Raw genomic sequence first — 72,089 nt, 5'->3', positions numbered from 1 at the left:
GCCCTGGCATTCTAGGGGCCCGAATGTGTGGTAAGGAGTTTGAAATCAAATTCTGTAACAAATGACCTGTGAAATCCGAAAGGTGCTCTTTGGAATATGGGCCCCTTTGCCCACCTAGGCTGCAAAAAAGTGTCACACATCTGGTATTGCCGTACTCAGGAGAAGGTGGGGAATGTGTTTTGGGGTGTCATTTTACATATACCCATGCTGGGTGAGAGAAATATCTTGGCAAAAGACAACTTTTCCCATTTTTTTATACAAAGTTGGCATTTGACCAAGATATTTATCCCACCCAGCATGGGTATATGTAAAAAGACACCCCAAAACACATTCCTCAACTTCTCCTGAATACAGAGATACCAGATGTGTGACACTTTTTTGCAGCCTAGGTGGGCAAAGGGGCCCATATTCCAAAGAGCACCTTTCGGATTTCACAGGTCATTTTTTACAGAATTTGATTTCAAACTCCTTACCACACATTTGGGCCCCTAGAATGCCAGGGCAGTATAACTACCCCACAAGTGACCCCATTTTGGAAAGAAGAGACCCCAAGGTATTTTGTGATGGGCATAGTGAGTTCATAGAAGTTTTTATTTTTTGTCACAAGTTAGTGGAATATGAGACTTTGTAAGAAAAAAAAAATCATCATTTTCCGCTAACTTGTGACAAAAAATAAAAAGTTCTATGAACTCACTATGCCCATCAGCGAATACCTTAGGGTGTGTACTTTCCGAAATGGGGTCATTTGTGGGGTGTTTGTACTGTCTGGCCATTGTAGAACCTCAGGAAACATGACAGGTGCTCAGAAAGTCAGAGCTGCTTCAAAAAGCGGAAATTCACATTTTTGTACCATAGTTTGTAAACGCTATAACTTTTACCCAAACCATTTTTTTTTTTACCCAAACATTTTTTTTTTATCAAAGACATGTAGAACTATAAATTTAGAGCAAAATTTCTATATGGATCTCGTTTTTTTTGCAAAATTTTACAACTGAAAGTGAAAAATGTCATTTTTTTGCAAAAAAATCGTTAAATTTCGATTAATAACAAAAAAAGAAAAAATGTCAGCAGCAATGAAATACCACCAAATGAAAGCTCTATTAGTGAGAAGAAAAGGAGGTAAAATTCATTTGGGTGGTAAGTTGCATGACCGAGCAATAAACGGTGAAAGTAGTGTAGTGCCGATTTGTAAAAAAGGGCCTGGTCTTTAGGGGGGTATAAACCTGTGGTCCTTAAGTGGTTAACGGTAATTTATTAACCTTCAATTTTGTAAACAATAAAGTATACTTATTTTTCATATTTGGATGTCTATGAGCTTTAGTTTTCCGTAGTCTTTTTTCTTGTATAAAGAAGCTCGTCCGGTTACACGGAATATTGGGAAGTCTGTCTATATAGCAGCACTATTTCAGTGTATATTTAATCGGCATTTGACACCCATGGTCGTTTCTGTTTTTTAACATCTGAATTAGTCAGTGTACAATTTAAGCTCGAAATACACCCATCATTTTCTGGCGTTTTAAAAACACACTTTTTTGACAAAAAACACTATTTTCAGGCCTTACAGCATCAGCACGTGTGAAACTACAGGCTTATATACTGCTGTCAAATTCAGTTGTTAAACAAACACTTGTTTGGGCAAAAAAAAATTCATTGGCAGCCTTTGATGCAGATGTCATTGTGAGATACACCCTTAATACATTTGGATTAGATTCAGAGATTTGAAATACCGCTATTTGGTGCACCAATACTGAATTCAGGCCTACACTGGTTCAGACCATGTGAGATACACCCTCTACATACAGGGGTTTGATTCAGGCATTTGAAATACAGCCATTTGAAATACAGCCATTTTGGGCAAAGAAATCTTTAATTCAGGCTTACACTGGTTCAGACCGTGTGAGATACAACCTCTAAATACAGGGGTTTGATTCAGGCATTTGAAATACAGCCATTTGAAATACAGCCATTTTGGGCAAAGAAATCTTTAATTCAGGCCTACACTGATTCAGGCCGGGTAAGATACACCCTCTACATACAGGGGTTTTATTCAGGCATTTGAAATACAGCCATTTTGGGCAAAGAAATCTTTAATTTAGGCCTACACTGGTTCAGGTCCTGTGAGATACACCCTCTACATACAGGGGTTTGATTCAGGCATTTGAAATACAGCCATTTTGGGCAAAGACATCTTTAATTTAGGCCTACACAGGTTCAGACCGTGTGAGATACACCCTCTACATACAGGTGTTTTGATTCAGGCATTTGAAATACAGCCATTTTAGGCAAAGAAATCTTTAATTCAGGCCTACACTGGTTCAGACCGTGTGAGATACACCCTCTACAAACAGGGGTTTGATTCAGGCATTTGAAATACAGCCATTTTGGGCAAATATTTAATTTAAGCCTACACTGGTTCAAACCGTGTGAGATACACCCTCTACATACAGGGGTTTGATTCAGGCATTTGAAATACAGCCATTTGAAATACAGCCATTTTGGGCAAAGAAATCTTTAATTTAGGCCTGCACTGGTTCAGACCGTGTGAGATACACCCTCTACATACAGGGGTTTGATTCAGGCATTTGAAATACAGCCATTTGAAATACAGCCATTTTTGGCAAAGAAATATTTAATTCAGTCCTACACTGGTTCAGACCGTGTGAGATACACCCTCTACATACAGGGGTTTGATTCAGGCATTTGAAATACAGCCATTTTGGGCAAAGAAATATTTAATTTAGGCCTACACTGGTTCAGACCGTGTGAGATACACCCTCTACATACAGGGGTTTGATTCAAGCATTTGAAATACAGCCATTTTGGGCAAAGAAATCTTTAATTCAGGCCTACACTGGTTCAGACCATGTGAGATACACCCTCTACATACAGGGGCTTGATTCAGGCATTTGAAATACAGCCATTTGAAATACAGCCATTTTGGGCAAAGAAATATTAAATTCAGGCCTACACTGGTTCAGACCGTGTGAGATACACCCTCTACATACAGGGGTTTGATTCAGGCATTTGAAATACAGCCATTTTGGGCAAATGCATCTTTAATTCAGGCCTACACTGGTTCAGACCGTGTGACATACACCATCTACATACAGGGGTTTGATTCAGGCATTTGAAATACAGCCATTTGAAATACAGCCATTTTGGGCAAAGAAATCTTTAATTCAGGCCTACACTGATTCAGGCCGGGTAAGATACACCCTCTACATACAGGGGTTTTATTCAGGCATTTGAAATACAGCCATTTTGGGCAAAGAAATCTTTAATTTAGGCCTACACTGGTTCAGGTCCTGTGAGATACACCCTCTACATACAGGGGTTTGATTCAGGCATTTGAAATACAGCCATTTTGGGCAAATGCATCTTTAATTCAGGCCTACACTGGTTCAGACCGTGTGACATACACCATCTACATACAGGGGTTTGATTCAGGCATTTGAAATACAGCCATTTGAAATACAGCCATTTTGGGCAAAGAAATCTTTAATTCAGGCCTACACTGATTCAGGCCGGGTAAGATACACCCTCTACATACAGGGGTTTTATTCAGGCATTTGAAATACAGGCATTTGAAATACAGCCATTTTGGGCAAAAAATATATATAATTGAGGCCTACTGTGGGTCAGGCCGTTTGAGATACACCCTTTACATACTGTCGTTCTATTCTACTATTAATTAAGCACCCATTTAGGGCAAGATCGTAAATTCGAATATGAGGAGAGCATCAAATAAGGGACGTGGCCCAGGTCGTGGTGCTGCTGGTGGAGCTCCTGTTGCAGTGAGAGGATGTGGTCGATCTGTGCCAGCTACACGCACAAGTGAAACCCCTTCCTCAGGTGCGAGTAGGCAACAAAACCTGCAGCAGTATTTGGTCGGGCCTAATGCTGCTCTACGAATGGTGAGGCCTGAACAAGTACAGGCGATAGTAGATTGGGTTGCTGACAGTAGATCCAGTTCCTTCACATTGTCTCCCACCCAGTCTCCTAAGACCACAGTTGGCACCTGCAGCCGATGTCCATCAGTCTTTCACCTCACCCCCTTGCAAATCAGCCAAGCAGTCTGAGCCCCAAGTCATGCAGCAGTCTCTTCTGCTTTTTGATGACTCTGTTAGCAGGGTTTCCCAGGGCCATCCACCTAGCCCTGCCCCAGAAGTGCAAGAGATTGAGTGCACCGATGCCCAACCACTTATCTTTCAAGATGAGTACATGGGAGGACCATTGCAGCACGTCTCGGATGATGACGAAACACAGGTGCCAACTGCTGGGGCTTTCAAAAGTGTGCAGACCGACAAGGAAGGCAGGGGTGAAGACTGGGTGGAAGATGATGTGGAGGACGATGAGGTCCTCGACCCCACATGGAATCAAGGTCATGCGAGTAACCTATGTAGTTCGGAGGAAGAGGCGGTGGTCGCACAGAGCCACCAGCACAGCAGAAGAGGGAGCAGGGTGCAAAAGCGGAGCGGCCGTCCTCTAGACAGTACGCCTGCTACTGCCCACCGCAGCAAGGGACTGAGCACACCAAAGCCAGCTCCAAGGAGTCCCCTGGCGTGGCAGTTCTTCAGACAATGTGCTGAAGACAAGACACGAGTGGTTTGCACGCTGTGCAATCAGAGCCTGAAGCGAGGCATAAACGTTCTCAACCTGAGCACAACCTGCATGACCAGGCATTTAAGTGCAAAGCACGAGCTGCAGTGGAGTAGACACCTCAAAAACCATGAAAGGTCTCTGGCTCCTCCTGCTTCCTCTTCTGCTGCAGTCTCGGCCTCTTCATCCACCTCTGGAGTGACAGTGCCACCTGCCACCCCGCAAACAGAGGATCTGCCAGCAACATCAACACCTGGGTCACCAAGCATCTCCACAATGTCCCAAGGAAGCATTCATCTCCCAAATGCTGGAGAGGAAGAGTAAGTACCCCCCACCTACCCGCGATCCCTAGCCCTGAATGCCAGCATTTCTAAATTACTGGCCTTTGAAATGCTGTCATTCCATCTGGTGGAGACAGATAGTTTTAAAGGCCTTATGGCGGTGGCTGTCCCACAGTACGTCGTGCCCAGCCGCCACTACTTTTCAAGGCGAGCCATCCCTTCCCTGCACAACCAAGTAAGGGACAAAATCAGGTGTGCACTGCGCAATGCCATCTGTGGCAAGGTGCACCTGACTACGGATAGGTGAACCAGTAAGCACGGTCAGAGCCGTTATATCTCCACAACAGCACACTGGGCAAATGCAGTGGCGGCTGGGCCTGAGGCGGATAGCAGTTTGGCGCATGTCCTTCCACCACCGAAGATTGCAGGGCGCTTCAGTTTGCCTCCTGTTGCTTCCTCCTCCTACTCTGCTTCCTCATCCTCTACCAGCTCCTCATCCGGTCAGCGTAACACCTTCACCACCAACTTCAGCAAAACCAGGGGTAAACGACAGCAGGCAGTTTTAAAACTTATCTGTTTGGGGGACAAACCCCACACCGCGCAGGAGCTGTGGACGGGCCTTGAACAACAGACCGATGAGTGGTTTGTGCCAGTCAGCCTCAAGCCCGGCCTGGTGGTGTGCGATAATGGGCTAAATCTCGTAGCAGCTCTGTGACTAGCCGGTTTGGCGCACATCCCTTGCCTGGCGCATGTGCTGAATCTGGTGGTGCAGAGATTCCTTAAAACTTACCCCGATATGTCAGAGCTGCTGCAAGTGCAGCTTTCGGCGTTCTCACCCTGCTGCTGCTCGCCTGTTAGCACTGAGCGAGCTTTCGGCGTTCTCACCCTGCTGCTGCTCGCCTGTCAGCACTGCAGCGTAACTTCGGCCTTCCCGCTCACATGCGACGTGCCCACAAGGTGGAATTCCACCTTGCACATGCTGGCCAGACTGTGCGAGCAGCAGCAGGCGATAGTGGAGTTTTAGCTGCAACACGCACGGGTGAGTCGCTCGGCAGAACAGCACCACTTCACCACCAATGACTGGGCCTCCTTGCGAGACCTGTGTTCCTTGTTGCGCTGTTTCGAGTACTCCACCAACATGGCCAGTGCCGATAACGCCATTCTCAGCGTTACTATCCCACTTCTATGCCTCCTTTAAAACCGCTCCTGGCGATGATGGAAGAGGATGTGGCACAGGAGGAGGAGGGGGAAGAGGGATCATTTCGTAGGGTTTCCGGCCAGTCATTCCCAAGTGGCTCCGAGGTTGGGTTCCCTCACCCACAAACCCAAGGTACACAATTGTCCAGCCAGGGCACAGTTCTGGAGGATGACGAGGTAGAGGATGAGGAGGAGGAGATGGAGGAGGAGGAACCATGTTCACAGCAGGGTGGCACCGAGACCAGCTCATAGCCATGACTGGTGCGTGGATGGGGGGATACAGAGGACACAGACGATACACCTCCCACAGAGGACAGCTTTTCGTTGCCTCTGGGCAGCCTGGCACACATGAGCGATTACATGCTGCAGTGTCTCCGCAACGACCGCCGAGTTGCCCACATTCTAACTTGTGCTGATTACTGGGTGGCCACGCTGCTGGATCCCCTTTGCAAGGACAACGTACCGTCCTTAATTCCCTCACTGGAACGTGATAGTAAGATGCGCGAGTACAAGTGCACGCTGGTAGACGCACTGCTGGTGGCATTCCCACCTGACAGCGGGGGCACAGTGGAAGCACAAGACGAAGGCAGAGGATGAGGAAGAGGTCGCCAACGCAGCTGGAGCACCGCCAGCACCTCAGAAGGCAGGGTTAGCATGGCCGAAATGTAGAAAAGCTTTGTCAGCACGCCACAACAACCAGCACCACCGGCTGATATGGAACGTCTTAGCAGAAGGCAGCATTTCACCAACATGGTGGAGCAGTAAGTGTGCACACGCCTACATGTACTGAATGACGGGTCTGCCCCCTTCAAACTTCTGGGTCTCCAAATTGGGCATATGGCCTGAGCTTGCCCTTTACCCCTTGGAGGTGCTGGCCTGCCCTGCAGCCAGTGTATTATCTGAACGTGTGTTTAGCATGGCAGGGGGCGTCATCACAGACAAGCGCAGCCGCCTGTCCACAGCCAATGTGGACAAGCTCACCTTCATTAAAATGAACCAGGCATGGATCCCTCAGGACTTGTCCGTACCTTGTGCAGAATAGACATGTATACCGGCACTAAGCAGCCATTGTTATACTGCAGCGCAATTGCTCATTCTTGTATTTTGGATATTTCACACTCTTTTAGAGTGTTCCCTAATTTTAAAAAATTAAATTAAAACCAAAAACCTGTGTTGGCTACCTCGTCCTCCTCCACCGCCGCTTCCACCTACACCGCTACATCCACCGCCTCCTCAAACTCCTACTCCATATGGAACTCCTCCTCATAAATCAATTTTTTTTTTTTTATTTGTACGTAATTTATTTTATATCATTTCACTACTTTGTCATTAACATTTTCGGGTGAAATTCACCAATTTTTGGTTGTATAGTACCACTGCTATACCTAGTAGACAGGTTAAAAAAAAAAATTGTCATTTACATTTTTGGGTGAAATTCACCAATTTTGGTGTGTATAGAACCACTGCTATACCTAGTGGACCGGTAAAAAAAAATTTAAAAAATTGTCAGTTAAATTTTCTGGTGAAATTAACAAATTTTTGGGTGTATAGTACCACTGCTATACTTAAAATGACCTATAAACGAACACTGAGGATTGATAAGCTATAAAAAATAATGTTTATTGAAATATATAATTAAAAAACATACAATTGGAGATGAGATGACAGACAAATCAATAATTGAAAAAAGTGCGGTACAACCCTGGGAGAGTTTAGTAGAACAAGTGACATAACAATGGAGCCTAAAGACAAGAATCTACTGCATAAAACAAAGTGTATATATGCATATAGATGTTTTAAACAATGAAAGCAGAAGATGCCGTATATTGTAAAGTGCAAGTGCAAACTGCAAATAGGCAGTGAAAAATAGCAGCTCTGCAAGTACATGAGTCATCAATTGAATAGACATCTATTTAATAAAGTGCAACAGATACCATGATAAAGTGCATGTGCAAGCCACAAACAAGTGGCGAAAGAGCATGGTAAAATCTTATTCAGAGGCTCCAAAAAAATTGTATATGCAATGTAAGCATAGAAGGTCACATACCGTAATTTAAAGTGATAACTCCACAGGAGGACCGCACACCCCAACGCGCGTTTCAGTGGAAACATTCCTCTGGAATTTTTTTCCAGTTACAAAGCAAGGGTTAACAGCCAAACCAAACTCAATATTTATGGCCCTAATTCTGTAGTTTACAGAAACACCCCATATGTGGTCGTAAACAGCTGTACCGGCACACGGCAGGGCGCAGAAGGAACTATACACCATCTAAGAAACTACACCCCTCAAGGTATTCAAAACAGATTTTACAAACGTCGTTAACCCTTTAGGTGTTCCACAAGAGTTATTGGCAAATGGAGATGAAATTTCAGAATTTAAATTTTTGGGCAAATTTTTCATTTTAATCCATTTTTCCCAGTAACAAAGCAAGGGTTAACAGCCAAACCAAACTCAATGTTTATAGCCCTGATTCTGTAGTTTACAGAAACACCCCATATGTGGTCGTAAACTGCTGTATGGGCACACGGCAGGGTGCAGAAGGAAAGAAATGCCATACGGTTTTTGGAAGGCAGATTTTGCTGGACTGTTTCTTTTGACACCATGTCCCATTTGAAGCCCCCCTGATGCACCCCTAGAGTAGAAACTCCAAAAAAGTGGCCCCATTTTAGAAAGTACAGGATAGGGTGGCAGTATTGTTGGTACTAGTTTAGGGTGCATATGATTTTTGGTTGCTCTATATTACACTTTTTGTGAGGCAAGATAACAAGAAATAGCTGTTTTGGCACCGTTTTTATTTTTTGTTATTTACAACATTCCTCTGACAGGTTAGATCATGTGATATTTTTATAGACCAGGTTGTCACGGATACGGCGATACCTAATATGTATACTTTTTATTTATTTATGTAAGTTTTACACAATGATTTCATTTTTGAAGCAAAAAAAATCATGTTTTAGTGTTTCCATAGTCTGAGAGCCATAATTTTTTCAGTTTTTGGGCGATTACCTTGGGTATGGTATGATTTTTGCGGGATGAGATGACGGTTTTATTGGCACTATTTTGGGGTGCGTGTGACTTTTTGATCACTTGCTATTATACTTTTTGTGATGTAAGGTTTACATTTTTTACGGTGTTCATCTGAGGGGTTAGGTCATGTGATATTTTTATAGAGCCGGTCGATACGGACGCGGCGATACCTAATATGTATACTTTCTTTTATTTATGTAAGTTTTACACAATAACAGCTTTTTTAAAACAAAAAAAATAATGTTTTAGTGTCTCCATATTCTGAGCTATAGTTTTTTTATTTTTTGGGCGATTGTCTCAGGTAGGGGCTCATGTTTTGCGGGATGAGGTGACGGTTAGATTGGTACTATTTCGGTGGGCAAACGCCTTTTTGATCGCTTGCTGTTGTACTTTTTGTGATGTAAGGTGACAAAAAATTGTTTATTTAGCACAGTTTTTATTTTTTATTTTTTACGGTGTTCATCTGAGGGGTTAGGTCATGTGATATTTTTATAGAGCCGGTCGATACGGACGCGGCGATACCTAATGTGTATACTTTTTTTTTTTTCACTATTTTTTACAAAAATTTTTTAACTTTATTTGGGGAAAATTACGTTTCTGTTTCTTTTTACTTGAAACTTTTAATTTTTGGGGGGGAAACTTTATTTTTTTGTCCCACTTTGGGACTTGAGCTTTTTGGGGTCTAATCCTTTACAATGCATTCCAATACTTCTGTATTGGAATGCATTGGCTGTATGAGTAATACTGTATTACTCATACAGCTTCCGGCCTGTGAGATCCAAAGGGCTGGATCTCACAGGCTCGTCACCGGAAGGCAGCGCGATGCCTTCCTTAGACATCGCGCTGCCTTCCATGCCATCGGGTCCCCCCTACAGCCGCATGGTAAAAGCCGCAAACCGCAGGTCTGAATTGACCTGCGGTTTGCGTCGATCGCCGATACGGGGGGGTCACATGACCCCCCCGGCGTTGTGACAGGTTGCCCGCTGAATGATTTAATATTGACTTCAATGGGGTTCGGGTTCGGGGTCAAGTTCGGGTCCCGAACTCGAACTTTTTTCTCAAGTTCGGCCGAACCCTATGAACCCGAACATCCAGGTGTTCGCTCAACTCTAGTGACAAATTTATTAATTTTTTTAGCATTTTTTTTAATTTATAACAGTGTTTATCTGGGGGGTTAGGTAATGTGATATTTATATAGTGCCGGTTGATATGGTTGTGGCGATACCTAATATGTCTACTTTTCTTTTTTTCCTTATTTTTAAAAGATTTATTTTTGCTTTATTTTGGAAAAATTACCCTTTTTTCCTTTCTTTATTAACATTTTTAATTTTTTGGGGGGGAGATTTTTTTAAAAATATATAATTTGTATAACATTTTTGTTTGGTCCCACTCTGGGACTTCAACTTTTGGGGCTTTGAAACCCTTTAAAATGCATTCCAATACTTCTGTATTGGAAGGCATTGGCTGTAAGTGTACTACCGGAAGGCAGCCCCGATGCCTAAGGAAGGCATCGGCTGCCTTCCATGCCATCGGGTCCCCATCACAGCAGCATGGGATCCCGATGGAGACCCCGCAACGGACCGGTTCCCGAACGTGCAACGGTCAGCGCTGATCGTGGCTGTGCAGGGGTAATGCACCGGCATCTGTGATTTCACCGATGTGGGCGCATGCAGCAGGTGTTTGGTCATCAGTGACGGACTGACCCCTGCCACGGATCATAGCGCTGTACATGTACAGCGCTTGGCATTAAGTCACGTCCTGCTGCGCCGTACATGTACGGCGCAGGTCGTTAAGGGGTCAAAGGGATGAAAAACGGATGTAGTAGAGTTAACACACGATTTGTGAGACGTGTTATGTAAACTAAATGCAACTAAATGCGTTAAGCTATTTTTTTTCAATGGGTTTTGTTTCAAGATAACGAGATGAGTAAATAAATTTGAGTTAAGAGGTTGTGTGTTAACTCTACTACATCTGTACGGATTAGCAGCATAAGGGTCCATTCACACGTCTAAGTGTTTTGCGGATCCGCAAATTGCGGATCCGCAAAACACGGACACCTGCAATGTGCGATCCGCAATCGTTTTGCAATTATATTTGTGGTAGCGATAGCGAAAGCGAAACCAGGGCACAGGACACAATAACTTCATACGATCTCTTGCGATCATTCATTCAGAATTCGAAAATAAATATTGATTGCACCCTGCTTCTTGCTTGGGCTGGGACTCGAGGAATCGTTATATTGCTATATATTGTTGTTTTTTTTGCATATTCGAGATCGCGTGAATATTGCATTAAAAGTTTTTTTAGAATATTCATGAATATTCTAAAAACGAATATATACAATTTGCTATATATTCGTTTTTATCGAATATTTGCGAATATTCTACAAAATATTTGTGAAATATCGCAAATTCGAATATGGACCCTGCCGCTCATCACTATTGTTCAAGTTTTTTACACAGCCTTCTCAACATGTGTACTATAATGTAATACAGTGCCTTGAAAAAGTATTCATACCTCAAAATTTTTTCATGTTACACCCACAAAGTTAAATGTATTTTTCGCCCTATAAGACGCACCGGCCCATAAGACGCACCTAGGTTTTTGGGGAGGAAAATAAGAAAAAAAATATTTTTAACCAAAAGGTGTGCTGTGTGTTTGGAACTAATGGTGGTCTGTGGATGGCACTATTACTGGAGATCTGTGGATGACAGACACTGTTATGAGGGGATCTGTGGATGACGGACACTGTTATGGGGGGATCTGTGGATGACGGACACTGTTATGGGGGGATCTGTGGATGACGGACACTATTATGGGGGGATCTGTGGATGACGGACATTGTTATGGGGGGGATCTGTGGCTTGTACTGTTACAGGGGGATCTGTGGATGGCACTGTTAGTGGCACTGTTATATATGTGCCATCCACAGACCCCCCACCCCATAACAGTGCCATCCACAGACCCCCCCAGCCCATAACTGTGCCATCCACAGACCCCCCCAGCTGATAACTGTGCTATCCACAGATGTCCCCTATCTGTGCCACCCAGCCCCCCCCCCCCCCCCCCGCGCTCCGGTATACTAATATAAGATGTCTTATTCAATTAATAGTTATTAAACATGCCCCCTCACTCCTAATAGTACCTTACATCCTAACAGCTTCTGTACAATGCCGGCAGGGAGTTACGCTGCCGCCCGCCCGGCCTGCCTGCATTCTACAGAAGCTGTTAGGATGTAAGGTACTATTAGGAGTGAGGGGGCATGTTTAATAACTATTAATTGAATAAGACATCTTATATTAGTATACCGAAGCGGCGGGGCTATACTACACTGACTGCACCGCCCCGCCGCTATTGCCGGCCCCCAGCTCCTCCTCCCAGTACCTCCCCGAGTCCCAGCTCGCTTGTACATCGCAGCTTGCGATGTAAAACTGCAAGCATTCGCCCCATAAGATGCAGGGGCATTTTCCCCCCATTTTGGGGGGAGAAAAGGTGCGTCTTATGGGGCGAAAAATACAGTATTTTATTGGGATTTCATATTATAGATCAACACAAAATAGGAACTGTGTGTGGGGTGAAAAGAAAAATGATACATGGAAAGTGCGGTGTGGATTTATATTTAGCACCCCTAAGTCAATATTTGTAGAACCACCTTTTACTACAATTACAGCTGCTAGTCTTTTCGGGTATGTCTCTACCAGCTTTGCACATCTAGAGGCTGAGATGTTGGCACATTCTTCTTTGCAGAATACTGTAGCTTAAGCTCAGTCAGATTGGATAGCGTCTGTGAACAGCAGTTTTCACATACTGCCACAGATTCTCAATGGGATTTAGGTCTGGTCTTTGATTGGGCCATTCTAACACATGAATATGCTTTGACTTAAGCTATTCCATTGTAGCTCTGGCTGTATGTTTAGGGTCATTGTCCTGCTGGAAGGTGAACCCCTGCCCCAGTCTCTAGTCTTTTGCAGCTTCTACCAGGTTTTCCTCTATGATTGCCTTGTATTTTGCTCCATCCATCTTCCCATCAACTCTGACCGGCTTCCCTGTCCCTGCTGAAGAAAAGCATCCCCGCCGCATGATGCTGCCACCACCATGGATGGTGTGTTCATGGTGATGTGCAGTGTTAGTTTTCTGACACACATAACGTTTTGCATTTAGGCCAAAAAGTTCAACTTTGGTCTCATCTGACCAGAGCACCTTCTTCCACATGTTTGCTGTGTCGACTACATGGTTTGTGGCAACCTGCAAATGGGACTTCTTATGGGCTTGATTTCAAGAATAGCTTTCTTCTTGCTACTCCTTCATCAAGGCCAGATTTGTGGAGTACACGACTAATAGTTGTCCTGTGGACAGATTCTCCCACCCGATCTCTGGATCTCTGCAGCTCCTCCAGAGTGACCATGGACCTCTTGACTGCTTCCCTACTTAGTGTGTTCATTTATTTGTGTGTATACACCTTTCATATATATATATTTTGAGATTTAGATGCTGTTTGGTAGGTTACCACAGATTACTGGTATTAGATGCTTCAGATCAGGATCGGCCAGATAGTGATGGTCTCTGTAAGTTCAGACTTAGCCAGTCATGGAAGGTGACCTTTAAGCGACAGCACCATACACTGTGACATATTTGTTTCTGAAGATTTTCTAGAGAGGAATGTATGGCTGTGATTACTGGGCAGATTTATCAACACTGTCAAAAAGAAAACCTTGGGGAAGATTTATCAAAACTGGTGTAAAGGAAGACTGACTTATTTGCCCATAGTTGTCCACCTTTCATTTTTCAGAGCTCCCTTGGAAAATGAAAGATGGAATCTGATTGGTTACTATGATCAACTAAGCCAGTTTTTCTATCTACCAGTTTAGATAAATATTCCCCTATCTATTTCTATGGTGAAATGGATGTCAATGTGGCCATGTGAATACTAACATTAGACAGATTGAGGCAAAAAAAAAGTGCTCCCTTTGGTCGCTGTCTGACCAGAAAAAAGAACACGGACAAGCATGGTAGACGACACTATTTCAACCCATGGAGTCTAGTAAAAAAAAAAACATGCACTTCAAACGATTTATTAACATGGTAGCCTACGGATCAGGTGCTGCTTGAGGGACACATCACCACTTAAAGGGGTTGTCCCACGAAAAATATTCTAACGTTTTCAAACCAGCACCTGGATCTGAATACTTTTGTAATTGCATGTAATTAAAATGTTTGCATATCTACTGAGTTATCCAATAAAATGTACCGGTATAGCGCCACCTGCTGTTTGTTTTTTTCTTATTTCTGTGTCCTGCTCACTGAGAAGGCCGCACATGCTCAGTTTCATCCTTCAACTGCCTCCTGAGCTGTGATAGGCAGAGCTGAGACACGCCCCCTGAGCTGCATCAGAAAAGACACTCCCCCTGAGCTGTCAGATTGATATAAATCTAGCAGAGCAACGTATGGGGAGATCTCTGGATCCATGTGAGGTACAGGGCTGGTTCTAGCTTTGTTAGAAAGAGATTGTCATGTACTATATGATGTCTGAGTTTCATTTTTTACATTCGTCATGGGATAACCCCTTTAAGCCAGTTATTACTAGTATGCTTCTCTCCACAGGTCCGGCGAAGAGGCAGTGGGACTGATGAAACGTAGCCTAAGGGTAATGGAGGCCACTGTTAGGCTCCTTACACTACAGGCCTACATACATTTAATAGATTCTACTGAGTGGTATCTGTCACCCAAAAAAAAATTTCACTGTATGGAATAGCACAGTAAAAAGAAGGCATCTCTGATGGACAACAGCTAGATGGAGGCCAAAAGGACATTCATTTGCTCAACATTAGGTGAATGGTAGCCCATGAGTCTGTTTAAAAGGGTTCTCCAAGATACAAATATCAATGGCATATCCTCAGGATATCAGACCGATGGGGGTTTCCGAACCCCTCGATCATCTGTTTCAGGAAGCTGCTGCACTGGTAACTATACTGTGCATGAAGCTGGAAGCAGATGGCCTTGTACACAGTGATGTGGCCATGCCAGTGGACTGCAGCATAGTCCACAGTTATGTGATTGGGCACAGAGCTTCAGTACCCTGGCACCAGAAACTACACAGTCTACGGCAGTGTTTCCCAACCAGTGTGCCTCCAGGTGTTGAAAAACTACAACTCCCAGCATGCCTACACAGCCAAAGGCTGTCCGGGCATGCTGGGAGTTGTACTTTTGCAACACCTGGAGGCGCACTGGTTGGAAAACACTGGTCTACGGAGCCTTCTGCTTCCTTCCATACAGCTGATCCAGGCAGTGTTGGACTCTACCGATCATATACTGATGACCTATCCTGAGGATAGGCCTTCAATATCTCTGGTCCAGACATAATATATGCACAGGAAGCCTTCCCAAAAATGTTAAAGTCCTTGACTGCCATGAAAGTCACAACGGTCTGCAGAGAAAGCTTAAAGGCGGTATTCCCATCTCAGCCATTCATGGCCGACAGTGGAATACCCATGGTAAGCGGCAGCCAGAGTTATGGAAACAATCAAGCGGGCTGCTCTTGGCTTTTTTCATAACTTCCATAGAGGTGAATGGGAGCTACTGAAACAGCACAGCCTCCTCGACTGTTTTTGGGACCCAATTCACCCTGACTGGCGCATACGATGGGTATATCAATCTCAGAAATGAAGGGATTGAGATGAAAATACCACATTAAGGGTACGGCCGCACAGTCAGGTTTCTTGATGCAGTTTTGGAAGCTAAAATCAGGAGTGGATCATAAAAGGAGAGAAAGTATAAAGGAAGATACGGCTTCTCTTTTTTGAATTTACTTTTGGTTTTGGCTTCCAAAACTACATCAAGAAACCTGACCGTGTGGCCGCTCCCTAATATCAGCCTGGATATGGATAGCCTGCTTGTTTATTGGGTCACACACTGCAGTCTGGAATATTTAGTATGACCTGTGTATACGGCTGATGTGTACCATGTGAGTGTATGTATACTAAGCTCACTGGGTTAATGGCTTTTAATTGACTTTCTAATTTGCATTCAGTCATGTTACACAAATACAATGTTATTTCCAGCACTGGAAATATAGGTTTCTCCCAGGCATGTCTGACATTCTGCCTGCACAGAGCTAGCCCGGATTATACCTGCTCATCCAGAGCAATCTACCCTCTGGTGACAATGTCATTTAATGTAAACACAGCCAAGTGTCACTGTATACATAGCAGGGACCATGTTGTCCACACAGGAGCTTAGTGTATACCTGTGCACCATCATACCACTGCCCTATCACATATGAGATTGAATAGCACCCAAAATGTTTCAGGTTAGGCTACTTTCACACTCGCGTTTTGTCTTTCCGTTTGTGAGATCCGTTCGGGGCTCTCACAAGGGGTCCTAAATGGATCAGTTTTGCCCTTAATGCATTCTAAATGGATAAGGATCCGCTCAGAATGCATCAGTTTGGCTCCGATCAGTCTCCATTCCGCTCTGGAGGCGGACACCAAAACGCTACTTGGCACACAATGTAAGTCAATGGGGACGGATCCATTTTCACTGACACAATCTGGCACAATAGAAAACGGATCCGTCCTCCATTGACTTTCAAAGGTGATCCGTCTTGGCAATGTTAAAGATAATATAAACGGATCCGTTCTGAACGGATGCATGCGGTTGTATTATCTGAATGGATGCGTTTTTGCAGATCCATGACGGATCCGCACCAAACGCGAGTGTGAAGGTATGTCTGTATGTATACAGTATATATATATACAGTACAGACCAAAAGTTTGGACACACCTTCTCATTCAAAGAGTTTTCTTTATTTTCATGACTATGAAGGCATCAAAACTATGAATTAACACACGTGGAATTATATACATAACAAACAAGTGTGAAACAACTGAAAATATGTCATATTCTAGGTTCTTCAAAGTAGCCACCTTTTGCTTTGATTACTGCTTTGCACACTCTTGGCATTCTCTTGATGAGCTTCAAGAGGTAGTCCCCTGAAATGGTCTTCCAACAGTCTTGAAGGAGTTCCCAGAGATGCTTAGCACTTGTTGGCCCTTTTGCCTTCACTCTGCGGTCCAGCTCACCCCAAACCATCTCGATTGGGTTCAGGTCCGGTGACTGTGGAGGCCAGGTCATCTGGCGCAGCACCCCATCACTCTCCTTCATGGTCAAATAGCCCTTACTTTCAAAGTTTTCCCAATTTTTTGGCTGACTGACTGACCTTTATTTCTTAAAGTAATTATGGTTTTTCTTTACTTAGCTGCTTTTTTCTTGCCATAATACAAATTCTAACAGTCTATTCAGTAGGACTATCAGCTGTGTATATGACTTCTCCTCAACGCCACTGATGGTCCCAACCCCATTTATAAGGCAAGAAATCCCACTTATTAAACCTGACAGGGCACACCTGTGAAGTGAAAACCATTTCAGGGGACTACCTCTTGAAGCTCATTAAGAGAATGCCAAGAGTGTGCAAAGCCGTAATCAAAGCAAAAGGTGGCTACTTTGAAGAACCTAGAATATGACATATTTTCAGTTGTTTCACACTTGTTTGTTATGTATATAATTCCACATGTGTTAATTCATAGTTTTGATGCCTTCATAGTCATGAAAATAAAGAAAACTCTTTGAATGAGAAGGTGTGCCCAAACTTTTGGTCTGTACTGTATATATATATATATATATATATATATATATATAGTAACAAAAAGGTAAATAGCAGCACTCCTTATCTGCCAGGTGCAAAATTAATAATATAAAATAATAAAATAAATCAGCAAATAAATATGATTATAAACGTGTAAAATTTCTTTTGAACGCTGAACCATCACCACATGGGTCTGACATTGGAGGGTGAGCGTCTCACGGATTTATTGACTTAGATGAGTTTTATTTTGCACATATGCACTTTATCATCACTAATGAGGCACAATTATATAATCTCTATGATTATACAGGAATTATTGTTCTGTATATCATTTAATGAACACTTACAATCATGTATTTCTGGGGCTTTGATTTTGATTTTTGTATTTTATTGGGTATCACTGTATTTACACATTTATATTCATGTTTATTTGCTGATTGATTTTATTATCACTTTGGTACCTACCTACATATACCTGCATTGAGCCCTGTTATCACTGCTTGACAAAGGCTCCACTGAGATGAGCTGAAACGTTGCATTGGGTGTAATAAAAGATCCGCTTGTTCTCCACCAAGACCGGAGTGCTGCCTTGTTCAGATTTTAGTGGTGTCGCGGAACGGAACTACGAATGCGGACAGCACAGGGTGTGCTGTCCACATCTTTTGCAGCCCTATTGAAATAAATGAGGGCCCAAAACTACGGATGTGTGAATGGACCCTAAATCCGATGTGTATTTCTGCAATGGAAATCCAGAGCTGATCCTTTAGGCAGCAGATCCGCACAGAGATTAACCCAATGGTAATGGGGGTCATTCTCAGCTTTTTCGTGTGAAATAAGTGGCACACCTCTTATTTTTCGGACAGTTTTTTCCATGGTGCGGACAAAAATCTGCGTGGAGATTTTCCATAGCTTGTGGCCGGGGTGGCATAAACCCCATCACAGCGCTGAAATCCACAGTGGCAGATCCAACGCTTGTGAACAGACTTTAAGGGTATGTTCACATGGAGTGTGATTTAGCCACGGCTTCCGCACACTGAAACTGCCTGCAACACAGTCATTGTTAGCAGGTCTCCGCTATTATGTAAGCAGAAGACAGAGGAGCGTTGCTAAGGCTCAGAATGGGCCACTTTAGAGCTATTTTTCTAATAGAAATGTACAATTCCAGTAATTAAAGTACATTACAAAAATGGTCAGCATCACTGCCCCTATACATTACACAAATAAAAATAGAATGGCAGTTACACTTTAAAGGAGTATTCTGGTTGTTTGAAGTTATCCTCTATTCACAGGATTGGGGATAACTATTAGATCGGTGAGGGTCCTACCACTGGAACTGGAACCCCCATGATCACGAGAACAGTGGCTCCTACCCCGTGAAATAAATAGAGCGGCAGATCGGGCATGTGTGCGGCTGCTCCATTCATTTCTATGGGAATTCCGGAAATAGTGGACAGCTGTACTCGGCTATCTCCGGAACACCCATAGAACTGAACGGAGTGGCCATGCACATGTTTGACCGACTGCTCCGTTCATTTCTGGGGGGCTGCAAGGGGTACGGCACCCAATTTATCATAATCCACAGGATAGTAGATAACTTCAAACAACCGGGATACCCCTTTAATTCATATTGCCATTCCAGTTGCGGCATGTTTTTTTTTTAAATGGTAGGAAGCGAGATGTCCATTCTATGGTCTAGTACAGTGGTGGCGAACCTATGGTACGGGTGCCAGAGGTGGCACTCAGAGCCCTCTCTGTGGGCACCCGCACCCTGGAAAAAGCCTATGGTGTACCAATATGCCTTAGACTTTTCCTGCCATTCATCAGCGCAGGGCGCACTATGAACAGCACAGGCAGCGCACTGAATGTAGGCAGGCTATTATAGCTAAATGATAAAGTACATGGAAGATATACTATATTGGCCTGTAGTATTTAGGTTACTTTGCCGTGTTGGCACTTTGAGATAAATTAGTGGGTTATGGGTTACAGTTTGGGCACTCGGTCTGTAAAAGGTTCACCATCACTGCTCTAGTACTTCCATGACTGCTTCCCTCCAGCCACAGACTCATGTTGCTGAGGAAGGTCTTCTCAGTCCGAAACGTCCCTATTCATGAGCGGCTACGTGCTATTATCATATGTAATATTCTGGACCTCGCTGGATTGTGTGTAAGACAAAGAAAACCCATTGACCCAATGAGTGACGTGGCACCACCTCAACACTCGGAAAGCAGGTGACATTATGTACAAATTTCCCTTGAAATGGGCAGGATGAAAAACCACATCAAAAAATGTGTGAAAAACTGCTTTAGAATACAAACCGCATCCTAAAAAACGAAGGATCGTGAAGCAGATTCCGCATTCAGCACTGAAAAAGAACTCTGTGTGAACATACCCTAAGGGTCCATTCTGAAATTTTGCGGAACAGGTTCGGACCCATTTATTTTCAATGGGACCTGAATGTGCTGTCCGCATCCGCGGATCCACACTTCCGTTCCGCAAAAAACGGAATGCACAAGAAAAGGCATTATCTATGAGAGTGCCGCCGATGTGCGGTCCGCAAAATGCGGAATGCACATTGCCAGTGTCCGTGTTTTGAGGATCCACAAAACACATACGGACTTGTAAATGGACCCTAACAGTAATTATACAGCTGCCTTTAGTGCTATCAGAAACTTATGATGGAAGACAAGAATGCTAGTAACATTGGAGGTACTTTTTAACCTGATGACCCACAATAGGAAGCCTCAGGTAACCATCTAAGACAGCGGTTCTCAACCTAGGGGTCGCGACCCCTTTGGGGGTCGATCGGCCCTTTCCGGGGGGTCGTCTGAGGCTTCCTATTGTGGGTCCAGGCCCGTCGCTAACAGACAGGCAAAACAAGCAATTGCTTGTTTTGCGGCTGAGTAACTCAGAAGATCCGATGGTATATTCTAACCCCCAGGCGTTCCCATGGTGACGGGGACACTTGCCTGGGGGTTAGAATATACCATCGGATCTGAGTTTTACGAGCTCAGTGAGATCGTAAAAACTCAAATCCGATGGTATATTCTAACCCCCAGGCGTTCCCATGGTGACAGGGACGCTTGCCTGGGGGTTAGAATATACAGGGCCACGCCGCTCACAGCAGTATATTTATAAACTAATCAGTAACTACTTTAACTTTAATCATTGCTCATTGCTGAGCTCTTTACTTGGATTATAATTTATTTGGATATGGGATATCTTACTTTGTCTTAGCTCCGGTAATAGCAGGCAGTGCGGTAATAGCAGGCAGTTAAAGTAGTTACTGATTAGTTTATAAATATACTGCTGTGAGCGTCGGGGAGGGGGATCTGTGGATGGCACTGTAGGGGGATCTGTGGATGGCAGTGCCATCCACAGATCCGCCTACAGTGCCATCCACAGATCTCCCCCCTAAACAGTGCCATCCACAGATCCCCCCTAAACAGTGCCATCCACAGATCCCCCCTCCCCTAAACAGTGCCATCATGTTTTTTTCATTCTTTCATGAACTTTATTCTTTCATGAGTTATTTACAAGTTTCTGACCACTTATAAAATGTGTTCAATGTGCTGCCCATTGTGTTGGATTGTCAATGCAACCCTCTTCTCCCACTCTTCACACACTGATAGCAACACCGCAGGAGAAATGCTAGCACAGGCTTCCAGTATCCGTAGTTTCAGGTGCTGCACATCTCGTATCATCTGAAGGCAATCGTCTATGCTGTGAAGATACGAGATGTGCAGCACCTGAAATTACGGATACTGGAAGCCTGTGCTAGCATTTCTCCTGCAGTGTTGCTATCAGTGTGTGAAGAGTGGGAGAAGAGGGTTGCATTGACAATCCAACACAATGGGCAGCACATTGAACACATTTTATAAGTGGTCAGAAACTTGTAAATAACTCATGAAAGAAAAACGTTACGTTAAAACCAAGCACACCATTGTTTTTCGTGTGAAATTCCCAATAAGTTTGATGTGTCACATGACCCTCTTCCTATTGGAAAAACAAAAGTTGGATTCAAAATGGCCGACTTCAAAATGGCCGCCATGGTCACCACCCATCTTGAAAAGTTTCCCCCCTCACATATACTAATGTGCCACGAACAGGAAGTTAATATCACCAACCATTCCCATTTTATTAAGGTGTATCCATATAAATGGCCCACCCTGTACTTTTATCATTTGGCTATAACAGCCTGCCTACATTCAGTGCGCTGCCTGTGCTGTTCATAGTGCGCCTTGTGCTGATGAATGGCAGGAAAAGTCTAAGGCAGATTGGTACGCCATAGACTTTTTCCAGGGCGCGGGTGCCCACAGAGAGGGCTCTGAGTGCCGCCCCTGGCACCCGTGCCTTAGGTTCGCCACCACTGGACTAAGGCTTTGTATGTTGAGTCTACTTTCAGGAAAGGCCAATTTAAGCTGAGGCCTCTGTCCATGCTTGTCTTAATCTCTGCTGGTCCTGAGGCGGACGAGGCACAGTGAGAGATGCACGCTTCTCTTTGGTGGCTGGCACTGTAGCGGGATGGGCAGGCCTAGCAGATGCACCTTTGCGGCGACGGTGCTACTAATAAATGGCATTTGGCAGCAGCTGGGGTGCCAGCAGAACATGGCCTGCGCCCCGCTTCTGGTCCGTGATGTACACCATGGTGGCTTAACACAAAGTAAACCTTGACCTCTTGTACAAGTACGGCAGGGAGCAACATGGCCTCTCTGCTGTGCACTACAGTCCTCCATATTAAAGGGGCTGTCTCACTTCTGTAAGTGGCATTTATCATGTAGAGGAAGTTAATACAAGGCTCTTACTAATGTATTGTGACTGTCCATATTGCCTCCTTTGCTGGTTCATTAATTTTTCCATCACATGACACACTGTTCGTTTCCATGGTGACGACCACCCTGCAATCCATCAGTGGTGGCCGTGCTTCCACATTATAGGAAAAAGTTCCAGCCTATGTGCGCTCCCACGGTCTTGGCTGCTAGAGAGGGCACTTATTTTTCCTATAATGTGGAAGCACGACCACTACTGATGGATTACAGGGTGGTCGTCACCATGGAAACGAACAGTGTGTCATGTGATGGAAAAATAAATCCAATATGGACAATCACAGTACATTAGGAAGTGCCTTGTAGTAACTTCCTCTACATGATAAATGCCACTTTCTGAAGTGACACAACCCCTTTAACTGTGGGCTGAGCTCTCCACTGCCTGGATATGTCTTTTCTATGGGGCAAGGTGAAAGAATTGCTATATTCCCCTCTCACCTATAGACATACGGTCGCCTATGGTGTAACATATAATAATAGCCTATGTATAATATGTGTGTGTGTTTTTCATGGCTTTCATGCAAGAGCGCCAAGAGAAAATCCACAGAAAAACATACAAAATTCAGCACCAAGGACAAGACCCTAGACCGGAAGCCGGCCATCTTGCTACACCCCTATACTGAAGCCACCGGAAGCTCTTTTATTTCGCTCCCCCACTTTTATATCCCTGTTTGATATGGCCCCCACTTCACGTTATCTTCTCGCAAGCCCTCCATCTCTACTTCCGCGAGGCCGCTCCATTCCCCCTCCTCCCACCCACGGTTTCGGTACTTGAGGTGACGTTGGAACGCATAGCCCCGCCCCTCTTATCCGGGTTGTTCTGACAGGCGCCGGAGTGTACGTGCTGACGTCACGGAGATATTAAGTAACTGCGACTACGCCGTTGCGGGCCAGTGTCACCGAAGCTGCGGAGAAGATGGCGGTGAGAGTGATGCGCGGAGGAGACACTGGGAGCCGGGGCGGACTGGGGAACCCAGCGGTGCCGGCGGCCCGGGAGCACGTCCAGGCGGTCAGCAGGGACTACCTGTCCCAGCCCAGGCTCAGTGAGTGCTATTGGGGATATGGGGTCATGTGATCAGGGTGTATATATATGTATAGTCATATACGTGTACCTGTATGTCATGTGTGCACAGGTGTCAATAAAGTTGTATTTGAATAGAGATGTAGTAGATGGTGGTACATGCGATCAGTGGGCATCCCTGCATCCAGACCATCAGATTTCCTAAGTCTATGGAGATTAGTGGACATCCCCTTTAAGAGACCGTCCCTCTTTGGGGGCCCTGCTGTTGCTTCTTTCTGGGGGTCATTAACCACTGGAGGAAGGTAGAAGTGCATGGTTGAGATCACTGAGCCGCCATGTAGTGCTATGCTGTGCAGTCGCCACCTTTACATGGCGGAGCAAGAGGGTTCCTGAATTTCGTGGGACTTCCCTTCCCTGTTATAATGGTGGTATGCTGGTGTATGATCTGTGAGCGGTGCCAGCTGTAGTCATCATCTTCCCTCTCTGTCCTAGTCCTGCCCAAAATGTTTAGGCGATTGCTTTCTTAGCAATTGTGTAATATAGAGCTTGTATCTGCGGCTGAGTTGTAGTGACTGTGGGGCCCCGGTCACACTGATGGGGGTCCCTATCCATTGCGGCCTCTGATTTGGACTTATAGCAGTGATCGCCGACCAGAGTCACTCCAGCAGTTCCAGGACTACAACTCCCACCGTGCATGTACACAGCTGGAGAGAGGCCAGATGCTGCTATGTAGATGGAATAGATATAGCTGTCATTTTCTTCACGCCCTCATTGGTAGCGGTCTATACCCCGCCAGGTTATGGGTATCACCGGCGTTGTCTGGCAGGTGTGTAATAAGATCTCTTGGCCTCCGGCGCCCGCTTTATTTCTGTGTTTTCTGTGACAACACAAAGTAACTGATGTCTGTCTATGTGTATACAGATCTGCAGTGTTGTGTATACAGGGAGGTGTAATAAACCGGCTGGGACAGAGTATATACAGGTGTGCAGGGAGGTGGGGGGGCAGAGTATATACAGGTGTGCAGGGAGGTGGGGGGGAGGCAGAGTATATACAGGTGTGCAGGGAGGTGGGGGGGCAGAGTATATACACAGGTGTGCAGGGAGGTGGGGGGGAGGCAGAGTATATACACAGGTGTGCAGGGAGGTGGGGGGGAGGCAGAGTATATACAGGTGTGCAGGGAGGTGGGGGGGGGGGAGAGTATGTGCAGGGAGGTGGGGGGGGCAGAGTATATACAGGTGTGCAGGGAGGTGGGGGGGCAGAGTATATACAGGTGTGCAGGGAGGTGGGGGGAGGCAGAGTATATACAGGTGTGCAGGGAGGTGGGGGGGCAGAGTATATACACAGGTGTGCAGGGAGGTGGGGGGGAGGCAGAGTATATACAGGTGTGCAGGGAGGTGGGGGGGAGGCAGAGTATATACAGGTGTGCAGGGAGGTGGGGGGGGGGCAGAGTATGTGCAGGGAGGTGGGGGGGGCAGAGTATATACAGGTGTGCAGGGAGGTGGGGGGGGGGCAGAGTATATACAGGTGTGCAGGGAGGTGCGGGGGCAGAGTATATACAGGTGTGCAGGGAGGTGGGGGGCACAGAGTATATACAGGTGTGCAGGGGGGGTGCAGAGAATATACAGGTGTGCAGGGAGGGGGGGCAGAGTATATACAGGTGTGGGGGGGCAGAATATATACAGGTGTGCAGGGAGGGGGGGGCAGAGTATATGCAGGGAGGTGTAGTATACAGGGGGCAGAGTATATACAGGTGTGCAGGGAGGTGGGGGGGCAGAGTATATACAGGTGTGCAGGGAGGTGGGGGGGCAGAGTATATACAGGTGTGCAGGGAGGTGGGGGGGCAGAGTATATACAGGTGTGCAGGGAGGTGGGGGGGCAGAGTATATACCGGTGTGCAGGGAGTTGGGGGGGCAGAGTATATACCGGTGTGCAGGGAGGTGGGGGGGGCAGAGTATATACCGGTGTGCAGGGAGGTGGGGGGGCAGAGTATATACAGGTGTGCAGGGAGGTGGGGGGGCAGAGTATATACAGGTGTGGGGGGGGGCAGAATATATACAGGTGTGCAGGGAGGTGGGGGGGCAGAGTATATACAGGTGTGCAGGGAGGTGGGGGGGCAGAGTATATACAGGTGTGCAGGGAGGTGGGGGGGCAGAGTATATACAGGTGTGCAGGGAGGTGGGGGGGCAGAGTATATACCGGTGTGCAGGGAGGTGGGGGGGCAGAGTATATACCGGTGTGCAGGGAGGTGGGGGGGCAGAGTATATACCGGTGTGCAGGGAGGTGGGGGGGCAGAGTATATACAGGTGTGCAGGGAGGTGGGGGGGCAGAGTATATACCGGTGTGCAGGGAGGTGGGGGGGCAGAGTATATACCGGTGTGCAGGGAGGTGGGGGGGCAGAGTATATACCGGTGTGCAGGGAGGTGGGGGGGCAGAGTATATACAGGTGTGCAGGGAGGTGGGGGGGCAGAGTATATACAGGTGTGGGGGGGGGGGGGAATATATACAGGTGTGCAGGGAGGTGGGGGGGCAGAGTATATACAGGTGTGCAGGGAGGTGGGGGGGCAGAGTATATACAGGTGTGCAGGGAGGTGGGGGGGCAGAGTATATACCGGTGTGCAGGGAGGTGGGGGGGCAGAGTATATACCGGTGTGCAGGGAGGTGTAGTATACAGGGGGGTAGAGTATATACTGGTGTGCAGGGAGGTGGGGGGGCAGAGTATATACAGGTGTGCAGGGAGGTGGGGGGGCAGAGTATATACCGGTGTGCAGGGAGGTGGGGGGGCAGAGTATATACAGGTGTGCAGGGAGGTGGGGGGGCAGAGTATATACCGGTGTGCAGGGAGGTGGGGGGGCAGAGTATATACCGGTGTGCAGGGAGGTGTATACAGGGGGCAGAGTATATACCGGTGTGCAGGGAGGTGGGGGGGCAGAGTATATACCGGTGTGCAGGGAGGTGGGGGGGGCAGAGTATATACCGGTGTGCAGGGAGGTGTAGTATACAGGGGGTAGAGTATATACCGGTCTGTAGAGAGGAGTGGTATATAGGAGCGTATACACACTGTATATAGGTCATTTCAGACTCCATATTTCTGGCAGACGGAATGTATGAAACTGCAGCTGAATGACTCAATTCATGGTCATGTGATAGGCTGCATCACATGTCCTCCATCATGTGACCAGCAGGCGCCCCTCCCCCGTACGTCCTCCTGCCCGTGTCCGCTCTATCTGCACAGGAGATCCTACTGCTTCTGATATTTTGACCACTATATTGTCTTTATTTTACTTTTGTCTGTATTTTTTAACCTTTTCCTATAAACATTGAATCTTAATGCTATAAATGTCCTCCTCCGTGTAGTAGGATTGTCACCAAGCTTTTCCCACAATCCTCTGAAGGGAAAACAGCAGTTTTTCTGGGGATGTCTGGGATTTTAAGAAAATTGCCTTTGAGCAAGAAATGATATAAAATTTAAAAATACCTACTTTTCACCCATTATACACCCTCCGCCTGGTGCGTCCGGTACATCTTTCATTTACCTGCTGTAGCCAGTCGGTGGCCTCGATGATGCTTGGCAGCGTGGCACGTGAAGCCTGTGATTGGCTGTCGTGGTCATCTGAATGATGTACCCGACGACATCGCGGCTGGGGGTGACGGGGCATTTACCGTGTCCTGCTGGTAAGTGATCCTGAGCAACCCCTCTAATTAGAGACGTGGTGTATATCGATGATATACATGGGATTAGCATGGACACCCTTTGCTGTCACCCAGCTTTCCCAGACTTCGAAAAGGTAAGTCTGTCTAGTTTTGCAGGTAGAAGGCCTTCACCTATCTTTTGCGGAGCAGAGGCATAGATCGAAGGCCCACGGAAACGCTCTGAAGCACTTCCGTGGGCTTTCGGATCCATGCCTCCACACAGAAAAAGATAGGACATGTTCTCTTTGGCCGTGTCTTGTGGCAGTGGGTCCGCAAACGGAGTGCACAGGGCTGGTGACCCGTATGTTGCTGTCCGCAGCACGGATACGGAGCGCCTGTGCACGAAGACTCAAGGCACTGTTATGGGGCATCTGTGGATGGCACTGTTATGGAGGGGTTCTGTGGATGGCACTGTTATGGAGGGGTTCTGTGGATGGCACGGTTATGGAGGGGATCTGTGGATGGCACGGTTATGGAGGGGTTCTGTGGATGGCACTGTTATGGAGGGGATCTGTGGATGGCACTGTTATGGAGGGGATCTGTGGATGGCACGGTTATGGAGGGGTTCTGTGGATGGCACGGTTATGGGGGGGCTCTGTGGATGGCACTGTTATGGAGGGGTTCTGTGGATGGCACTGTTATGGAGGGGTTCTGTGGATGGCACTGTTATGGAGGTGTTCTGTGGATGGCACTGTTATGGAGGGGTTCTGTGGATGGCACTGTTATGGAGGGGTTCTGTGGATGGCACTGTTATGGAGGGGTTCTGTGGATGGCACGGTTATGGAGGGGTTCTGTGGATGGCACTGTTATGGAGGGGTTCTGTGGATGGCACTGTTATGGGGGGGCTTTGTGGATGGCACTGTTATGGAGGGGTTCTGTGGATGGCACTGTTATGAAGGGGCTCTGTGGATGGGACTATATAGCATCTTATGCTATGTGTCATACACAGATCCCACCCCCCCCTATAACAGCCCCGCCGCTCACAGCAGTATTCCTTAACCGGCAGTAACTTTTACTTTAAATCACCGCATCTTTATTACCTTACAATGAAGCTCCAGTAACCGGCAGAGCGGGCGGCGGGGTAACATCCCTTACTCACGTGACGCGCCTGCTCCGCCCACTTTATGAATGGAGCAGGCGTGTCACGTGAGTAAGTGACGTTACGCCGCCATCTGCTCTGCCGGTTACTGGAGCTTTATTGTAGGGTAATAAAGATGCGGTGATTTAAAGTTCAAGGACCCGCAGGCATAGCGCCTGACCGCCCGCATAGCAATGAATCGGCCGATTATTCGATAACTGGATTAGTTGACAACGAATCCAGTTATCGAATATTATCGATAACGTTGTTTAATCGTTGCAGCCCTACTATACACGGATGGCGCCTTCCGCCATTTGCGGAACGGCACGGACAGCCATTAATAGAACTGCCTATTGTCCGCAAAACAGACAAGAATAGGACAGGTTATATTTTTTTTGCGGAACGGAGCAACGTATGCGGACAGCACACGGAGTGCTGTCCACATCTTTTGCGGCCCCGTTAAAGTGAATGGGTCCTCATCCGAGCCACAAAAACTGCAGCTTGGATGCGGACCAAAACGGTCGTGTGCATGAGGCCTAACTAGAACAATGCTGATCACGTCACTTTAAGGGCCAGTTAACGGATTTTTTGTCGTGTTTCCCGCCTCAAAATCGGCTCCAAAAATTCTCAAAACAGCCCCCCTATTCATTTCAGTGGGAGGCAGCGCTTGCTTTTTGTTTCCACGTAAAGAAGAAGCCGCATGCCCTATCTTGGGGCAGAATACGCAGCGAATGTGAACCGCCACGTGTCTGCATGTTTTGCTTATTTCCTATGCGTTTTTTTAAACTGATCCATTGCCAAAAACCACACGAAAATGCAAATTTGTATTGAACACCCATTGGTTTGAAAAAAGCCTCAAAGAACCACAAAAAAAAAGACCGTTAAATTGGTCGTCACATAAGACGGCTCCTCCCTTACTGTGGATAGGGGATAAATGTCTGATCGGCAGGGGTCTGACCGCTGGAGCCCCGCAGTCACCCATGTACGCTGCCTCTCCATTTCGGGGTTAAATGGAGTGACTGACGCGTTTCCACAGGCCGCCCTTCTCTTGACCGGCAGGTTCCAGTGGTCAGACCCTCCCTGATCACACAAATCCTCTATCCTGTGGATGGTAGTTAAGTTGTCCTAACTGGACAATCAAGGGGTTAAATGCCCAGGATCATTCCACTCATCCTGGCTGTTAGAGGCTGAGCCTCCGCTCTAGGGCGGCACTGGTCCGCCATGCCGGGGTTACTCTGCAGCGCCGTACATACCTGGTGCAGTAGAATAAGGCCCCTTAATGGCCGCCATAAAAACGCGTATGTGCAGCAGTTAACAGGTTAAACTGATAACCCAGACTCTACCCCATAGAAATCTGCAGGGGCAGCAATCGGCCAAATGGCTTGGCATCTGCCAGTTCTCTGCCACATCAGATGGGAGAGACCAGTTCAGTCCTATGGGTGCTATCTCAGCATCACCTCATCCTATGCGGTCTCATGTTGTGTAAACAGGGGGCCTCCCAAAAGTTGTATTTCTTCATTTTTGTCCCCTGTAGTGACCAGAATGAGCCGCCGAGTCTTGTCGTGCCGGGCGCGGCCTTGTCTAGTCACCGTTACCAGTATACGTCAGTCAGTACTGTGCACTGGATACATTCAGGGGGACATTTATCAAACTGGTGTAAAGTAGAACTGGCTTGGTTGCTATCGGTAACTAAGCCAGTTCTACTTTACACCAGTTTGATAAATGACCCCTCAGTCTTGATTAGGTCTCTTAAAGGAGTTCTCCACCTCGGACAATCCCGGCTTGCTCCAAGGATCTCTGGACTCTAAGCAGATTGATAAGTGAACTCCAGTGATGAGCTGTGATCTGAGAGCCAAACCGGGCAGTAAGTGTTAATTTTTCTCACAGCGCCACCACAGAGGAAATGAGGTATTACCAGGTGTCCATGATCTCTGTAACACAGGCCAGGTCCTCCAGAACGAGACACAAACGTTGTAAACCCTTTCCATTCTGGCCAGGAGATGAGGATCCATAAAGGATTGTCCCACGCCAAAGATGTATCTCCCTAACCAGATGTCCTGGGAGAATATCTGCCACCTATGGCACCCTATGTGGACGGTTGCACACGGCTCTGACCTTGCTGGTTTCTAGTGGGCAGGATTTGACATGGCATCTGCTGCTGTTCACATTTTACCTACCCCCCCCCCCTCCCCAAATCTCTTCCTGTTTGTAGATCGAGGTTAGTTCCTGATTTTCATAACCCAGTGCGTCTCATTAGTCTTCAAATATTGAAGTTGTTTCCGTGACTGTGTTTTAGGGGACTTTCACACTAGGGTTTTTGTTTTCCGGTATTTAGTTCCGTCCTAGGGGCTCAATACCGGAAAAACACTGATCAGTTTTATCCTAATGCATTCTGAATGGAGAGCAATCCGTTCAGGACACATCAGTTCAGTCCCTCTTACGTTTTTTGGACGGAGAAAATAGCGCATCATGCTGCAGTTTTCTCTCCGGCCAAAAATACTGATCACTTGCTGGAATGCCGGATCCGGTATTCATTTTCATTGATGTGTATTAGTGCCGATTAATCCGGGAAAACGGATCAGGCTTTCCCGTCTGCGCAGACCTTTAAAAATGCAAAAACAAATGAATACCAGATCAGTTTTTTCAGGTGACACCGGAGAGACGGATCCGATATTTCAATGCATTTGTCAGACGAATCAGTCTGACAGATGCCATCAGTTTGCGTCCGGCGACGGAACTGCCTCCTGGAATCCTCTGCCGCAAAGTGTGAAAGTACCCTTATAACCACTTAATGACCAGCAACTTTTTTTTTTCATTTTTGCCTCTGTATTTCAGCAGCCATAACTTTTTAATTTTTATTTACGTTGCACTCTCAGGCTTTGTTTTATGCCGGAGAAATTTTATTTATTTTTTGCCGGTGTTCAGAGCTACGTATAAATTAGTGTAATTATGAATTTTTTTTAAATCCAACTATGGGATTACTATTTTTTTCCTTTATTTTAGTCTTATGTAATAACATACTAGTTCATGCTAATGCGTTAGGTTATGTGTCTCTATGGCGCAGGGTTGCGTTCGATTAACTCTAGGGTGCAGCTCATCACACAGGCAGCCTTGGGGTCCTTCAAGCGGATCGCTCCCCCAGTCTCCGATTGGTTCACAGGGAAACCTATGACCCAGTTGAGGGGGAGTTCCTTTTGATCCTGCAGTGCTATGGATACTGCTTGATCGAAGGGTCAGCAGCTGGGATCAGAGCCTCCTCCGACCCGGACTGTGAAGCAGGATCCTGTGCCAAGAACCCAGGCTGTTGCTCGCAGTTGCTGCTTTGTGCAGGAGCACTCCATCCAAACAAAAGACATTGCTGCAGACTGAGGACCTGCACCGCCCGTTGTCGAAAGACAGTGGATGGTCGTTAAGTTTTTTTTTTTTTTTAAAAAAAGCAGGAAACTGTATAAAATACAGCTGCAGCGATCACGCCATGCTTATCGTTCACTTAACACTGCAGCCAGTCACTGGCCGCTAAGTTCATAAGTGGAGGAACGAGATATGACCTCTAAGAACGATTAATGGGGCATCTTCACCGCAGGACCAACGTGGATCAGGTGTGACAGACTGTAACGGATCTCCTGGCACCCCGACTGGGTACCTCCATTGATGGATGCTCCTAGTGCTTCCCGAGGACTCCAAGCACTCCACTTGACACCGTAAGCACTGCCAACCCCACGAACTGTCGCAGCTTGGTTGGGATTTCGCCGTCTTCCACCCACCCTGGGCCCAAGACCAGGATCCAGCTTCCAGTGGGTAGAACCGTGTTGTAATCCCAGGGGAGTGTAATAGCGATAGCAATCCCCAGAGTAAATATAGCTGTGTGTCCGTCCCGTCCCCCAGTATCTTAATGAATGAATAGGGAGAGAGGAGACACGTGATGGGATTATCTCCTGAGTGTATCGTAGGGTGATCTACTCATCTACACCAGAGTCGGCTACTTATAGAGTCTTAATCCCATCACTAACACAATCAGTGGGAGTCTCATTGCAGAGTTAACCCTTTTTGTGTTGCTGGATTAACACCCTGCAGCTTTAGTGGGCAATAGGAAATATGTGGCATATAAACTCCACACATAAATCAGGGTTCATAGTTCCTTGTAACCCCAAAAGGTCTGAGGGGGTCTCCATACTTCTGGGTCCATAGTCCGTAGGAAGGAGGCTAGCCCTCAGGCTTCTCCAGCAGCCCCAGTGACTGTTCAGTCCGTCACACAGCCCCAGGAGGGTTTTCCAAGACTTGAATACTTGAATACAGTGTCTGATCGGTCGCGGTCTTACATCCGGAATCCCTGCCGATCAGCTGTTTGAGAAGGCACTGACGCTCCTGTGAGTACCGCAGCCTTCTCCGTGCTTGCCAAGTACAGCTCTGTACATTGTATAGCGGCTGTGCTTGGTGTCACGCTCAGCCCCATTCACTTCAATGGTCTGGGCTGCACCTTAGGCACGTGACCGATGAACATGCAGTCATTGGCCTAGGAAAAGGAGAGAGGGCTGCGGTGCTCACAGGATCAGCGGGGGTCCTGGGATAGGTCATTACATCCAAAGGATAGGTCATCAGTATTTAAATCTCGGAAAACCTCTTTAAGGCTACTTTAAAGACTGTAAGACAATTGCATAAACAACAATTCCACAAATACCACTTATTGGAATCTCTTCCTTGAGGCTGTGTTCACATCTGTCATTAGAAAGCAGAAGTAAGGCTGGGTATGTTAGGTAATTGCTGTTCATGCAGTTGCCTAATAGCTGTGGAGGAATGAATCCCAGACGGTATACGACAAGTTTCTATAGGGGCTGCACTCGCCTGTGACGCATCGGGTGTTCTGCCGCTGTAAAGCCCCATAGTCAAAATTTGGAAAGCTCCACATAACATGGAGATATTGGGGCTCACAGCACTAATGGACCCTTTAGTGTCACTGTTGTGGTGGTCTTCTCTGAAGGTAGGTCCATAGGACAGCATGTGGTATCCCTTCAGCGGCTCCTAGGTAATCTAGTGCTTGCCTACGTCACTGTGCAGTATACAGATCTGCTGGAGATGGAGGGACTAGGGTTATCATGAACAGGGCTCATTGTGTCAATGTCCCGTGACCTGGGTTCCTGGAAAAATGAGGATTTCATGTACAGTCACAGATGACCACAAAAGAGGAAATGAGATCTGTCCTGTAGAGGAGCAGATGACTGCACATTGTGGAGGACACTGCTGGCCTCTGGAGCAGATGACTGCACATTGTGGAGGACACTGCTGGCCTCTAGAGCAGATGACTGCACATTGTGAAGGACACTGCTGGCCTCTGGAGCAGATGACTGCACATTGTGGAGGACACTGCTGGCCTCTGGAGCAGAAGACTGCACATTGTGGAGGACACTGCTAGCCTCTGGAGCAGATGACTGCACATTGTGGAGGACACTGCTGGCCTCTGGAGCAGAAGACTGCACATTGTGGAGGACACTGCTGGCCTCTGGAGCAGAAGACTGCACATTGTGGAGGACACTGCTAGCCTCTGGAGCAGAAGACTGCACATTGTGGAGGACACTGCTGGCCTTTGGAAAGGAACCATAGGGAATCGATGCATGTAGCAATCTACTTCAATGGTGGGTCCTTCACTCCTGCAGCAACGTCACAATTTTGCTCCTGCAGAAGACGGGTGTCTCCGCTTTCTACCTTGCAGACCTTTTGGAAAGTGTATGGTCCCTACCAGACTATACAGTAGTGTTCTCCCCTCCCCATGTTTGCATTATAAAAGTCCCAAGGCTGGTGGGTCAGTGAGCTCTGGCATACCGGGCCTAGGTGACATATGGGTGCAAGATTCCTGACACACACATGAGCGTTGTACATAGGGCAGACCTCTGACCTCAGGATTATAGAGCGCGCCAGCTGCAACCAAGCTGTAAGGTGAAACCGTTTTGGTAATGGAGACCTTTAAAAGGGTTTGCCCCCTTAACATAGGACAGGGCAGGTGATGTCTGGTGGGGGTCTCTCCACTGGGGGACCCCATCAGTTACTCACCCTGAGTACTCAAAGTGAATGGAGCAAAGATTACCCTCACTCGTTGCCGCTCCATTCATTCTTATGAGACTACCACAGATAGGTGACCACAGAGATGAGGTTGGGGGTGGGGTGACCGTCCTTCCATTCCCTCAGGGGACTTGTGGTACCTTGTTCTAGTGATTGGTGGTCAGATCCCCACTGATTACATACTTGTCACCTGTCCTGTGGATAGATGAGCTATGGTGGCACAGCCCCTTTAATTTATATTATTTTCTGTACAGGATTAGGCCTCATGCACCTGCCCGTATGTGTTTTGTGGGTCACAAATGGCGGATCGGCAGAATACAGATGCGGTCCATGTGCTGTCCTCTTGGCCGCACAATATGGACCCATTGAGGGACATTTATTTATGCCATTACTCCTCAATTGTGGCGTAAAAAAGGTGCACATTGTGGCGCACGGCATGTGTGCACAATAATTCACGACTTTTTGAGCTGCTTTTAAATTTTTTATGAATTGCTGGGACAGTGGGGCGTGGCTTAGCGGAAGGGGCGTGGCGGAAGCTATAGCTGAAGCAGGACAGAGATGCACCTGATTTGTTAAAGGGGTTATCCGAGACTAAAAATTGCTTCCCCATAGGCCGGGCCCCTCGCACTGATTCTACTTACCTGGCTCCCCGCACCGCTGCTGCTGCTTCTCCCCGTGTGCGGATGAAAACACCACGGGGGGGGAGCCAATGGCAGGCGGTGACTGGGACGAGCCTCCCCAGCATCGCGGGTGAGGCTAGGGAGGCTCCCCGTCTGCCATTGGCTGGTGACCCCAACACTGCATGTTTTCATTCGCGCGGGGAGAAGCAGTGGCGGTGCGGAGACCAGGAGCCACGTGGAGAGCCAGGTAAGTAGAATCAGTGTGAGGGGCCCGGCATATGGGGCAGCATTTTGTAGTCTGATAAACCCTTTGAGGCTTCTGCCTCTTAAAAATCCAGGTGCGTCTCACGCCAGTATTGATATATCTTCCCAAATGTGCATCACAAAAAGTGCGGATGCAACGCGTATGGTATCCGTATTTTGTGCACCGCAGTACATGCAGCCGTGGGCATGAGGCCTTCTGGACCATAGGATCCTGTAGTCAGAAGGTGACTTGTTGACTTCTTTAGTTGTGTTGTGGGTATGGGAAGGGGACAAAGTGATCTCCTAGGATAGGCATGCCCAACCTGTGGCCCTCTAGCTGTTGCAGAACTACAACTCCCAGCATGGTTAGATAACCTACATCTATTAGGGCATGCTGGGAGTTGTAGTTTTACAACAGCTGGAGGGCTGCAGGTTGAGCATCCCTGTCCTATGATTTGTCCATGGACCCCATTGAAATGGTCAGGTTTATCAGACTGCGCTCTATGGTCTGCTTTAGCTCCAGTGAGAGACAGTTTTACTGTTTGGCCACCAGGTGTCGCTGTCACACAATGGTCAGGACTCTGACACTGATGGAATTTATAGAAAGTCCCCCCCCCCCCCATCACGTGCCTGGAGATGTCATGAATGACTACATTGTACATCAGTAGTTGGGTAGATGATGGGCAGAACATGAGAAGTGCTCGTCATTTCTTCATCTGTGCAATTACTGCTCGGGACCCCTCATTAGATGGTTTCTGGGCTTATTCAGGACAACGCTACATATTGTCATAGAGGGACTGAGGTCACTTGACTGGAGCGTGAACCCGTGTAAGTCAGAAGGACAGACTATTAATAAGATGCTACGTAGTTTAATTAGCTGGTGCTCTGCTTCTCCTATGGTGATGTCCCATGGGTGCTCCATTCCTTTTGGGTGACATGAGGTTTCGTAGGCTTACTCACATAGCATTCAGATGAATTGGTTTTTGCCTCGTCTATAGCGCTTTTATCCATCAGGAGGGTCCGGAGGTCTCCTCACGGTCACAAAATATGGACATTAGTGGGAAACGACCCTACAAATTGGACAGTGGTAGCACATTACATGGCACCTGGGATTTCCCTGCCACCCCAAGAACAGAGACTGGTATTACAGAATGCAGAGGGCAGCACCATGCTGTCTGCAGAGGCCATGAGGATTTAGGGTATGGCTACACGGCGACATGACGCGTGAATGTGGCACGTAATGTACGCGAGGCGACAATTGTTAAAAAATGTCTGATATTGTGAGTTGGGCACAACTTTTCCTCCATTGACTTCCACTGGTTCAGCCTTTTTCCGGTTGACATTCTGGCCATGTCACCACAGGGAGGGAGGTTCGTTGCTTGGACAGGACCTATCTGGTCGCTGCAGTAAGAGTCCTGTCCATGGCACTACATCCAATTGCATCTACCCGTATTAGGCTACATGCACACGACCGTTGTGTTTTGTGGTCCGCAAACTGCGGATCTGCAAAACACGGATGGCGTCCGTGTGCGTTCCGCAATTTGCGGAACGTCACGGATAGCCATTGATATAACTGCCTATTCTTGTCCGCAAAACATAGGACAGGTTATATTTTTTTTTTTGCAGGGGCTGGGCCACGGAACGGAGCAACGGATGCGGACAGCACACAGAGTGCTGTCCGCATCTTTTGCGGCCCCATTGAAGTGAATGGGTCCGCACCCGAGCCGCAAAAACTGCGGCTTGGATACGGACCAAAACAACGGTCGTGTGCATGAGGCCTCAGCCTGAATTCACAGTTTTTTTTTATTCAAAGTCAGAAGTGGATCCAGCAGGAGAAGACCTTCCTTTTAGATTTCTCATTTCTGGCCTCGGTGCCAAAAACCTGCATGTGTGAGTCGAGCCTTAAAGGGGTTATGCCGTGACTAATGTAAAAATTTAAAATCCGACATCACATAGCACATGACAATCTCTTTCTAACAAAACTAGAACCAGCCCTGTACCTCACATGTGTCCAGAGATCTCCACATTCATTGCTCCAATTGTTCTGTTAGATTTATTTCAAGCTGGCAGCTCAGGGGGCGTGTCCTTTCTCAGTGGGCGTGTCCTTTCTGCTGCATCTCTCTCCCTGTAACTGCCACAGCTTCTAACAGCACATATGGCTGGTGACAATTGAAGGTATAAACTGAGCGCGTTCGACCCAGCTCAGTAAGAGGGACAAAAACAAGGAACAGCGCAAACAGTAGGTGGCGCTATACAGATCTTTTATTAAATAGTTCAGTGGCTACACTACATTTTTAATTACATGCAATTACAAAAGTATTCCGATCCAGGTGCTGGTTTTATTATTGATGGCACACCCCTCCGGTCGGCTCTGGTAAAGTGACGCGGAGCAGGTCTGCAGGTACACAGTGCATGAATCTGGGTGGCTCCGGATATACAGGGTAACAGCTGATCGGCGAGAATGCGAGGTGTCGGGCCTCTGCCGATATGCTATGGATGGCCTCTCCTGAGGATAGTCCCATCAGTGTAAAAATCTGCAACAGTCCCTCATGTCTCTCTGTATAAGTCGATGATAATGTATTTTGTCTATTCCCCCCCCCCCCCCCCCCCCCCCCCCCATATTAATCTGCCTGTCCTTGCTTGCAGCTTATCGGACGGTGTCTGGAGTCAATGGACCTCTTGTTATCCTGGACAATGTTAAGGTGAGCAGATCTGGGCTTCTAATCTGACGTGGACGTAGCTCTGTGCCCACAATTTTGTGGACGGGTTTGGCTTTGAAGGGCTGCAGATAGGACTCCCCAACATGTGAACCTCTGAACATCCTGGGACTTTGATAATGATGGCTTATCCCTATGACAGGCCATCAATATCGGCTACGGCCTCAGACACCCGCACCTCCCAGCTGATCGAGGGGCTGGGACGCTCCTGCGAGCTCCGTGTCCTCCTCATAGCTTACCAGGCTCCGCTCCATACTATAGTAGCGCCATCCCCTGCTGGTACAGCTCATGAAGCTGTAGTGACCTGTAATATCAGGTGTCAGCCCTACAAAACGTTCAGAGCTGGGTCTGGTAACCAATCGAGGGGATGCGGCCTTCCCCAGAGCATTGGTTTTCCTGCAAAGACTTCTATTTGGGGGGGTGCCGACAGTCCACCCGTCTGATGGACTATTTACCCCATGGCACGCATTAAGACATAGCCCAATGTTGATTGGCTGCTGTTCTGCAGACGTTGCCACCACTGTTACCACCTCAAGCTGTACCCGGTGAACTAGCAAGACGTGCTGGGAGGTTTTCACTTTGAATTGATAGAGAGACTACAGGAGACTTCTTTATACAAAGGACTTCTGTGTGAAACCAAAAATCCACAGCCCCCAACTTCTCATCCTCTTCTATTGGCACGCGTGGCTTTATGGGTTTGCCTAGCCTCTGGGTTCTGCATCATTCTGCCAATCTTTGAATTTATATCCTTTTATGTTATAGGGGTTGTCTGAGATTTTAAAATTGATGGCCTGTCCTCAGGATAGGTCATCAGTGCCTGATCGGTGGGGGGCCGGCTCCCGCCACCCTCACTGATCAGATTTTTAAAGAGACCGTGGTGCTGCGGCCTCTTCCTAGGCCAGTGACGTCACATTCATCGGTCACATGGCCTAGGTAAAGATCATTCCCTTTCAAGTGCTCAGCTGCAATACCGAGCACAGCCGCTATACAATGGACAGTGCTGTACTGGGTAAGCTGTTGAGCGGTGGCGGTGCAGGGTGTCAGACCCTCACCGATCTGATGACCTGTTTTGCGGATAGCTCAGTATTATTAAAGTAGTCTAATTGTCTTTGCCTTGATGTCAGCGTCGCAGTCCTTTGGTTGATGTCTCTGGTCTTTCTCAGTTCCCCAGGTATTCAGAGATTGTGTACTTGACTCTTCCTGATGGCACAAAAAGGAGTGGCCAGGTGCTGGAGGTCAGCGGCTCTAAGGCTGTAGTACAGGTAAGACCAGAGGGTGACGCCTTCACCTGTAAATCTCGGCTGTACGCTCCTTGTACTGTTTCTTCTCTTATCCTGTGACATTTCTCTGCTGCTTTCCTCCTGCAGGTGTTTGAGGGAACTTCTGGCATAGATGCCAAGAAAACCTCTTGTGAATTTTCTGGAGATATCCTGAGGACCCCGGTATCTGAGGACATGCTGGGTACGTGTGCACCTTGTGCTCGTGTGATCACCATGTCATTTGCAGATTTAGTTAATTTCCGTTCTGGTTTCCAGGTCGTGTATTTAACGGCTCGGGGAAGCCCATTGACCGCGGGCCTACCGTGCTGGCTGAAGATTACCTGGACATCATGGGTAAGTTGGACAACCCACATGTAGCGGTCTTTTTTCTCGTGCATGGCATTGGGGGACACAACACAGCACCATGGGTATACGTCCAACTACCACTAGGAGGCACTAGACACAGTGTTGGCTCCTCCCAGGTGGGCTATACCCTTTCCACAGGCACGAGGCTATTCAGTTTTAGTCTAGTGTCCGTAGGAGGCAGACCTGTCCTGCTGTTTTTGCAGGTCCTGCTGTTTTTTTTTTTGTTTTTTTTTTCTCTTTTTTTCTCTTCTGCAGGTCTCGGTGATCTCCACCGTTATACCTGCTGCAGGCTGGGGCTCCATCGTCTTCCACTTTAGTTGCCCCCCCCCTCCCTGCGGGCGCGTACTTCTGTACCATCGCCAGTCATCCACATCCGCAGTGGCTTGCCGGCATTCCCACGGTTCCCGCGTTGTCTGCCGAAGGGGTGACCCTGCAGCGCCCGAAGACATCGGATGGTGAGTATATTCCCCTGTCCCTGCCCCAGGGTTAGGTTCCCTCCTGTGGCCGGGGGGTGGGATCCACCTTAGCTGGGGGTCCTGGGAAGCCTCCATCTTCCTCCAAGCCAACCCCTCTTTTTTTCTTGTTGTGGGGTTATATTCTTGTTTCCCCTCCTTTCTCTTCCCCCTTGGTTGGTTTTTCTCTCCTCCTTGGCCACACAGTCTTCTCCCCGGCCTTCCCCGCTACTTTAGTCCCCGGCTTCTGCCGGGACTAGGCCTCATCTTCCATGGCCCGTTCCCGGCTCCCAGGTGCTCCGTTTGCCCTGATCCGCCCATCCCCAGGCGTCGCTTCTTCCCCCCCTACCCTCCTCACCTAGTTTTGTGGGTCCGGAGGGCCCTCGGTTGGCCGCGATTCGCCCCGGCCGCCTCATAAATCGAGGCTCCCCGGCTTTTGGGCCTGCTAGGCCGCGATCTTCCCGGCCCCCCCTCCTTGCTTCCCGGGCTTTTCTAACCCCGCCCTCGGTAGGGGCTATCTCCTCCTCTCTTTCCTGGTCTAACGTGGGTTTTCTGTTGGAGGGGGTGGCTAACCCCTCCCCCCTCCCTTGCTTCATTTCTCCTGCAGCCCTCCTGACCACCTCCTATACCTGTACCATATCCGGATGCTGTTGCCGTTACTCCTGTCTGGCTTTATGGTGTGCCATTAGGCATTTTTCTCTTACCAGACGAGATATTGAGGCCTCCTCCAATTGCTGTGGCCATTGCACCTACCTCATCATAGTGTGCACCAAACAGCCATCTCACTCCCTTCATAGGTAGAGTTCCTGCACCGTCTCTGATGCTGCAGCCGTTACACCTGTCTGGCTCTATGGTGTACTATGCGGCCCTGTTTCCCTTTTTTTCAGGTGAAATAGAGGGCCTCCTTCAGTTGCCATTGCACCTACCTGATTGTAGTGTGCACCTGTCTTGTTTGTGGTACCGTGCGGCCCTATTTTCCCCTTCCTGGGCGGAACATAGGTACCATTGCCAATGCGGTAGCTGTTGCACCTCTCTGGTTCTAGGGTGCACCATGCGGCCACATTGCTCCGATCTTAAAGGGAACCTGTCACCGGGATTTTGAGTATAGAGCTGGGGACATGGGCTGCTAGATGGCCACTAGCACATCCCCAATACCCAGTCCCCATATCTCTGTGTGCTTTTATTGTGTAAAAAAACGATTTAATACATATGCAAATTAACATAAGAGTCATATCTTACTTGTGTGACCAGAGAAGAGTCATATTTTCAAGCTCTGACTCATCTCAGGTTAATTTGCATATATATCAAATCGGTTTTTTTACACAATAAAAGCACACAGAGCTATGGGGACTGGGTATTGCGGATGTGCTAGTGGCCATCTAGCAACCCATGTCCTCAGCTCTATACACAAAATCCTGGTGACAGGTTCCCTTTAAATGTAGTACCTCTACAGCATCTCCAGATGCTGTACTCATTACACCTGTCTGGTCGTATCTCTGCACTACACAGCCGTATTTCTACTTTACAGGTTGAGGACCTGTACCCTCCAAATGGGTTGATTGTTCCCTTCATGGGTTCCAATAGCCTTGTGGTCCTCTTGGGATTCGTCTTTTCCCATCCTCCCACGTCAAGTACCTGGTATTGAGTGGTTTAGTGCTACGGTTTGCAATTCCGCCGTATGGTCTCCTTCGGGAGGGACCTCCTCCTGTTGTAGAACCTTTCCTCCTTAGGCTGTTTGGAGTGCTCTCCTTCTACTCTCATGTCTCAGACCAGTGTGTCCCTGCTGAGATTTCCTGGGCCTGTATCTGGTTCCTTTTTTCCCTGATACTTCATATGCCCAGAGTTTCCTCTGGTCTTACACTTCACAGTGATATCTTGTTTTCAGAGGCTCGAGCCTCGTCTCCTGTTTTTGGGACGCAGGTCTTATCATTCTCTTTTCCTGGCCTTTACCTACAACCCCCTCCTTCTCCAAGGGTTGGCGGTTTCCTCTAGCAGCCTTGGGTTTTCACCTTTAAATAGGGCGCTTAACTTCATCACCTGCTCCCTTCACAGGTGAGCCTTGCTGTGGCTTCCCTCACTCGTTTGGCTTCCAGTGCTTCCCTGTTTCCTTTCTCCCCTGGCCTGTCGGGTTGGCCACAGGTTTTTTCGCTCTTTGGGTCTGAGACAATTTAGAGCGTTAGGTAGTTCCAACACGCGGTGCTGTCCTAATTTTTTTTCTCCAGCCCTTGGCTGAACTCGGTGTTCCGTTTTGCCTTCTTGCATTTGGGATTTTCTTCCAGGCATTTGTCCTGGGGTGCTGGCAGTCTTCACTGCTTCTTCCTTGAGGTTTCTTCCTTGTTATGGAACCTCTTGCCCATTCCGTGTTTTTTCCTGTTGGGTCACATGGTTCTCCTGCACCTGTATGCCCAACCGGTGGCATGGCTGTTCTTTTCCCACCCTCGGGGACTGCTTTGGGACGTCCCATGGTGCTGTGTCCCCCAATGCCATGCACGAGAAAATGTGATTTTTTTTTTTTGTACTTACCGTAAAATGCTTTTCTCGTAGTAGGCATTGGGGGACACAGATCCCACCCTATTTTTTTACTTCCGCTTCTCCGGGCTGGTCTCTTGATCTTTCCCGGTACGGGAGTTGTTGGTTCCTTGCTTTTCTTCTCTCTCCTACTGCTTTTGGTTCAAACTGAATAGCCTCGTGCCTGTGGAGAGGGTATAGCCCAACGGGGAGGAGCCAACACTTTTTGTGTCTAGTGCCTCCTAGTGGTGGTTGGACGAATACCCATGGTGCTGTGTCCCCCAATGCCTACTACGAGAAAAGGATTTTACGGTGAGTACAAAAAATCCAATTATATGCATTATCTAATTCATATAGGTTCTTTAAACCTATGTTGGTTTTTCATTTGTTTTTTTTCACCACAGGGCAGCCTATTAACCCTCAGTGCAGAATTTACCCTGAGGAGATGATCCAGACAGGCATATCTGCCATCGATGGCATGAACAGTATTGCTCGTGGGCAGAAAATCCCCATCTTCTCTGCCGCCGGTCTCCCCCATAATGAGGTGAGCTCAGCAAGTGGGTCATGGGCAGTTTCATTGGGGAACCACAAGTAGCATAATCTTTAAGGTTGATTGGGTCTTCTGCAAGTTTTATATTGATTTATCCTCGAGAGGTCATCAGTATCTGATCAGTGGGGTTTGACTCGTGCAGATTAGCTGTTTAAATAGGCTGTGGTGCGACGGTGAGTGTTGCTGCCCCTTACAGCTCCATACATTGTATAGTGGCTGTGCTTGGTATTGCAGCTTAGGCCAATTCACTTGAATGCGACTGAACTGCACCTAGACCATGTGACCTGTAACCCTCCCATTTAAGGCTGTGTCCAGAATCAAATTTTGGTGTTGTATATAAGCAGCCTCACATTATGAAGAAATGACTTGCACAGATTTATTTTTACACCCATTTTTTTTTTATAGTGGCCAAAGACTATCTATCTAATAAATAAGAAATTCCACGGCACATCCAAGGCATAAAAAAAGTAGATACTTTTATTCACAGGGACCTTTCTCAAGCAGTGACAAAGTGCAATAATGCCATGTGCTTATTTATACAGGTGAACATCAATAATCAAATAGTATAATTAACCATATCTAATACATATTGTCCAAAATATATCATCCTTACATTAAATCAATACTTTTCTCAATGCGCATGTCAGGACACCGATGCCAATAGTACAACGCGCTTCCGATCATGTGACCGCATCGGAGTGACATGATGCGTTCCACTACAGAGAAGTCTGGAACGCAAGCCCCGTATGCTAGCAGGGACTATGTCATTAGAAGTAGCGCATAGCAGAACACAAAAGTAACTATAGAAATCAATCAGCATAACATTTGCCATTATTTAAATGGAAAATTAGTGTATACTTAAAATTACAAATGCACAATATGCCATGCGTACAGGGGAAATGGATCGAATAATGATCCTGACTACATATATCCCATAAACCAGGGCAGTATATCAAGGGGCCGATCCACTATATATTGGTCTAAGTCTTACATATATCGCACAGATGTCGCCGTATTTGGCTATAACCGGGACCTGCTGGTAACACTGTGCATCCACTCCTGGACGCACTGTGCATTCCCAACAAGTAGTAATCCCAAATTGTACAGTCAATCATTCATTGGAGACTCCAAAGTGTATCATCTGACCCATTCACTTCTATGGGGCCCTTTTCTATTCCACGGTTCCGCAAAACAAATGAAACATCCTATCCTTGTCCGTGAAAATCAGGACATGGCCCCATTGAAGTCTATGGGTCCGCAAAAATACTGAATGCTATCCGTTTTTTTGCGGATCTGTTTTTTTGCGGACAGCATACGGCTGTCTGAATGAGCCAAAATAAAGATAAATAATCCATATATATATATCTGTTACCATTCCCCATAATGCATGGCATAAATCAAAAGATCCAATAGAAAATTTATAATAAAGTGAAAAAAAATATATAAGATTTTTTTATTAATAAATTGAAAAAATTAGAAAAAAATGAAAAAGATATACAAAAAAACTGCATGTGGACCGCAGATCCATGTCGACTTTTACATATATGGCGTCAACTTCTCCCCTATTCTGCAAGAGATAAAACGGTATCAATTATTTCCATAATAGAATAGAAGCACCGATTTACACACAGGAGGAATAACAGCGAGGACTCAAAAGTACACATTCAAGTAAATAGCCACGGATTGAAGTCTACATTTAATCCATGAGGTCTTAACCTCTTACAGACACAGGCAGAGGTGTTCCGATGATCGGAACAGAGGACCCCCCGCCCCCCCCCCCCCCCCCCCCCCCCCGTGTAGGCGATCGCAGCAAACCGCAGGTCAATTCAGACCTGCGGTTTGCTGCGTTTCCGGGTCTCCTCACAAAATGACTTCAGACCTGAACTGATCCTTAAAAAGTGGGTTTTGGAAAATTTCTGAACAATTTCAAGATTTGCTTCTAAACTTCTAACGTCCCCAAAATGATCCAAAGATGAAGTAGACATATGGGGAATGTAAAGTAATAACTATTTTTGGAGGTATTACTATCTATTATAGAAGTAGAGAAATTGAAACTTGGAAATTTGCAAATGTTTCCAAATTTTTGGTAAATTTGGTATTTTTTTTATAAATAAAAATAATTTTTTTGGACTCCATTTTAGGCTACTTTCACACTAGCGTTCGGGGCTCCGCTTGTGAGCTCCATTTGAAAGGGTCTCGCAAGCGGCCCTGAACGCATCCGTCCAGCCCTAATACATTCTGAGTGGACGCGGATCCGCTCAGAATGCATCAGTCTGGCGGCGTTCAGCCTCCGCTCCGCTCGCGGACACCTGAACGCAGCTTGCAGCGTTCGGGTGTCCGCCTGGCCGTGCGGAGGCAAACGGATCCATCCAGACTTACAATGTAAGTCAATGGGGACGGATCCGTTTGAAGTTGACACAATATGGTGCAATTTTCAAACGGATCCGTCCCCCATTGACTTTCAATGTAAAGTCTGGACGGATCCCTCTGAACAACTTTCACACTTAGATTTTTTTCTAAACTATAATGCAGACGGATCCGTTCTGAACGGATCCAAACGTCTGCATTATAGGAGCGGATCAGTCTGTGCAGACAGAAGACGGATCCACTCTGAACGCAAGTGTGAAAGTAGCTTTACCAGTGTCATGAAGTACACTATGTGACGAAAAAACAATCTCAGAATGGCCTGGATAAGTAAAAGCGTTTTTAAAGTTATTCACACATAGTGACACTGGTCAGATTTGCAAAAAATGGCCTGGTCCTGAAGGTGAAAATGAGCCCGGTCCTTAAGGGGTTGTCCGAGTTATGGAAAAAAAGATATAGCACTGTAAGGCCTCATGCACACGGCCGTTGTTTGGGTCCGCATCCGAGCTGCCGTTTTTGTGGCTCGCATGCGGACCCATTCACTTCAATGGGGCCGGAAAAGATGCTGTCCACATCCGTGGCTCCATTCCGCGGCCCCGCTAAAAAAAAATAACATGTCCTAGAAGAATAGGCATTTATATTGCCGGCGCCATTTGCGGAAGGCAACATGGGCGGCTTCCGTTTTTTGCAGATCCGCTGTTTGCGGACTGCAAAAAACGGCACGGCAGTGTGCATGAGGCCTAAATCTGATGGTCAGCGCTATATAACTAAGCTAAGCAAGTTTTAGGCAAAAAAATATCTATTTCCTCATTTCCATGGTTCTTTTCTGGCCCTTTGTTTACCTGCAATAAAAACAATCTCTGCCCCTCCCCCTGCTCTGCTAAGGGAGTGAATACAAGAGCTTCCCTGAGTGATATGTCTGTCTGCTGGGAGACTCTGCAGCATGTTGTATGTGTAGGACTACAAGTCCCAGCTGTACAATGACACTGCTAAGGGAGTGAATACAAGAGCTGCCCTGAGTGACATGTCTGCCTGCTGGGAGACTCTGCAGCATGTTGTATGTGTAGGACTACAAGTACCAGCTGTACAATGACACTGCTAAGGGAGTGGATACAAGAGCTGCCCTGAGTGACATGTCTGCCTGCTGGGGGACTCTGCAGCATGTTGTATGTGTAGGACTACAAGTACCAGCTGTATAATGACACTGCTAAGGGAGTGAATACAAGAGCTGCCCTGAGTGACATGTCTGCCTGCTGGGAGACTCAGCAGCATGTTGTATGTGTAGGACTACAAGTCCTAGCTGTACAATGACACTGCTGATACACACACGATCTTCCCCTACCTGCAATACTCTGCAGAACTTCTTTCAGCTCCTGTGCCCAGCATTTGTCTCCTCACTGCCTGCAGCTACACAGTAAACACTTCAGCCCTGAGTCTGTGCAGCTGAATGGGTTAAGAATCCTGGGAGAGAGCAATAAGCAGCAGCCTGCAGTGCAGGGGGGCGTGGCCAGCACAGTGACCTCTCCTGTACAGATCTCTCAGCTTTGTGCTATTAGAACTTAATAGCGTGTTCTTATCTGTTGGTTTTACGTAAACATCTGTGGATAAATGATTATCTATCATTGTTATATGGGTATCCAAAAAGTGAATTTCCTTCCTCGAGTATTCAAGTGTAAATTTAATATCTGTCAATGGTATTTAAAAATTGAAAAAAATTGAGTAATTGTTCCTATCTCTCTCTTTATTATCGATCTCCTACCTCAGGCGGTGCTGTACTACATGCTCATATATAACTGTCCTTGTCTCCCATCAGATTGCAGCGCAGATTTGTCGTCAGGCAGGTCTAGTAAAGAAATCCAAAGACGTCATGGATTACAGCGAGGATAACTTTGCCATCGTGTTTGCTGCTATGGGGGTGAGTATATAACGATAGAACAGCCTATAAATGGTGTTTACCAGTAATGGGTTTCCGCTGTGGACAGTATATACCTGTAAGCCGGTCATAGTGTTCTCCTGTTCTGACCCTAGCGATCAGCTGTCTTTTGTCGGGAATCCTGGCAGTAATCGTTCCGTTTCCCTGCGGGGCCACCGCAGGGGCGATTGAAGGGGTTTTCCAGGATTTTTATACTGATATATCCTCAGGCTAGGTCATCAGTATCTGATCGGTGGATGTCTGACACCCAGGACCCCCACCGATCACGTGTTTGGTAAGGCATTAGGGCTCCTGTGAGCGTCGCACGTCGTATAGCGGCTGTGCGTGGTATCACAGCTCAGCCCCATTCACTTCAATGGGGCAGAGCTGCGCCTAGGCCATGTGACCAATGAACATGGCCTAGGAAAAGGAGAGAGGGCTGCGGTGCTCACTGGAGTGCCAATGCTGTCTCAACCAACTGATCGGCAGGGGTTCCAGGTGTCGGACCCCCACCTAGTCAGAGTATAGATCATCAGTATCAAGAAAACCCAGTCCCAGAAAACCCATTTAAACATTGCATGTTGCTCATTCATATCAATGAGTCGTCTGTGTAATTATCAGATGGGACAAGACCTCCAGAAAGATGTCTGTAGCCCCTCTAAACTGTGGCTGAGATGAGGACCCTTCCCAGATAACTGGGGGTTCTCTAATAGGATGTATACAAATGGATTTCTAAACTAGTTCACCCCTTTGAGCCCAATGGACATTCTCTTGTGTACGACTGGAGCTTGTCCTGGCGTATATGCCAAACATGGCCACAAAGCTTAGCCCCTTTAAAACGTGGATGTGCCAAAATTGAAGGGTAACCATCTTTCGGAGTGTCGGAGATAGCCATGTGCCGTACTCTGTCTCCGGCACACCATAGGGATGAATGGAGTGGCAGCCGTCACGTGCAAGCTGCCGCTCCATTCATTCTTGTGTTACCTGGGGGGGTCCCAGATGTTGGACCTCCACCGATCAGATGGTTATCCTCTATCTTGTGGCACAACCCCTTTTAGAAGTTTAGAGTTCGGATGCTCCCCCTCTGGTTTCCTCTGCCTGATCTATACTTTCCTATTTCTTTAAGGTGAACATGGAGACGGCTAGGTTCTTCAAGTCAGACTTTGAAGAGAACGGGTCCATGGACAATGTGTGTCTCTTCTTGAACTTGGCCAATGACCCCACGTAAGTGCAGATTGCTGTGTTGGGTATGATGAACCTGGCAGTGCCTGCTGTGCCCTCAGTATGTGACGGTTTTGTCCCCCCCCCCCCTGCAGCATTGAACGTATCATCACGCCTCGTCTCGCCCTCACCACTGCGGAGTTCCTGGCCTATCAGTGTGAGAAGCACGTTCTGGTCATCCTCACAGACATGAGCTCTTATGCTGAGGCCTTGAGAGAGGTAAGATCCATATAACTTACAGTGCCTGAAGAAAAAGTAGGCAAAGTACAGTATTTCGGCAGAATGTCTGCTGCTCGCCCCTGCGTCAGCGGAGAGCCTCCACAGGTTTTCTGGATTTTCCCATTTATTGAGGCATCTTAACCCCTTCAGCGCCCTGGCGATTTTGCGTTTTTCTTTTTTTTTTTTTTTTTTTTTTTTTACTCCCTGCCTTCCTCAAGCTAGAACTTTATTTTTATGGGCTTTTTTTTTTTTTGGGGTGAACGACATAACAATTCTGCCACCGTTTCATGGGTTTCATCTTTATGGCGTTCTCTTATCAAGTATAACTGACCTGTTGCCTTCATTCTCCGGGGCAGCACAATTACTGCCATACCACATATATATAGCTTTTCTTGTGTTTTAATATTTAAAAAATAAAGATTTTTCATTTCATCACCATATTCTGACCCCATAACTTTTTTTTATACTGGTCTGTGGAGCTTTGTGGTGACTTTTTTTTTTTTTTTTTTTTTTTTTTTTTATTGATACTGTACCATTTTGAAGTATGTTTGACTATTTAACACTTTTTATTCTATTTTTGTGGGTGGTGAAGCAAAGTAAAAACAGTCTTATTTCCTGTTGCAGACTAGGCACAGGGGAGAGGCTTCTGCTATGAGTTCTTTCTAGATTTCCCAGTGTAGATGGCCATAAAGGAAAGGAGAAATTGCTGGGCTTATTTTCTTTATTTTTTTAGCTGTCTTGCTAGTCTTTTTTTTGCCTATGACTCCTTAACCCCTTCACATGTACGGCGGAAGTCGTGACTTTAAAAAAGGCCATTGCTGCCAGGTTTCTGCCCCTCAGCTCAGCAGACTCCCAGGCTAGTGGAGACAGAACCTCTTCCCTATGACGAGATTGGGGAAGCTGTTCCTTGGTGGTGATAAGATGGAGCCTATAGGAGACTACCAGGCCTGTCACAAGTATACTCCAATGTAGGCCTGCAGGTGGCAGCACTGCATTGGACTATACTGAATTTCCTATCAACTAATGTATTAAATTACATTAGTATATAGGAAAGCAATCTAATAATTGCACATCCTTGTCCCCTGGGGGGCTAAGAAAAAAAAAAGTTTTTTTTAAAAGAAAACCTAACACTTTCCCTGCATGTGATAGATTAGAATGTGACGTCAGGTCTTTAAAGACTGCGCCTGCTCCGTAGCGGAGTAAGCACTATTGCTGCCTAGTACCGGCTGTTTCATACAGCAGACACCTTGGGCTAATATCTGTGATCGGCAGTAATACAAGTCACGGACATTTAACCCCTCAGATGCCACGGTCAAATGTGACCACAGCATCTGAAAGGCTCCCAAGTATATATCATAAAAAAACGTAAGCGTGCATTTTTCAGGCAGGAACGCCTGACCCTCTCTGAGATCAGGAAAGGCATTCTACTGAAGTAAATTAGGCAGAGTCTGTACTAAGCTTTTAGGCCTATTACTGGTATATTGCAATTCAGGCCTGCAGGTGGCAGCACTGCATTGGAATATACCGATCTTTGTAAATTGTACTGGATAAAATTCCTTAACGCTATAGAAATTGCTATGCAATAATTGCAATTTTGGGGGTTTTAAAAAATATATAACAATAAAAAAATATATGTTTATCTCATATATATAAAAATGAATGTCTATCTGTCTGGACATTCTTTATGCGCGACCAAACGACTGGACCGATCCTCACCAAATTTGGCACACAGGTACATCAGGTGTCTGGGAAGGTTTTGGACCGGGCCTCAGCTCTCTAGGACTTACCCTTCCTGAGATATTCCCCAAAAATTACCCACATTAGCCTGCAAGTCTTTCTCTTCAAATCCCAACTGCCATAAACAGTTTTACTCCAGGTTTCCATAACAACCCAGCCATTTTTCTTTACTGCTTAAATGGGCGGGCACTGTGGAGGTCACTGTTATTAAATGGGCGGTCGATGTGGAGGTCACGGGCGTGGGGTTAACTATCTTTTTATGACACATGGAAACATAAAATGAAATAGATGAAGTAAACCTGTGCGAAGCTGGGTCCTTCTGCTAGTATATTTATAAAAATGAGTTTGTGTGTCTGTCCTCACATCTGTCTGTTCTTTATGCGTGACCAAACGACTGGAGCGGTCTTCACCAAATTTGGCACACAGGTACATCAGGTGTCCGACCGGGTCTCAGCCCTCTAGGACATACCGTTCCTGAGATACAGTATTCCCAAATAATGACCTACATTAGCCAATATAAGCCTGCAAGTCTTTCTCTTCATATCCCAACTGCCATACACACGGTCACATGACCCTTATCAGCCAATAGAAGCTTGCAGGCCCTTAGTCTCCACATACAGTTTTACTCCAGGTTTCCATAACAACCCAGCCATTTTTCTTAACTGCTGTAGGTCAGCTTTAGGCTAGGGCTACAGGACGACAATTAGTGGCATGAGACACAGGGCGCAACTACGCTGCTACATGCATCCATCTTGGATGGATTTTTTGCGACTGTCGTGTCTGTCGCAGTGCAACACCATAGCCTATCATTATAAAAATTGTTGAGACAAAATGTCGCGCGACACATGTCCGTCGCGTAGCCCTAGCATTAAAGGGGCAGGGCACTGTGGTTGTCACTGTTAAATGGGCAGGGCACTGTGGTGGTCACTGTTAAAGGGGCAGGGCACTGTGGTGGTCACTGTTAAAGGGGCAGGGCACTGTGGTGGTCACTGTTAAAGGGGCAGGGCACTGTGGTGGTCACTGTTAAAGGGGCAGGGCACTGTGGTGGTCACTGTTAAAGGGGCACGGCACTGTGGTGGTCACTGTTAAAGGGGCAGGGCACTGTGGTGGTCACTGTTAATCGGGCAGGGCACTGTGGTGGTCACTGTTATAGGGGATACTGTCTATCTTTTAACGACACACACAAACATTAAATAAAATGGATAAAATATACCCATGCGAAGCCGGGTCCTTCTAGTATATATCCAGAGCCCGGAAACTATAGGCCGGTAAGTTTAACATCCGTCATGGGTAAACTGAAGGTTTTCTAAGAGATGCTATCTTAGAGCACCTCAATGAAAATAAGCAAATAACGCCATATCAGCATGGCTTCGTGAGGGATCGGTCATGTCAAACTAATTTTAATCAGTTTCTCTCCAAAGCATTTGACACTGTACCACATAAAAGGTTAGTATATAAAATGAGAATGCTCGGACTGGGAGAAAACGTCTGTATGTGGGTAAGTAACTGGCTGAGGGATAGAAAACAGAGGGTGGTTATTAACGGTACACACTCAGATTGGGTCACTGTCACTAGTGCGGTACCTCAGGGGTCAGTATTGGGCCCTATTCTCTTCAATATATTTATTAATGATCTTGTAGAAGGCTTGCACAGCAAAATATCAATTTTCGCAGATGACACTAAACTGTGTAAAGTAATTGACACGGAAGAGGACAGTATACTACTACAGAGGGATCTGGATAGATTGGAGGCTTGGGCAGATAAGTGGCAGATGAGGTTTAACACTGAGAAATGTAAAGTTATGCACATGGGAAGGAATAATGCAAGTCACCCGTACATACTAAATGGTAAAACACTCGGTAACACTGACATGGAAAAGGATCTAGGAATTTTGGTGAACCGCAAACTAAGCTGTAAAAACCAGTGTCAGGCAGCTGCTGCCAAGGCCAATAAGATAATGGGTTGCATCAAACGGGGCATAGATGCCCGTGATGAGAACATAGTCCTACCACTTTACAAATCACTGGTCAGACCACACATGGAGTACTGTGTACAGTTCTGGGCTCCTGTGAACAAGGCAGACATAGCAGAGCTGGAGAGGGTTCAGAGGAGGGCAACTAAAGTAATAACTTTGGGTGGACTACAGGACCCTAAAAGATTATCAACATTAGTGTTATTCCCTTTAGAAAATAGATGACTGGGGAGATCTAATAACTATGTATGAATATATCAGGGGTCAGTACAGAGATCTATCCCATCATCTATTTATCCCCAGGACTGACTGTGACGAGGGGACATCCTCTGCGTCTGGAGGAAAGAAGGTTTGTACACAATCATAGAAGAGGATTCTTTACGGTAAGAGCAGTGAGACTATGGAACTCTCTGCCTGAGGAGGTGGTGATGGTGAGTACAATAAAGGAATTCAGGAGGGGCCTGGATGTGTTTCTGGAGTGTAATAATATTACAGGCTATAGCTACTAGAGAGGGGTTGTTGATCCAGGGAGTTATTCTGATTGTCTGATTGGAGTCGGGAAGGATTTTTTTATTCCCCTAAAGTGAGGAAAATTGGCTTCTACTTCAGTTTTTTTTTTTTTTTGCCTTCCTCTGGATCAACTTGCAGGATGACAGGCCGAACTGGATGGACAAATGTCTTTTTTCGGCCTTATATACGATGTTACTATTCCCCTTTCCCCAAAATAAAAAATAAATGAAAACATAAACATTATAGGTATCACTGCGCCTAAAAACGCTCATACTATTAAAATATTTTTAAAATGTATCTCATACGGTAAATGGCGTAACGGGGAAAAAAAGTATGGCTCATTTGCCGTTTTCTCATTAAATAGTGATCAAAAAGTCATACACACAACTCCATGTCATCCCGCAACAATTGGGCCCTCACACAGCTCTGTAGACTTAACTATAAAAAAAAAAAAAAACTCACAGGGCTCAGAATATGGCAATGAAAAGTATCTTTTCCAGAATATTTTTTTTTCAGTATTGAAACACAAGAAAAACTATATAAATGTGGTATCGCTGTAATTGTACTGACCCAGAGAATGAAGGTAAGAGGTCTGTTTTAATGCATAGGGAACGACGTAAAAACAAAACCCTTAAAACCTTAGCGAAATAGCATTTATTTATATTTTTTCCAATTCCATCCCATTTGGAATTTCTTTCCTGCTTCTCGCTGCATTGCATGCAACAGTAAAGGGTGCCATTAGAAAGTACTAGTTCAAACAAGCCCTCCTACAGCTATGTGAACGGAAAAATAAAAAAGTTATGGCTCTGGTAAGTCAAGGAATGAAAAACAAACTTGCAAAAATGGAAAAATTGCCCAGGTCTGAAAGGGTTGATATCCTGGAGCACAATGAAGAAAATGTAAACCTTGTTCTGTCCACCAGGTGTCAGCAGCTCGAGAGGAGGTGCCCGGAAGAAGAGGCTTCCCTGGTTACATGTACACTGATTTGGCCACCATTTATGAGCGAGCGGGCAGAGTGGAGGGCAGGAACGGCTCCATCACACAGATTCCTATCCTCACTATGCCCAATGACGGTCAGTGTCTGCCCTAGCATGGACGAGATGGAATTTACCCATGGTTTGAATGGATTGGATGATCTTCTTGATTCTCATTTCTTGCAGACATCACTCATCCCATTCCTGACTTGACGGGTTACATCACTGAGGGGCAGATCTATGTAGAAAGGCAGCTACATAACAGACAGGTGGGTGATGGACCTCTGTTGGCTAGCACTAGTAATCCAGGTCATTGCGTAGACCTTGTGACATTAATACACTTGTTCTCCTCAGATCTATCCACCCATTAATGTTCTGCCCTCACTCTCCCGTCTGATGAAATCTGCCATTGGGGAAGGCATGACCAGGAAGGATCATTCAGACGTGTCTAACCAGCTGGTGAGTTCTTCTCTGCTAGATTCCTGTAGGATCTAAGATCTACATCGCCACATAGAGAAGGTGGTCAGGGTCGCTTTGCAAGTCACCAGACGTCCAAGCCTGAAGGATTTCTGCTGACTTTTAAACCCATAGCAGCTTGTGGGTCACAACACGACCTCATCTGCTTTCGTGAAATGTCTTACTGCCAAACTCACCAGGTAGCCCGAGCCGGAAGCTACTGATGACACAGCGGTGCCTGCTGGTGAAATGTGCTAATAAATTTGGACAACCATGCAAAGGTCCTTCCAATGGACTATTGCTTTGCTTTTGCTAATAAACGGAGGTTCCTGAGCAGCACCCTCTTCCCTGTTAAGGCGTCTAGACAGTGGTTACCTTTTAAAGGGGTTGGCTCATCTGGGACTTTGACATATCGCTAGGATATGCCATCAGTCGGATAGGTGTGGGTCCCACCTATCTGCAAACCGGGCCCCCCAAAAGTGAAGGGCAGTGTGCTCTCCATTCATTTCTACGGGATTTCCAAAATAAGTAGAGCCGGCACATTTGGCCATTTTTAAAAGTAACAAAGCGCACCGCACAGGAGCAGCCACTGCTCCATTCGCTTCCATGGACCTGCTGGAAATAGCCGATCCAGCGCTCAGCTATTATCAGCAGTCCCATAGAAACGAATGGAGCACAGCTGCACATGCGCTACTGCTCTCCACTCACTTCGGGGGTCCCTTTCTGGACGCGCACCTGTCAGACATTGGCATAACCTAGCAATATGCCAATATATATTTAAAGGGGTTGTCTCATCTGAGACAATGGGGGCATATCGCTAGGATATGCCCCCATTGTCTGATAGGTGCGGCTCCCATTGCTATATCGAGAAGGTGGTGGATGGAGGACTCCCGTCCGGCCACCACCAAGCTCGCTCCCCATACAAGGGAATAGAAGTGCACCGCATGTGACCGGCCACCGCGCCCATTCACTTCTATGGACCAGATGAAAATAGCTGAGCCAGCGCTTGCCTATTTTTGGCGGCCCCATACAACATAGAGGGCGGCTGCGCATGCGCAGTTTGCCCTCATAATTTTCCAGGCTCTATTGAGATGGGTGCGGGTCAGAGTGGCGGGACCCGCACCTATCAGACAATGGGGGCATATCCTAGCATATCTTCTGTTCCTTCCTATGGCAGTGCCGAATATAGCCAAGCACTGGCTCGGCTATTTCCGTCAGACCCATAGAAGTGAACGGCGCAGTGGCTGTGCTTGCGCTGTGTGCCTTTCATTCATTTTAATGGGTCTTCCGAAAATAGCCGAGCGGCACGCTTGGTTATTTTCAGTGCTCCCATTGAAATGGAGGGCGGCCACGCCTTCGGTGCATCAGTTGTGATGCTGGATGTCAAATGGCACCGGACAGAAAAACGCTGCACACTCCGCTCTACCAATCACTAGACGCCAGGTACACGTATATCAGTTATATGCGGCACCTGCTCTAAAATAGCTGGCCGGACACAACTGATGCATGTGAATCAGGCCTTAGATGGTTCTGGTGTGTATGGTAAATTTTTTCTTGTGTACTTTGGCATTCTTCAGTAAAGCGGTATGACCATATAGCACACCTGTACGTGCCGTGGACGGGTCTGATTAAACTAATGAATATCGCAATGTCATGTCGGTCTGCATTCGCCAAGATGCTGCACAGCTGTTAACAATACAGACAAACTAAACAGTTAAACCAGTTTAGAGCCCGCTGGGGCACATGCAACCTCATTGCAACCACGACATGACCACACCATACCCAGATAAGCTACCAAACCCTCGTGCCCTCCTGCATGGTCCCATAAGCATTGCCTTACGGTCTTTTTAAAAAAAAAATTCCCCCTCTTCCCTCAGTATGCCTGTTATGCTATTGGCAAAGATGTCCAAGCCATGAAAGCTGTAGTGGGTGAAGAAGCTCTGACATCTGATGATCTTCTGTACTTGGAGTTCCTGCAGAAGTTTGAAAAGAATTTCATTGCCCAAGGTGAGACGTAACGTCAGATTCTTGTGTCAGACACTAGTATTCTCATTAGAAGTGATAGACCTGTGTGCGTTGCTATTACCATGCTGTTCACGGTTTGATCACCAGATGGCGCTCTTCCTCCCTATATATTTACTGGAAACACACATTTCCTGTCGCCTCCCGTTAAACTGGTCTATAAATATACGGTCGACATAGACGGCGCTCGTGACAAGTTGCTTGGCATAGTTCAACAGATACCGACCTATATAGCAGTCATTTAGGATGGAGTGGTGTAATGTCGCAGTCGGATATGTTTCTCCATATAAACCCACTGACTCGTCTTAAAGGGGCTGTCCCACCATTTAAGAGGTTATCCGGGAATTTATATTGATGACCTATACTCAGGATAGGTCATCAATATCAGATTGGCAGGTGTCCGACACCCGGGACCTCTGCCAATCAGCTTTTAGAAGAGGCCAGTTGCTCCATGAGCGCCCCAGCCTCTTCCTAGGCGATGTGACGTCACCGTACATCGGTCACGTGGCCTAGTTGCGGCTCAGCCCCATTGAACTGAATAGGGCTGAGCTGTAAGACCAAGCACAGCCACTAAACTATGTACGGCGCTGCCTTTGGTGATCTGCTGGGAGCTCGGTGGCCCCCTGGAACAGCTGAACGGCAGGCGCGCCGGGACTCGGACCTCGCTGATGTGATACTGATGACCCATCTTGAGAATAAGTAGTCATTATCTATTCCTGGATAACCTTTTTAAGTGTCATACTCATTGTATAGATCATCGCATAGATTGCGATTTACTTGCTATTGAAAACTGATCCAGTGAAGTTATGACATTTTCTTAGTATGGCACCATCTAGAGGTCATAGGTGCATCTGCTGAGCGCTGGTGGTCACACATGCTCAGTTGCTCTCACCACAGCCAGGTCTGTACATAGAGATGCCCTGCTGGTCAGGAAGGAGTAGAGCCTCTGCTAGGGGAAAGTAAGGGAGGGACTATATTGTCATCTGCCAGAGGCAGAAGGAGACTGATTCTGTCCAGAGCTTGCCCCAAGGAGATCACATGGAAGCAATAAAATGCTAAAAAAAAAGCTGTTTTTTAAACTAGAAAAAAATGCAAACTACTGTAATTCAGCTATTAACAGCCTTTCGGGACTACGTCTGTTGTCCCTGTCAATATCAGTATCGGCTTACGGTCTTGCATGGCCTTCAATCCATATGGACTAGACTTTGGGCCCCCTAATTTCCCTGATCAAAACTCGAGGGCCAGATTTTAAGATACTAGATATCATATACTCCTATAAGAGTGTTAGATTATATAACCCTGCGGTGAAATGCAGGCCCCGATACAAGCTCTACTAGGCGTAGTCCCTCTATCCAGCACCTGACTTGTGGATGCAACAGAAAGCAATGCGAAAAGTGACTACAAGAAACTAGTTTTATGCAAGACGTGGGATACTGCTTTTAGGAGGTCCTGGTTTTCTTTGCGGAGATCCATCAAGTCTATAAAGAGAACCTGTCTCCCTAGTTTGAGACCAGTAATACATGCATAGTACTGCAGATAGTGATCTGGACTCTATTTTTTATTTTCCTATTGCCCCTCGAGCTGCATTGAAATACATTGTGAGGACTGCAGTCCATGTGCCCAGGAGTCCTCTCCATTATGACAGAACGGCACAGTGGTCCGGACTCTGTATGAAAGTAATCCGCAGTACTACTCATGTATTACTGGTTGAAAATCAGGGTGGACAGATTCCCTTTAAAGCAAAGCCCTCTGGCAAAAAGCGTGCAAATCAGCTCTTCTCCAGAAGAAAGAGAACTGACTCCTGTAGATCACTGCCCTATAAGTCCATGTCCAACCCTTGAAAGAGCCTCGAGTCGTGACCAGGGATGTTAGACCAGAAACGCTGGGTAGATATTTTAATGCCGGCTGCAGTGGCACTACAAGTCTCATCGTGCTGGACGACTAGTTTCCTCCCCTTGTATTTACTTGGCCTGCTCAGTATGTGACAGCTGCAGTGACAATAGCTTTAATCTGTGGCTTTCACCAAATGTGTACACTAAATGTGACCGCAGTGAAAGGGTTAAGTGCCGTTTGGCAGCGGGGTGGCTCCGGGTGGTTCTGAGCAGTCACCCGTTATCACTGCAGATCCCGCTGTTCAGCCCTCCTTTAAATAGCTTGCAAAGGACTGTCACATGGGGGATGTGTGTGTGTGTGGGTGGCAGTCAGTTACCTTAGCAACTAGTGGCTTGTTAAGGGATAATAGCAGCTTTCGGTACACATGGATTGGGAGCAGTAAGGGCACCAGGGGGGTCTGATGTGGCCCAGTATTAACTCCAGATATTCCAGGTAAGAGCATAGGTTTGTTGCCTGCTTTTTTTTTTTTTTTTCGAAATTGACTGCAATTCTCACTAGCAACCACATGGCGGCAGTACCGAATACCATGTCGTGCATCTATTGATGAGTCCGTCTGATTGCCTATAAGTGACCTGTGCTTCTCCCATGATGCATCCTAACGGCGTTCTCCTCCCTTCCGTCAGGTCCGTACGATAACCGCACAGTGTTCGAGACATTGGACATCGGCTGGCAGCTGCTTCGAATCTTCCCCAAGGAGATGCTCAAGAGAATCCCAGCAAGCACCCTGGCCGAGTTCTACCCTCGAGACTCCTCAGCCAAGCACTAAGCTCCTCCATTCCTCATCTCCACTCCCCTTGGTCAGGGGGGACCACTCGGAAGGGGCAGGGCAGAAATTTCCATCATTGTGTCTGTAAAAAGGAAAGAGTCACCAAACCTGATTATTTATATATATTCCATTTTATGAAGAATTTAGTTGTCCGCCGGCTGCCTAATGTATGTCGTATGAAGTCACCGCACTGAGCATTCTCATGTTAGACAATCCAGCCCCTAGTCATGACACGCTACACGTGGTAAAGCCGCGATCGGGGTCAGACACGCCCGTGGCATGTGTGAATTGTGCATTAATGTGCACGTGCTTTACCGTGACCTGAGGACCTACATGTGCTGAAAATGTACTAGACAACATGCAGCTGTCGCTCTGAACTACAACTCCCAGCATGTCATGCCATCTATACTAAGCTAGCAGGACATACCTCAGCTTTTAGTGGCATCACAGCTGGACAGCCACCTGTTGCCTCCCTCTGTATTAGTTTATGCAGGTGCAAGTCTGTCCTGGGTTCCTGGTATTACCAGGGAGGGGTATCTCTGCACCAAACTCCCCCTTCCCCCCTGACATGAATCCTTATATTAATTTATCTTCTCTTTTTAAAGCCAGCCCTCTTCTCTGCAGGTTGAAGCGGCCTATTTGATGTTGGTTAGTATTGGTGCAGTAGTTTGCTCTGTGGTCCATTCCTTCTGTAACCGCTGTACACATTTGTTGAAGAGCATCATATCTGAATAAATATTAATGTAAAGTAAGAAATGCCGCGTGCGCCTTCCCTTGTCTTGCTGACCATTCATGCTCCTGCGTCTTGAGAAAAATGTCTCGGTTGCCTCCTGGCAAGGTATTCTCACTGAACAGCTGGAGTCTTCCCTGGTTTTACAGCGTATGCCGGCAGGATCTTCCCCCCTCACAGCAGCCATTGCCATTAGTTCTTTGCCTTAAACCACACAAGCAGAGCCCCTGTTGTAATAAAATGTAACATCTAGGTATAAATCGGGCTGGGCACGTGTGACTTATGCACAGATGGCATGGCTGCCAGGATGGATAATTTTCTGGGAAATCTGGCATTGTATAGGCTACCATTAGGTTTTACTGGGTCTTCCTCAAGCGGCACAGAGTTGACACTGCATAATTAGAAGTGTTCAGGACTCAGAAAGCTGGGTGATTTTTATTTTCCTCTTAACCTGTTCCGGACATAGGGCGTACCGGTAGGCTCTGATTTCCCGATCCTTTAGGACACGGAGCGTACCGGTACGTCCTATGTATTTCCGATCACCGCTGCTCGGTGGGCGGTGATCGGAACTCTGTGCCTGCTCAAATCATTGAGAAGGCACCTTGGCTAAATGTGAGGGGGGGGTCCTGTGACCCCCCTTTGTAGGCGATCGCAGCAAACCACAGGTCAATTCAGACCTGCGGTTTGCTGCGTTTTCGGGTTAGTCGGGTCTCTGGGGACCTGATAACCCGGAACAGGATGGTGATCGGTGGTGTGATAATACACCACCAATCACCATCCTTAGATCCTGAGAGGTGATGGTGACATCACCTCTCAGGATCGCTGTCATTGGTCAGCTGGGTGGGCGAGAGGGTCAAATCATCGCAGCGCTTCTTTCCTCCTCCTTTTCAGTCCGGAGCCCGAGCTGAGAGGAGCGGTGCACGTGTCTGAGCCCAGGATCCAGCCAGCACCCCATCTGTGCCCCAGCACCCCCAGGTATTTAGGGAAAGGCTAGGGACAAGTTAGATTAGGCAGGGATATTTAGGGAGAGTTAGTTGAAGAAAAAAAAAAAAAACTGTTTTGGTTGCATCACCCTAAATTGGGTGTCTGGGGTTAGCACCTCGCACACCCCACCGCTGATCAACTTCGGACGGTTGATCAGCGATTTAGAATTTTTTATTTTTTTTCACATTTTTCCCCCTTTTTTTAGTTGGTCTTTTTTTTTTTTTTTTGTCTGTTAGGTTTAACTCTTGTGTAACACCTAAAGGGTTAACAAAGTTTGTAAAATCAGTTTTGAATACCTTGAGGGGTGAAGTTTCTTAGATGGGGTCACTTTTATGGAGTTTCTACATCAGGGGGGCTTCAAATGGGACATGGTGTAAATAAACCAGTCCAGCAAAATCTGCCTTCCAGAAACCATACGGCGCACCTTTCCCTCTGCGCCCTGCCATGTGCCTGTACAGTAGTTTACGGCCACATATGGGGTGTTTCTGTAAACTACAGAATCGGGGCAATTAATATAGCATTTTGTTTTGCTGTTAACCCTTGCTTTGTTACTGGAAAAAATGGATTAAAATGGAAAATTTGCCAAAGAAATTTCAATTCTCAAATTTCATCCCTATTTGCCTATCACTCTTGTGCAACACCTAAAGGGTTAACAAAGTTTGTAAAAAATCTGTTTTGAATACCTTGAGGGGTGTAGTTTCTAGAATGGGGGGATTTCTGGGTGGTTTCTATTATGTAAGCCTCACAAAGTGACTTCAGACCTGAACTGGTCCCTAAAAATTTGGTTTTTGAAAATTTCTGAAAAATTTCAAGATTTGTTTCTAAACTTCTAAGCCTTGTAACATCCCCAAAAAATAAAATATCATTCCCAAAATGATCCAAACAACGAGGGTGTTACCATTATACCTAGATGCTCTTTCGCGCACTCTGACAGGGCCAGGTGTTATGTTTTCACTGCCTGACCCTGTCAGTCAAATTGGAGAGGGTGCAGCAGTTGCTGAGAAAGCAGAGTCTCTAGATGTAACAGCATCGCCCCCGTTGCTCCTAGAGGCTCATTTGCATGTATTAAAACATCATATTTCTCAGCAATGCCGGCACATGTGAACATGAGACCAACACAGATGTCTTCAGCTGCCAAGTGCACATGTAACAGATCATCCAGTGTCATAGGGACAAATCCTCTGACAGATGCCCTTTAAGCAGATGTGTTCAGGACTCTCAGAAAGCTGGGTAATGCGGATTCCCTCTTAAAGGGGTATTCCCATCACAATGATCACTGCTTAATCTGTTAATAATGTGCCATTGGTCATTTTTGTAAATACACTGCTCAAAAAAATAAAGGGAACACTTAAACAACACAATGTAACTCCAAGTCAATCACACTTCTGTGAAATCAAACTGTCCACTAAGGAAGCAACACTGAGTGACAATCAATTTCACATGCTGTTGTGCAAATGGGATAGACAACAGGTGGAAATTATAGGCAATTAGCAAGACACCCCCAATAAAGGAGTGGTTCTGCAGGTGGTGATCACAGACCACTTCTCAGTTCCTATGCTTCCTGGCTGATGTTTTGGTCACTTTTGAATGCTGGCGGTGCTTTCACTCTAGTGGTAGCATGAAACGGAGTCTACAACCCACACAAGTGTCTCAGGTAGTGCAGCTTATCCAGGATGGCACATCAATGCGAGCTGTGGCAAGAAGGTTTGCTGTGTCTGTCAGCGTAGTGTCCAGAGCATGGAGGCGCTACCAGGAGTCAGGCCAGTACATCAGGAGACGTGGAGGAGGCCGTAGGAGGGCAACAACCCAGCAGCAGGACCGCTACCTCCACTTTTGTGCAAGGAGGAGCACTGCCAGAGCCCTGCAAAATGACCTCCAGCAGGCCACAAATGTGCATGTGTCTGCTCAAACGGTCAGAAACAGACTCCATGGGGGTGATATGAGGGCCCGACGTCCACAGGTGGGGGTTGTGCTTACAGCCCAACACCGTGCAGGATGTTTGGCATTTGCCAGAGAACACCAAGATTGGCAAATTCGCCACTGGCGCCCAGTGCTCTTCACAGATGAAAGCAGGTTCACACTGAGCACAGTGTCTGCAGACGCCGTGGAGAACGTTCTGCTGCCTGCAACATCCTCCAGCATGACCGATTTGGCATTGGGTCAGTAATGGTGTGGGGTGGCATTTCTTTGGAGGGCCGCACAGCCCTCCATGTGCTCGCCAGAGGTAGCCTGACTGCCATTAGGTACAGAGATGAGATCCTCAGACCCCTTGTGAGACCATATGCTGGTGCGGTTGGCCCTGGGTTCCTCCTAATGCAAGACAATGCTAGACCTCATGTGGCTGGAGTGTGTCAGCAGTTCCTGCAAGACGAAGGCATTGATGCTATGGACTTGCCCGCCCGTTCCCCAGACCTGAATCCAATTGAGCACATCTGGGACATCATGTCTCGCTCTATCCACCAACGTCACGTTGCACCACAGACTGTCCAGGAGTTGGCAGATGCTTTAGTCCAGGTCTGGGAGGAGATCCCTCAGGAGACCGTACGCCACCTCATCAGGAGCATGCACAGGCGTTGTAGGGAGGTCATACAGGCACGTGGAGGCCACACACACTACTGAGCCTCATTTTGACTTGTTTTAAGGACATTACGTCAAAGTTGGATCAGCCTGTAGTGTGTTTTTCCACTTTAATTTTGAGTGTGACTCCAAATCCAGACCTCCATGGGTTGAAAAATTAGATTTCCATTTTTTTTTTTTGTGTGTGATTTTGTTTTCAGCACATTCAACTATGTAAAGAACAAAGTATTTCAGAAGAATATTTAATTAACTCAGATCTAGGATGTTATTTTTGTGTTCCCTTTATTTTTTTGAGCAGTGTATATTTTATTGGCAAATTCCCACCCTTCTTGACAAATTTCTTTCCCCCCTACCTCATTGTTATATGGTATCCCATAGATACGCCCACCGCTCCCCTTCCGAATTCATGGGCCGCGCTTGCGCAGAAGACACTTTAGTTTCCCCCAGCCGGCCGCTCATTGCAGTCCTAAACGCGCACGCTGCCGCGCATGTGCAAGGCTTATTTATTCAGTGCCGCGTCTCGTACAGAGCCGCGCATGCCCTGTATGCAGCGCGGCTTTGTATGAGACGCGGCACTAAAGAAATAAGCTTTGCGCATGCACGGCAGCGTGAGCTCTCAGGACTGCAATGAGCGGCCGGCTGGGTGAAATAAAAATGTCTTCTGCGCAGGCCAGGGATTCGGGAGAGAAGCGGTGGCCATAGGAGACACATGAACGAGCACACAAGGAGTGTGATGTCAGAAAGAGGCGTGGCAAGGCTTCACTCAAACTGCCTAAGCCCGCCCAGCCTTAGGGTCCATTCACACGTCCGTAGTGTATTGCGGATCAGAAATACACCCGGCCGACACCCCCATAGAAATGCCTATTCTTGTCCGCAATTGCGGACAAGAATAGGACATGCTCTATTTTCTCCGGAGCCGCGGACCGGAAGATCAGCGGCGTGCTCCGGAAATGCGTATGCGGACAGCACACTCCATTCCGTCCCCATATAGAATGAATGGGTCGGCACCTGTTCCGCACAATTGCGGACGTGTGACTGGAGCCTTAGAAGCATGAATCCAGGAAGTGAACAGCAGAGCTGGCTGCAGGTGAGGACGAATTAGCAAGATGGGAAAACCCCTTTAAAGGAGTTGTCGCACCTCAGACATTGACATATTACTAGGATATGTCACCAATGTCAGATAGTTGTGGGTCCTACAGTACCTATGAGACCTGTTTCTATCTCCAGAAAGGGACCTCTGAAGTAAATGGAGGATAGCCATGCATGTGTGACCACCCTCTATTTCTATGGGAGTTCCAAAAATAGCTGAGTGTCCCATAGAGTTGAATGGAGAGGGGGCTGCGCAGTGGGCTCTCCATTCTTTTCTATGGGACTTGCAAAAATAGTCAAGTGCACATTGCGCTGCTTCAATTTTGGGGGCCCATTCAGGAGATAGCTGCAGGTCCCAGAGGTGCGACCCACACTCATCTGACACTGGTGGCATACCCTAGCGTACCAACTGTAAACCCCTCTCTAAACTGTGGGTCCAGCATGCGGCAGGATGCCTTAGAAAATGAAGTCCTCTCTGGTGCCATATGACCATGGTGCCATTAAACCTTGGGCTTTCAAAGACCCTGATGACTTTGATCAAGATAGTTCCGGGTCACATACATAAAGGGACAACACTGGGGTCACTATCCCACATTGTGTAAATGTATCTTCTGCTGCTGTGCCCTAGCCACATGTGGCATTGTTTCAAGGGGTTTTATAGCCAGTTTTGTTCACCCTAGGACATTTTGCAGGGGATTTACCTAGATTTACAGCAGGCCATATCTAACACATATAAGCCCTTTCCACAGAAATGTAGCAATTATGATATAGTGGCTAGACTTCTAGTGTTCTACCGATAAACCAAGGGTCAATTCACTGTGTTACCCAGCACGTGTCACTTGAACAGATTTGATTTGAGACCACTACTAAGGGTGTAAGCATGGTGGCCCTCCAGGATTTCACCCTTCAACCCCTATATAGGGATATGGACTTTACCGCAGGGGAAACACCAGGCCACTACCTCTTTAAGTAGTCTCTGTACAAGTGACTGCTGACCAGCGGGATGAGGAGGCCAAGGTCATAGCAGGCAGAGTATGGTGCAATCCATTCAACAGTCTGATGTTAGAGTGCAGCTCAGGGTTAATACAGAGATCAGGCAGGAAAGAGTCAAATCCAGCACAAGTCAGTACATGGGCAGAGCACTTTATAAAAACTCTACCAGACTAGAACCTATTGCTCAGGCACCTTCCAATAGAGGAACGTGCTTTAGAGGGAACCTCTCACATTGCACGTGGTGTTTGAACTGCAGGCAGGAGGGGCTGAGCAGAATTATGTGTAGATTTATGGGGTAAGATTCAGTATAACTTGAATTTCATTCATTTAAATTCCTACTCATTCTGGGCTGTGAAGTCCAGGAGGCGATCCTATCAGTGACAGCCTTCCATATATGACTGTGTATTCAAAGATAGCTGTCAATCACTGATAGAACCTCCTCCTGGACTTCGAAGCCCATAATAAGCAGAGATCTAAATGAATGAAGTACAAGTTACATGAATCTTTTCCCATAGAACTAGATACCAATCTGCTCAGCTCCTCCTGCTCTATAACATGCTGCCTGCAGCTCAGATACCATGTTCAATGTGACAGGTTCCCTATGGTCTATGCCATTGGGGACAGGAGCCGCGGAGCAAAGCAGTGGAGGCCTCAGGCCACTGATAAAACAGTTAGCAGGGTACGTTGGTGGCATATATTAACCATAGACTACCATGATGTACTTTTTTTTTTGGTTGCCGCCATATAGAATAGCACATCTGATTCCATACAGTTAAGTAGTAGTTGTACTGATTGGTGTTAGCCCCATAGAAGCCAAAAGGACACTATTTTGGCTGAATAGAGGCCTATGGATATGATGTCCGACATATGCACTGAGAGCTTTCACAGCACAGACAGATGATTGCGGATGAAGTCTAATGCCTCAATCTATCCTCACCTCTGCTTCACAACTGCCTCACTTCTCTCATGCCATTCCACATGTGTCTCGCCCAAGGGGCCCATCACAGAGTCCAATTCAAAATGGGCACTTTACCCTACGAAGCCCTATCTGATTCTGAGCGTCAGCTGCGACTTCTGCCACTGATTAAAGTGGTGGGGGGAAAAAAACACCATATGCACATGGCCCTATTTCAGTGGCAAGTCCAGAAGTTTGACTCTGGTTCATGAGACCTGAAGTTTATGGGGGTATTTGCTGAGAAGAACCTGTTTGTAGTTGCGTCACCGCCTCTCACCCTGCTTTTTGCCATCTGTTAGTATTGGTGTTTGGCGACGCGTCAGAGCTGGCAAATAGCGCGGGTGTGCAGAAAATGAGCCATGCTTACTGCACAGAAGGTGCCTGTACCTGCCAACAATCCTAAAAACTAAATGTGGACAATGTAAACCAGTCCTAGTGCCTCCCACACCTAGTGCCTATATCTGTACATTGCGGAGTCTTAAAGGGCTCATCCAACCAACACCATAATGGTAGATATGATCTGGAATCCACTCTGCCTAAAGAAACAGCCACTTAGTCACTGGTGGTCTGTTCTAGTTCCCTCTCCAGTGCTTCCAGACTCTTGTGTGACGTTCTGGAAGCACAAGCACAAGAATGCTGAGGCCAGTGAATAGCTGCATCGGTCCATGTGATGACAGATGGGGCCAAGCAGGGCCGATCCTACACAGGGTGCAGTGGGTGCCCCGCACCCCAGCGCTGTCACCCGAAAGGCGCCGAGCGCAGGGCCGGACTGGCCTGCCGGGATAGCGGGAAATTTCCCGGTGGGCCGGCAAGCCTGAGTGCCGCAAGGCCGCGGCCCTGGTGACAAGTGGGGGCGGCCGCGGCCGGCGGCAGGGCAGAGCAGGAGATGAGCGCCTCCATTGCGGAAGCGCTCATCTCCATAGTCATCTGCCGTCCTCAGGACGGCAATACAGATGCCTGTGCTGCGGCAGAGGAGGGAGAGGTGTGTCCCCTCCTGTTCCTCTGATAGGCTGCCGGCTTAGTGCTGGCAGCCTATCAGAGGCCGGTGCAGGCGGCGCGATGACGTCATCGCGTCGCCTGAGCCGTATAGCGAGGGACACAGACGGAAGAGGCGGCCTGCATCGCATCGCATTGCTGGAGGTAAGTATAAGTGTATTATTTTTTTTAATTTTTTTATATAGGTACAATACTGGGCTGGCACATGATAAGGGGGGCTACTGGGCTGGCACATAAGGGGGGACTACTGGGCTGGGCTGGCACATGATAAGGGGGGCTACTGGGCTGGCACATGATAAGGGGGGACTACTGGGCTGGCACATGATAAGGGGGGACTACTGGGCTGGCACATGATAAGGGGGGACTACTGGGCTGGCACATGATAAGGGGGGCTACTGGGCTGGCACATGATAAGGGGGGACTACTGGGCTGGCACATGATAAGGGGGGACTACTGGGCTGGCACATGATAAAGGGGGACTACTGGGCTGGCACATGATATGGGGGGCTACTGGCACATGATATGGGGGCACTCTGGCTACTGGCACATGATATGGGGGCACTCTGGCTACTGGCACATGATAATGGGGGGGGATCTGGCTACTGGCACATGATATGGGGGGGGGGGCTCTGGCTACTGGCACATGATAAGGGGGGGGGGCTCTGGCTACTGGCACATGATATGGGGGGCTACTGGCACATGATAAGGGGGGCTACTGGCACATGATAAGGGGGCTACTGGCACATGATAAGGGGGTCTACTGGCACATGATAAGGGGGGCTACTGGCACATAAGGGGGGCTACTGGCACATGATATGGGGGGCTCTGGCTACTGGCACATGATATGGGGGGGCTCTGGCTACTGGCACATGATATGGGGGGGCTCTGGCTACTGGCACATGACATTTATTTTGACTTGTCAAAGCCGTTGACTAAGTTATTGTCAAAGCAAATTGGTGGGGCTGAAGTTGGGGGCTGAAGTTGTTGCCATAGAAACATTGTAAAGGGGAGGAGTTAGTAAGATAACCACGCCCATGTGGGGGCGCCAGAAATATTTCTGCACCCAGGCGCCTGTGACCCTAGGATCGGCCCTGGGGCCAAGAGACCAGAGTCAGCAGGGATTGGACCCTCGGTACTTGAACACAGTGGCTGGAGGTGGCTTTGTTTCTTTAGGCAGATCAGATCCTGGCCATATTTACAATTGTGTTGGGTTTGGACAACTTCTTTAAAGGATAACTGTCACACTTAGTCCCTAATTTAAATTTTCATATATGTAGTTACTAATAACATGATATTCCAGAATCAGTTACTTTTAGACTGACTTACCCCATATTTAATAAGATTCAGCCCTTAGCAACCAGTCTGCATAAAACTGAAATCTCACTATTCAGTTAAGATGGCCGCCACTGCCCTCACCCTGAGGCTAATCCCGCCTGCCCTCACTAGCCAGTAACAATAGCCCCCCAAAAGTGTCAGTAACCAGAGCCCTCCCCCTAAAGGGTTAATCTCCTGCAGCACAAAGGGGTCCTCTTACCACATGTTGCTTTCATTTATACACTGAGCAGATGGCAGATCTCCCTTCCCTGGTCTGCGCTGATTCAACTCTGCCTTCTCCAGCTCTGCTGAGTGAGGGAGCATCTGCCAAGCGCAGGGACAGGGAGAAGTGCACACAGCGCATTCATTTATGGCGCTGTACATATGAAAAGGGGTATACATACATAATAAAGACAATTGCACTAAGCATGAACAAGGCGAGTTACAAACTGGTGCAGAAGGAGAGAGGGCCCTGACCATGAGGGCTTAAAAGGTATGAAGGAAGGACACAGTAGGTGCGGGTAAAGCTGGTCATGGCGGTATAGCAGTAGCAGGGTCACTGGTTGTAGGCTTGTCTGAAGAGGTAGGTTTTTAGGTTTCTTTTGAAGGATTCCACTATAGGTATGAGTCTGATGTGTTGGGGTAAAGAGTTCCAGAGTATGGGGGATGCACAGGAGAAATCTTGGAGGTGATTGTGGGAAGAGGTGATAAGAGAAGAGGAGGTTGTGTGGGGATGTATCGGGAAAGTAGCTCAGAGATGTATGGAGGGGACAGGTTGTGGACGGCTTTATACGTATTTGTTAGAATTTTGAACTGAATTCGATGGGCAATGGGGAGCCAGTGAAGGGATTGGCAGAGGAGTAACAGGGTGAGAGGTGGATTAGTAGGGCAGCAGAGTTGAGGATAGATGGAAGGCTACAGGGGAAGATGTTACAGTAGTCTAGGCGGGAGATGATGAGGGCATGTACAAGCATTTTTGCAGACTCCTGGTTGAGGAATGTGTGGATCCAGGAGATATTTTTGAGTTGGAGGCGGCAGGTGATGGAAAGAAGTTGGATGTGCGGTCTGAAGGAGAGGGCAGAACCCAAGGTCACTCCAAGGCAGCGGACTTGGTTGACCGGGAAGAGTGTGCAGCCATTGATAGTGATAGATAGGTCTGTTGGGGGAGGTTGAGCAGGATGGGGGAAAGATTATAAATTCTGTTTTATCTGTTAAGCTTTAGAAAGCGAGAGGAGAAGAAGGGGGATATGGAAGATAAGCACTGTGGGATTCTGGCTAGTAAGGTGTTGATGTCTGAACCAGAGATGTATGTGATTTGTGTGTCGTCAGCATAAAAGTGATACTGAAAGCCATGGGACTCTATGAGCTGTCCCAGGCCGAAGGTGTAGATAGAGAAAAGAAGGGGTCCTAGGACAGTGTCTTGCGGGACACCAACAGAGAGGGAATGAGACAGGGTTGGGGGACGGTAAATGTCTGGTCTGTGAGGTATGATGTGATCCAGAAGAGGGCCAGGTCGGTGATGCCAAGAGATGAGAGAGTTTTTACCAGAAGGGAGTGGTCGACGGTGTCAAAGACGGAGGACAGAGTAATGTTTTTAAGTTTTGGTTGTTAGCAGGTCATTGGTGACTTTGGTAAGGGCAGTCTCAGTCGAGTGGTGGGGTCGGAAGCCAGATTGTAGCCGGTCAAAGAGGGAGCAACAGGAGAGGTGAGAGGATAGTTCTGAATGGACATGTTGTTCAAGTAGCTTTGAGGCCAGGGGCGGACTGACCGGTCGGGCACTTCGGGCATGGTCCGAGGGCCCGGGCGGGATGGGGGCCCGCCGCAGAATAATATTATTTATTATCAGCAGCGCAATGGAAGAGTCTCTCCCTCCTCCCTGTGCTGCTGCTGCCGCGGCCAATAAGGAGAGCGACAGGGGGAGGGGCTGTGGCCAATGAAGATAACTGAGCTGTTAATACAAATGCAGGAGGCGGGTGCCGGAATCAAATAGCGGCACCCGACCTCTATGACAGGGAGCTGCACCGGAGGGGTTAACTGCCGCTGATCGCAGCTCCCTGTCATAGAGGTCGGGTGCCGGCTATTTGATTCCGGCACCCGCCTCCTGCATTTGTATTAACAGCTCAGTGGCGCGCCCCCCCCCCCCAGTATAATAAACATTGAGTGCGGCACCCCCCCCAGTATAATAAACATTGAGTGCGCCCCCCCCCCCCCTATATAATAAACATTGAGTGCGGCGCCCCCCCCCCCCCCCAGTATAATAAACATTGAGTTCGCCCCCCCCCCCCAGTATAATAAACATTGAGTGCGCCCCCCCAGTATAATTAACATTGGTGGCGCAATGGGAAGTGCCAATCAGGGTTAAAATAAATAAATAAAAATTAACTCACCTCCTCCAATTGGTCGCGTAGCTGCCGGTCTCCTGTTTTCTTCAGGACCTGTGGTGACGTCACTGAGCTCCATCACATGGTCCATTACCATGGTGATGGATCATGTGATGTATCATGTGATGAGCACAGTGATGTCACCACAGGTCCTGCGTCCTGAAGAAAGTACAGAAGACCGGCTGCTACGCGATCAATTGGAGGAGGTGAGTTAATTTTTATTTATTTTTTTAACCCTCATTGGCACTGCCCACCAATGTTTATATATTTATTATACTAGGGAGAGGGGGGGGGGCGCACTGCCCACCAATGTTTATATATTTATTATACTAGGGAGGGGGGGGCGCACTGCCCACCAATGTTTATATATTTATTATACTAAGGAGGGGGGGGCACACTGCCCACCAATGTTTATATGTTTATTATACTGGGGTGTTGGGGGGGGGGCACTGCGCCACCAATGTTTATATGTTTATTATACTAGGGAGGGGGGGCGCACTGCGCCACCAATGTTTATTATGTTGGGGGGGACGCACTGCGCCACCAATGTTTATTATGTTGGGGGGGGACGCACTGCGCCACCAATGTTTATTATACTGGGGTGTTGGGGGGCGCACTGCGCCACCAATGTTTATATGTTTATTATACTAGGGAGGGGGGGGGGCGCACTGCGCCACCAATGTTTATTATGTTGGGGGGGGACGCACTGCGCCACCAATGTTTATATGTTTATTATACTAAGGAGGGGGGGCGCACTGCGCCACCAATGTTTATTATATTGACCTTCTACTACGCATTCTGCATTAAAGAATGCTATTATTTTCCCTTATAACCATGTTGTTATAAGGGAAAGTAATACAGTGAAAAGACTTTCATCCTAGCAACCATGCGTGAAAA

The 72,089-nt window shown here is 47.2% G+C and overlaps 1 protein-coding gene across 1 annotated transcript; it reads left to right on the top strand.

Moving 5' to 3' along the window:
* Nucleotides 1-23,419: 23,419 nt before the first annotated feature.
* On the top strand, nucleotides 23,420-59,925 carry ATP6V1B2 (ATPase H+ transporting V1 subunit B2). The gene is made up of 14 exons (XM_040414853.1): nucleotides 23,420-23,612; nucleotides 37,922-37,977; nucleotides 39,156-39,254; nucleotides 39,360-39,453; nucleotides 39,528-39,605; nucleotides 42,982-43,121; nucleotides 47,305-47,406; nucleotides 48,530-48,627; nucleotides 48,720-48,843; nucleotides 53,985-54,135; nucleotides 54,223-54,305; nucleotides 54,391-54,495; nucleotides 56,370-56,499; nucleotides 59,031-59,925. Exons 1-14 carry the CDS (start codon nucleotides 23,486-23,488, stop codon nucleotides 59,171-59,173), a joined length of 1,530 nt encoding a protein of 509 aa, XP_040270787.1. The 5' UTR covers nucleotides 23,420-23,485; the 3' UTR covers nucleotides 59,174-59,925.
* The last annotated feature ends 12,164 nt before the right edge of the window (nucleotides 59,926-72,089 follow it).

The sequence above is a fragment of the Bufo bufo genome, chromosome 1 (assembly GCF_905171765.1).
Source record: "Bufo bufo chromosome 1, aBufBuf1.1, whole genome shotgun sequence".
NCBI classification, from domain to species: domain Eukaryota; kingdom Metazoa; phylum Chordata; class Amphibia; order Anura; family Bufonidae; genus Bufo; species Bufo bufo.
The sequence above is the reverse complement of the archived record's forward strand: the minus strand, read 5'-3'. Positions and strand labels throughout refer to the sequence as shown.

What these genes read in the sequence shown, in the direction of transcription:
- ATP6V1B2 (XM_040414853.1), top strand. Translation starts at nt 23,486, where the DNA reads ATGGCGGTGAGAGTGATGCGCGGAGGAGACACTGGGAGCCGGGGCGGA. An exon ending in AACTTGGCCAATGACCCCAC is followed by an intron (nt 48,628 to 48,719) that starts GTAAGTGCAGAT and finishes CCCCCCCTGCAG; the next exon opens with CATTGAACGTATCATCACGC. An exon ending in ATGCTGAGGCCTTGAGAGAG is followed by an intron (nt 48,844 to 53,984) that starts GTAAGATCCATA and finishes TCTGTCCACCAG; the next exon opens with GTGTCAGCAGCTCGAGAGGA.